Here is a 66,621-nt window from a genome sequence, read left to right as displayed (position 1 = left end):
CCGGGGCGGCAGGGAGCGCTGCGTGTCCGGTGAGCATGTCAGGGCGCGGCCTCCACGGAGAACAATCACGCGCGTCCGGGGCGGCCGTGGAGAAACGGGGGAGTCACGTGAAGAAGGGCATTTTCAGTGCAAAAGTGGAGACCGACTTCATCCTGTCACTTCTTTTCCTTATCGCCAAATACCAACAAGTTTTTAACAGAACAGAAACGTACTTATTCCTCGCGCTGGCCTCGCTGCAGAGGTGACAGTGCCTGTAGCTGACATTTCAGTATAAGTTTAAGCATCCGTGTTGTCTCACTACAAATGCCGAATACGATCTGGTCTTGTGTTTAGTAGAAAAGCTTCATTTCAACCGAGTGTGTGGGTTTACATCTATCTGCCTGTCTGGCCTTGTGTGTGTGTGTGTGTGTGTGTGTGTGTTTCTGTGTGTGTGTGTGCGTGTGTGTGTTTCTGTGTGTGTGTTTCTCTGTGTGTGTGTGTTTCTGTGTGCGTGTGTGTGTTTCTGTGTGTGTGTGTGTGCGTGTGTGTGTTTCTGTGTGTGTGTTTCTCTGTGTGTGTGTGTTTCTGTGTGTGTGTGTGTTTCTGTGTGTGTGTGTGTGTGTGTGTGTGTGTGTGTGATGCATATATAGATCCTCTAACTTTAGTTTTTCATGGAGTAGTTTATTTTCTTCATTATCAACTGGTACGGTTACAAATAATCACTCTGATATTTTGAGCTAAATAGAAAAGTGCTGCAGACCAAGATCAACAGTAATTGATATAAATGTGAGGAGTCCAGCAGAAGGCTGACCAGGACTCCTGACATTCACAGGGTGAATATCTACATTTTGTTACCTGCTGCTGACTCAATGGCCTAAAGCAAACTCCCCCAAGACCTGGCAATCTTACTGTTTGCTAAACATGACCATTGATATGTCTGTTTGCATTCCTAAAGGCAACTGTGTATTCTAGCTAATAAAAGCAGCTGGGAACGGAGCAACGGGGAGAACTCCACTTCTTTAGTTGGGTTGTTCTCTGGTTCCCCCAGTAATTATAAAAATTAATATCCCGTCTTGTGTATCATTTGAGCGTCAGCCCTCCCTCCAAGTCTTTGAACCCGAGAAAGCCACGCTGACCGTGGACTCTCGCAGAGAAGTAAAGGCCACGTACGCCGTCTTAACTTACGCTCATTTATTGCAAGAAGAACAGAGAATCCCACAGTTACGAGAATGCAAACAAGAAACGCAGGGGACGTGGCGCAGACAGCCATGACGTGATCACCATTCCTAGTTGTGTCGCTGATGCTGGACCTTAGCGGGTCCTGGTCCGGCCACGGCAGTCACATTGGGTCCCCCTTTCACAGCCTCAGATGTGGGGCTGCTGGGCAGGATTTCAGTAGAAGCCAGAGTATCCGTATCCCCCGCAGCAGGACGGCCGCCAGCAGCCACAGCCATAGCTTCTGTAGCCATAGCCACAGCCCAGGCCCCCAAGGCCTCCCCAGCCCCAGCCGGAGCCATAGCCACAGCCCAGGCCCCCGAAGCCGCCCCAGCCGTAGCCGCGGCCTCCGTAGTAGCTGCCATAGTAGCTCATGGTGTCAGGGGGAGTGTGTTTCTGTTCAAGATGAGATCCTGAGAGTGAGTGTCAGCGAGTGGGAGGGAGCTTATATACCTGGGCCAGCAGGTGCTGAGTCACGTGACCATTCCTTCGTGTCACTCCGCGCATCGCCTGGAATGTTGTCACTCACTGAGGCCGTCTCCTGACACACAGAGGCCTCGCTCCCATTAACATAGTTCTGCTGACCTAGCCTCCCATTGGGCGGCCTTGAGCGTGCGGCTTTGCTTTTATGGGAAGACATGGCTTACTCGTCCACGTCGGCACATTCCTGACCCTCAGCAGGATCCGTGACCCTCAGCGATTGCTCACCGCCAGGCTCATCCCCTCGCCGACACCTGATGGCTCCTTTTATAGTCAGTCGTCCCCTCTGCTCTGCCATCTCCCCATAGATCACTCCTCTCCGGCCAATGTCTCCATTGCGCCGACGGCCTCTGCGGGCTTCCCGACAGCCGAGGGGCAGGTGCGGTGCCGGTGCCATCCTCCCAGAGGTCACGGTAACAAGCTTCACATGGAGCAAAACTTTAAAAGTGGAAACAGCAAAGGTTTTCAGAGAGAAAACCAACCCCAAAGCTCTGGCTGGTGAGGAGATTGAGTGGCCATCAGTCTACAAAGAACTGGTGAGGCAGCCGGTTTAAAAGAGAATAAATAGCCCAGCCAGTGTGGCTCAGTGGTTGAGCATCGATCTATGAACCAGGGGATCAGGGCACAGGCCCGGGTTGCAGGCTCGATCCACAGTGGGGGGCATGTAGGAGGCAGCCAATCAATGATCCTCTCTCATCATGGATGCTTCTCTCTCTCTCTCCCTCTCGCTTCCTCTCTGAAATCAGTAAGAATATTTTTTAAAGAGAATAAATAACAGGGTGTGTATGGCAGGGTACAGAGAGTGTTCGGTTCAGAGTTCAACGTGAAGTTCCTCGTCGCTCCTGATATCAGTTTCCCCAGGTGACTCCAAACACCATGGGTTTAGCCTGAGTCTAAGAGGCCAAATAAATTGAAATCATAATCAAGGCTGTGAATGACCAGAATCTCAGTCCGGGGGTTTTAGCACCCAAATCATAGCCAGACCTGGGAGTTCACACCAATGTCAATTTTTAAAAATATATTTTTATTGATGTCAGAGGGGGAGGGAGAGGGAGAGAGAGAGAGACATCAGTGATGAGAGAATCATGGGTCTGCTGCCTCCTGTGGGCCCCACACTGGGGATCGAGCCTGCAACCCGGGCCTGTGCCCTGACTGGGAATCGAACCGTGACCTCCTGGCTCATAGGTCGATGCTCAACCGCTGAGCCACGCCGGCCGGGCCACACCGATGTGAATTTTAGGGAACCGAGAAGCCATCGAAGCCTTATGGACTGTCTGGGCGGACTGAGCTGGCTGACACGGCACTGGGCCCAGGGTCCGGATTCTGACTCACGGACAGAAAGGGGCCCTGGAAAAACCAGCCATCTCTCCCCTCATCTCAGTCCTTGATATTTCCTTCTCGCTGATGTAACAACATGGATAACCGGTGTCCTCAGGAAGGGACACAGTTGTCTTCTCAGCGAAATCATAAAACAAAGGACACGCGGGAAGATAAATAAAGACCGTGGACACCCGGTGGCAACGCCACATTAAACTCGCTTATTGGGAAATGATCATGGCGCTCTCTCCCCGCGTAAAATGCGCTGGAAGAATCTCAGATGAACAATTAGCATCTGGAGAGTGAAAGCAGAAAGAGCCGGTGGTAAAATAGCCGATATTTATAGAATTAGTCCAAACTGCTATTGAACAGCTGTCCACACACAGGCAGCTCTTAAATCTCACGCCAACGAGCTCGTAAGCGGGCAATCCATCTTCTCTCCGAGTTCTGAGCTGGAAATAGATTTGACAGGAGACAACGCTTGAAAAGTTGGAATTTGATATTGGACGATTCTCCCAAGAACTGTCCCAAAATAGGTGTCACAACACATCCTCTTCTCCAATCTGCCACGCCCGTCAGCCACGGCCCTGCCACAGCCTCAGCCCTGCCCACGGGGGTCATGGAAGCCTGGCACAGCATCCCAGGAGGACAGGTTAGGAAACACTTTGGAGTAAAGAACCTGGAAGTTGAGCTTCCTGTTTCTAAGGCCCGGGACCATCAGTGGGTTTCAGTAGAAGTCAAGTCCACATCCTGAGGCCAGAATCAGGACCAAGACCTTCCAGCTGGAGTCAAAGTCATAGACAGGGCAGTGGCTCCCGCAGCCAGACCAGCGTCCAGGCCACTGCTGTCCCCGCCCAGGCCCCAGGCCAGCTCCCAGCACAGGGTGGGGGTGTGGCTGAAGGCTGTCTGGTTCCTCTGGGTGCAAACGAACGGGTGAGAGAAGCTCATCGATCCCTCAGCAGCAGAGGAGGAAACCACGGGAGTGAAGTCAAGTTGACTCAAACCCAGACGGCTCTACACAGAAACCCGGTGACGCTATTCTTTCCTAACTGAAGAGAGATCCAACTGAGGAAGCTTAAATTTCCCATTGGATTTGCCCGCTGAGCTTGCTTTCCACAAAACCTCCTGTGGCCCAGCTGACGTGGCTCAGTGGTTGAGCATCATCCCAGGCACCAAGCAGTTGCTGGTTTGATTCCCGGTCAGGGCACATGCCTGGTTGTGGGCTAGTTCCCCAGTGGGGAGGGGGGGGTGGCGGGGAGTGCAGGAGGCAGCCCATCAATGTTTTCCCTTCCTCTCTCTCTTAAAAAAAAAATCGATAAAAATATTTAAAAACAAAAACCTATCATGCCCACAATGAGAAGAGTTGATAGGAACCCCCCCCCCCCCCCCCAGGCTGTGCGGCGCCCAGCGGCCACTGGGGACGTCAGCTGGGTAGTGTCTGTCAGTCCGGTCCACTTCCCTGGCCGCTCAGCTCGCAGCAAATTCAATGATGTTCGTTATTTCTGTCTCTTCAGTGTCTAAGTCCCCTCTTAGACCTGTTAGTCATCAAAGCTTCGTTACGGCGTAAAATTTTACTTAATTGATCGTTGACAAGAGGACAATTACTGAGTCACAAATGCTTTTTTTAGAAACATTTTGTCATTCAAATTTTGTAAACTATCCCATGTCCCATTTCAGCATTTCCTGAATAATGTGTGAACACAGCGGTATTTTAAAGGTGAGGACTTTGAGCTCGGCGTTGTAGTCGGAAAATCAACAGGCCAGTGTTCAATGTTTATAACTCATGTTTAGGTAGAAATAGTAGATTTCATAACATTCTGTCAATACTTCTTCAACTTCTTATATCAAAAACTAATAACAAAAAAGTAATAAAAAGCCAAAACAATTTTATAAATTTATAAGAATTCTTATTTGGTTATTAAGGCAAAAGTTATATTTTATTTATAGCTAATTTATGCAGAGGTATTCCTTCTTCGCCTTCCTCCTTCCCTTCTTCTTTCCTCCCCTGCTCTTCCCTTTGTCTGAGGCTGGGTTTTCATTAAACAACTATTTTCTCAATTTTTTTCTTTCATTGTAGTGAGGCAATTAGTGTAATGATGACGGGGGGGAAATTTCTCGATGGCTACTCGTCCTCTGACAGAACAACGAGTATATCTACATCCTGAAAACGCCGGTACTTCACCTCCTCGCGTGACTTCTTCCTAACAGTCTTCGAAGAACCTTCAAATTTGTAGGAAACACTCAGATCTTGTCACACGGTAACCAGAGCCCACCTTCCGGCTCTTTCTGCTAAAACGCATGTGAAGCGTCCCTCTGCCCACGAACCCTCATCTCGCTTCTTCACACCCGGGAGTTCCTTGCCCTGAGCGTTTGCTCGGAATCTCTCCCCGTGTGAGTTTTCCTATCACTTCCCCCGTCCCTGCCGTCCGTCTGTCCATCCGTCCATCCCCACCGGCTCCTCCATCCCTCCCCGTCACTCACTGCCGCTGCCGCCTGGACAAACGGGTTCCCGTCCGGGACCAGTTACCTGAGCTGCAGCGGAGCCCTGAGTTGGAGGATGTGAGTCTTGCATCCCCGAGGCCTCGTGAAGGCCTTGTAAAAGGAGGCGTAATGAACGTCTGTTAACTTTTAAAAATTTACATTTTCCTGAAACACCGATTTAAATATAGAGGATGAGTTTATAGGAGAGAGTCAGCCTGCCCTGAGCCACACACGTGCGGGCAGATGAGTGTCTGTCATGCCTTCCTCATGTGTAAGACGCAGCAGGCGACGCCGACGCCCCCAGGGCCCAGCACGCGTGCCCCCACCTGGGTCTCAAACACCAGGAGTCGCTGCCTCAGGGCCCTGGCGGCTGAGCGCCCAGAACCTGGCGGAGTGAGGCTGGGCTCCTGGGACAGGGGAGCGTCCTTCCTGCCCGCCCGGCCTCTGTGGCCTTCACCCCTCGGCCGCCTTCACCCTCGTGGGCGGGTCCCCGTGTCCCCTCCACCCTCGTGGGCGGGTCCCCATGTCCCCTTCACCCTCATGGGCGGGTCCCCGTGTCCCCTCCACCCTCATGGGCGGGTCCCTGTGTCCCCTCCACCATCCCAGGTGGGTCCCTGTGTCCCCTCCACCATCCCGGGCAGGTCCCCGTGTCCCCTTCACTCTCATGGGCGGGTCCCTGTGTCCCCTCCACCCTCATGGGCGGGTCCCTGTGTCCCCTCCACCCTCATGGGCGGGTCCCTGTGTCCCCTCCACCCTCATGGGCAGGTCCCTGTGTCCCCTCCACCCTCATGGGCTGGTCCCTGTGTCCCCTCCACCCTCATGAGCTGGTCCCTGTGTCCCCTCCACCATCCCGGGCAGGTCCCTGTGTCCCCTCCACCCTCATGGGCGGGTCCCCGTGTCCCCTCCACCCTCATGGGCGGGTCCCCGTGTCCCCTCCACCCTCATGGGCGGGTCCCCGTGTCCCCTCCACCCTCATGGGCGGGTCCCCGTGTCCCCTTCACCCTCGTGGGCGGGTCCCTGTGTCCCCTCCACCCTCATGGGCGGGTCCCTGTGTCCCCTCCACCCTCGTAGGCGGGTCCCTGTGTCCCCTCCACCCTCATGGGCAGGTCCCCGTGTCCCCTCCACCCTCATGGGCGGGTCCCCGTGTCCCCTCCACCCTCATGGGCGGGTCCCCGTGTCCCCTCCACCCTCATGGGCGGGTCCCCGTGTCCCCTTCACCCTCGTGGGCGGGTCCCTGTGTCCCCTCCACCCTCATGGGCGGGTCCCTGTGTCCCCTCCACCCTCGTAGGCGGGTCCCTGTGTCCCCTCCACCCTCATGGGCAGGTCCCTGTGTCCCCTCCACCCTCATGGGCGGGTCCCTGTGTCCCCTCCACCCTCATGGGCGGGTCCCTGTGTCCCCTCCACCATCCCGGTTGGGTCCCTGTGTCCCCACGCCCACTCCCTCGGCCCCGGCCGCCTCTGTGAACACCCTCCTCTCCTCCCTGAGCCCCGTCTCTGGCACAAACAGGAAGATGCCATGTTTTCCTTGCCCCACCTGGAGGCTCCGCATCCCAACCTGGTCCCATCCACAAAGGCCAGCTTCCAAGCAGAGCCACTCCCAGGCCTGGGCACCCGGTTGGGTCTCCTAGACCTTCCGGGGGAGAAGGGTTCCGCCCAGAACGCTGACCCGTGTGCTGTGTCCCGTTACTCGCTTACAGCGCCTCGTGTTTGCGATTTTCTCACGGCGAGCTGTTCTTCGTTCCTCGGATAAACTCCCTCTGTCGGGAGGTATGATCTGTTTCATGCACGTGTGGCTGGACGGAATGCGTTCGTATGCTCTTAGGAGCCTTGCATATATGCTCATGAGAAATACCGGCCTGTAATTCTCCCTGCTGGTGGCATTATGTTTTTATTGTCATAGATCAACCTAAAATGCAGGAGTGTTTCTATTATTCTTTGGAACAGAAAGTGTTTAGAATTCACCAGTGAAGCTATCTGGCCCCACGCGGGTATTTTGGGAGAGATTTTTAATCATGGACTTAATTTCTATGTGAGATATAAAACTACTCAGATATTTTTCTTCCTGAGTCCGTTTTCATAAATCTAATATGACAACTTGTATTAAGGACAGAATAAAGAGTTTTTGCTTTTACTTCAGGTATTTCATTTTTGGGATATTTAAAACACGCCCAGAAAGAGAAAGACTAAATGTTACGGCAAACACCCCACCCCATTTCCTGGAGTTTACAATAGTTAATATGTTGATATAATTTATTTTCTCAATGTGTCATATACAATAAAGAGCTAAGATGCAAATGGCCATCACTCCCTCACACCCTCACGCCTTAACTGCTCAGACACTCAACACTGGGGAGAGAGGAATAGGGACCAGCCAGGCACAAATGAGCTCACGAGAGAGGAATGGGGACCAGCCAGGCTGCAGCCCAGGAGAGGGACCAGCCGCCTGCCCCGTGGTCCCGGGCACCTGTGGCTGCGGCCAGCCAAGGTGAAGCCAGCCTGTGTCCTGGGTGCCTGCGACCAGCCAGAGGAGGGAATCCTGGGTCCAGGGTGCGGGGTGAGGCAGAGGTGGTTAGGGGCAATCAGGCCAGCAGGAGAGCAGTTAGGGGTGATCAGGCCGATAGGGGAGCAGTTAGGGGTGATCAGGCAGGCAGGCAGGCAAGCGGTTAGGAGCCAGAGGTCCCGGATTGCGAGAGGCAGTTGGACATCCCCTGAGTGGTCGCAGATTGGAGAGGGGACAGGCCGGGCTGAGGGGACCCCTCCCCCCGCAATGCACCAATTTCATGCACCGGGCCTCTAGTTATAACATAATTGACACACACACTAAAGTTTCTTCTTATTACTTTACTTTGATATTAACAATATGGTTTCCAAGGAATAATACATTTAAAAACTACCTGAAGCTTGATTTTCATCACAGAGCCTTTACCCTTCAAACCTAAGATCCCTGTGTCTTGGTGGGAAGAAAGGAGAGATATCAGTGAGGAGGAGGAGGAGGAGGAGGAAGAGGAGAAGGTAGATGAAGGGGAGAGAGGGGGGAGGAAGAAGGGAAAGGAGAGAAGAAAGTGAGGGGGAGGAGGACGACAGGCCCATGGAATAGACGTGTGGGTACATGTCTTCGACATGGAAGAACGCACTGCGGCTGCTGATGGATCCACGCTTCACAGCGAAGACCGTGAGGGAGGAGTGAGGCTCACACCCATTCACTGTGTCAGAGAGAGTTTATCTTAGACCCAGAGCTGAGAGCCCGGCTGTGCGGGAGGCGATGAGCGTCCCTCCCACACGGACGTGGGTCCCTGCAGAGCCCCCTCCCATCACCCACTCAGCCCCCCGAGTTCCCTCTGCGTCACGGTCAGGACCAGGCGCCCACAGAGCAGGCTGGGCGCTGAGGCAGGAGGACGGAGCATTGGGGGGGGGGGGGGGGCCTTTCTCGATGAGTCGGCCTCGCAGTAGACGAAGCCCGGAAACTGGATGGTCCCGATCGCCTCCCCTTGGACAGCGGAGTGGATGTGCCAGAACCACCTCCTCATAATGCGTTTCATGAACAAACCAACAACCATACTTTATTTTCAAATTCAGTGCTTTATTGGAAGGTGAACAGATGATCCAATCAGTCTGACAGCAAACATAGAGGATCCTGGTCTATGAGGGAGATGCAGGCACAGTTGAAAATCTACCCATAATCCTGAGGAGCTAAAGGCTTTTGTGCCAATAACCCAGCATGAGGTTTGCTGTCCAGTTACTTAGATCAAACGTGGGAGGAAGTCCCCTGTCAGTTCAGAGGCTGAGCTGCTGGGCAGGATTTCAGTAGAAGCCAGAGTATCCGTATCCCCCGCAGCAGGACGGGCGCCAGCAGCCACAGCCATAGCTTCTGTAGCCATAGCCACAGCCCAGGCCCCCAAGGCCTCCCCAGCCCCAGCCGGAGCCATAGCCACAGCCCAGGCCCCCGAAGCCGCCCCAGCCGTAGCCGCGGCCTCCGTAGTAGCTGCCGTAGTAGCTCATGGTGTCAGGGGTGATTTCGGCTGGAATTGTGGGTCCGTTCTGTGACGGGACGGCCCGGGACGTTTATATGCGTGGTGGCGGGCGGGGAGCCACCTGTGTCACCCGATGGCACACGGGCCTTGGACACCGTGTCATGTTCTTGTTTCCCAACAGCAAACACGCCTGCACGTGTTCACGTGAGTCGCTTTCGAGAATCACGGAGGCGTGTGTGGCTTCAGGGAAATTCCTAGAAGAGAATTTTACAACAATAAGATGCGATCGTGTCTGTCACCCTCACACCCGTTCGGGTCTCTGAGTCGCAAACCCCATGAACCATCTGCATCGCCCGAGGCTGCGCTCACCCTGAGCTGAGCCCCCGCCCCCCTTCCGTGGCCGCGGACTCTGCCGGGCCAGGCGGGGCCTTTCCTCTCCTGAGAATCCACGTGGAGGGAAGCGTCATTGTTCCCTGAAACACTGGTCCTGTTCGTCCCGCTGTGCCGGCTTCCTATCCAACACGCTTGTCCTGTCACCGGAGAGCCACACTGGTAGCAGGGATGCCGTCACTTTTCGGGGAGCCACAGCCTGGGGTCCGCGGGGTTCCTCAGACACCAGGCGTCGTGGAGCAGCGGCCTGCGTGGTGGCTGCCATGGAGACCCTATGGGAGGGTCCTGCTCGTCGGGGTGAATGGCCCCAGTGGTGCTGTCGCCGTCCCGCCTGGTGACTGTTCCCGGTCACGGCTCACTGTGCCGGGAGGAGCTGAACACCAGGATCTGTGCATGTGAGCTCAGTCTGCCTCGCTCTCTCTCTCTCTCTCTCTCTCTCTCTCTCCCTCTCTCTCTCTTTATTAGTTTCAGAGAGTAAGGGAGTGGGAGAGAGAGAGAAACATCCGTGATGAGAGAGAATCACGGATCGGCTGCCTCCTGCAGGCCCCACACTGGGGATGGAGCCCACAACCAGGCCTGTGCCCTGACCGGGAATCGAACCCTGACCTCCTGGTTCATAGGTCGATGCTCAACCACTGAGCCACCCGGCCAGGCCACAGAATTGTAACTATATTTCCATCTGACCCAGAAGCTCATCTCGATCACAGGAAACTTTATGTCTTTCTACCTCGGGCACTGAGTACATCTCAGACAAGGGTGACACCACGTTCCCTTGGGTGACGGTTGAATAAAGGAACAGTGGGTCCATCCTGGGAGGCCCTGGCCACGGCGTCACCAGCCTGTCACCCTGCCCGGGCCGGGCTCCTGCGGGCACAGTGGGCACAGCTGTTTCATAGATGCCCACGCCCAGTTCACCTAGTAACAGGGATTTTTTAAAATGTGGCCGAATGTACAATGATCCTGTGAAGTTTGTAGACATGTTGGCATTGGCTCCTTGAGCTTGTACTGCACACAACACACTACAGACAGACAGATGCACTGCGGACAGACAGACAGACTGCAGACACATGCTACAGACAGACATTCACTGCAGACAGACAGACACGCTGCAGACAGACAGACACACTGCAGACAGACAGACACACTGCAGACAGACACGCTGCAGACAGACATGCTGCAGACAGACAGACACTCTGGAGACAGACAGACACACTGCAGTCAGACAGACACTCTGGAGACAGACAGACACGCTGCAGATAGACAGACATGCTGCAGACAGACAGAGGCACTGCGGACAGACAGACAGACTGCAGACACACGCTACAGACAGACATTCACTGCAGACAGACAGACACGCTGCAGACAGACAGACACACTGCAGACAGACAGACACACTGCAGACAGACACGCTGCAGACAGACATGCTGCAGACAGACAGACACTCTGGAGACAGACAGACACACTGCAGTCAGACAGACACTCTGGAGACAGACAGACACGCTGCAGATAGACAGACGCGCTGCAGACGGACATACGCGCTGCAGACGGACACGCTGCGGTCAGACAGGCTGCAGATGGACAGACACACTGCAGACAGACAGACATGCTGCAGACGGACACACGTGAACTCCCACCTGCCGTGCACACAGGCACAGCCTGTCCATGCAGCGCGAACAAGAAGCGAGGACACGTGCAAACGCCCAGCGAAGGCAGTTTATTGACGAGTGAGTCCCCCACGTCCATGAACCGTCAGAAGGGGGTTCTCCCAGAACAGGTATCCGCCCGGGGAGTCACTCCCGACCCTGTGCCCCCGCCCCGTTCCAACCGCAAGTGCGATGGTTTTGTCAGGTCAGTGCTGGGTGCTGGGTGCTGGGTGCTGAGGTCCAAGGCCATCGCAGGGGCCCAGGGCTGCCCATCTCTCCAGAATCTCAGAGGGCCAGGGGCCGGGGGCCCGCTCAGCCTGTCCAGTCCCGGCAGGTGTCTCAGTAGCAGCCGGACCAGTACCTCCCATAGCAGCAGGGCCGGTAGCAGCTGTACCCGTAGCCGCCGTAGCCGCCATAGCCGCCGTAGCCACCGTAGCCACAGCCATAGCCACAGCCCAGGCCGCCCCAGCCGTAGCCCAGGCCTCCCAGGCCGTAGCCGCAGCCCAGGCCTCCGTAGTAGCCGCCGTAGTAGCTCATGGTGTCGGGGGAGGGTGCAGAACCGGTGCTGCTCGCAGACTCTGCCCCGCTGGCCTCCGCGGGGCCTTTTATGCGCCCTCGGCAGGGGCGTGGCAGCGAGCCGCGGGCGTGTGGCAGCTAATTAGTGGGGAGACTGCGTCATGAACAGTGTGCTCATCGGGACAGAGCCCCGCGCACATTCGTGTGGATTCCTCAGGCCGCCTCTGGAGGTGCGCACACGCCTGTGGTCATCCAGCCACACTCGGGGCCACACGCAGGCTCCGTGACAGGCTCCTGGCGATGCCCAGCTGGACACTGCACGGGCCACGGGCGGCTTTGAAAGGATGATGTCACCGACGTCGCCGACGCCCAGAGACCCCAGGGCGCAGGGCAGGATCCCAGGTCCCTTCCTGTGACCGCCAGCCCCGCCTGGGGCGAGACGCCCAGTGTCCAGGCAGATCCTGCTTCAGGTCTCCTTTTAGGTTTTTTTGTTTGTTGGGGGCAGGATTGATTGGGCATTTGATTGCCAACAACGTTTTTAGACTCACTCACAGCCGCCGTTCTCACTGGGCTGGGTGTTTTCATGTGGTTTCGGTGCTGAGTTTTATATGCATCTGCATTTCGTCAGCACGAGATCTAAAGGACGCTTGTCAGGGAAAGCAAGTATGCAAATCGTGTGTGTGTGACACTGACGTGTGTGATAGCCACGAGGCACATGTGTCGTAATGTATGTATTGCGAAGTCTATTACTACACTAGTCTCTAAGCCTGTCCTTGGTGAATGAGTCACTTCTCCCCCTCTCTCTGACGGATTCCCTGCATGTTTCATAGTAAAACCCTCAGCCCAGAGAAAGACACACCAAGAACCGTGTACCCACGTGTGCAGGGACCACGGGCAGTATCAGCAGCACAGGTGGAGGGTCCGGCAGTTAAGTTCCAGAGGGTGTGTGTGTGCACGTCGTGAGCTACGCCCTCCCGGGTCCTGCGGGGCCACACAGCCGCGCTGCTTCATAAAGCTGCTCGTTTCTTTCCTCGGCGCCGGCTCGATCGCCAAGAACAGTGCGCGTTCTGTGAATAAACTCCGTTCCGTCGCTACCCGTTCATTGCCGCCGTTAGAAAGAATGATGGCGGTGTCACAAGCGATGCATGAAGATGTCAAGGAGCCTCCACTTACTCGGGCTGGGGCCAGAGTTTTCATGCGGCGGAATGATCAGAGACCAAACACGTTTAATCTTTTTATGGGTGGAGGTTTTTTTAAATATCTGATACCAAATCTCTAGATCCTGTTCTTGGCATGATCCCAACGGCGATAATACTTGGGAAAGATAAAGGCCTAACATTTCGGTATTTAGTGACCCTGTGCACGTTCTGCTGTGGAGAAGGGAACCAGCCCCTACTTCTGTACTTTCCGAGGCGATGGCTTCCGTCTACGTGCTCTGGTCAATGTTATCATCCGTGTCAAAGCCACGCGTGGGCTTCCCAAGGGACGCTGACCTGGGGCGGGGATTTCCAGTTGCCACGGTTACAGGTCGTCTTTCTGTAGAGGATGTCACTGCACAGACCAAGAGATGGTGCAGTGGGATGTGAATAGTGTAAGACTTATTCAGTGATCAGACTTGGAAAAGACAGGAAAATCGAATCAACTACCGGTGAGAGCAACAAAAGGCTACCGTTAGATGGATAGTTATAAAATAAGCGTTATACACGATAAGCCTTTCATGTACACTAGCAGCGCTTTTCGGAACATGTCCTTGAACAACTAGAGGCCCGGTGCATGAAATCCGTGCACAGGTGCAGTCCCCAGTCCTGGCCGGCGATCGAAGCACGAGAGTCTGGCATGGAAGGGCAGATCCCAGCTGACCTCTGGGCCCTGGGCAGCACCTGGGTCCCTGGGCCCCTGCGCACCCCTCTCTGCCTGAGTCATCGGGCCCCCGCCTGGCTCCCTCGGCGCCTGGGAAAGATAAAAGCTGGCCTCTGTCTGCGGGGCGATCGGGCCCCGCTCCCATCCACCTTGGCCTGGTGCCACCTGCTCACCTGCTCCACCATCCCGCCGGGGTCCTGCTCTTTTCGGGGCCCATCGGGGCGGGCAGCACCTCCACTGCCACCCACTGCCAGCGCTGCGTCGCGGACACCCACCATGGTCTGCACCGCCCCCTGGTGGTCAGCACACGTCATAGTGAGCAGTCAAACTCCCCATCAAACTCCCGGTCAAGGGGACAATTTGCATATTAGGCTTTTATTATATAGGATAGCTTTTTCTAGTTTCAATAACAGTGTCAAACCGAGCGATGGAAGAGCAAGGAGTGGATGAGATGTTGGCATTGGTGGAAAAGCTGTATGGAAAGATATAGGAGACTTGGATGACGTTACACCACCTAGTTCATCGTGTGAGAACATAAACCACAGAAATGATCGCAGCCTCCCAATTTCAATCTATAAATATAAGGGGTCCTAATCTATATCATGGTGTGATTTGGGGCCGGGGGATTTCCAAATTATCTTCTTTACCTGAAAAACGAATATTGTTTTCCACATCAGAACTTTTCCAGTAGGTATTAAAATATATAAAAGAAACAGCATGGCACCATGGTTAGAATTAAAAGCTCATGAAAATTCACTAAAATGTCCAATTTATCTTCATGTTCATTTTTCTCCTAGTGTTTTCTTTAGGAATTTTGTGAATATAAAAAAGGGTGTGGAGATCGAAGATGGCGGCATAGGTAAACACCGGAGATTGCTGCCGTAAACAACCACTTCAAAAATACAACTAAAAGTCGGAACGGACATCAACCAGAACCACAGGAAGGCTGGCTGAGGAGAGACTCTTCAACTAGAAGCAAAAACAACAGCATTCCGACGCTCAGAGGAGGCGCAGTGTGGAAAATTTAAAGGTGCGGTGGTGCGCGCGCAAAGCGGGCTGGCGGCTGAGGGCGCGGTTGTCGTTTTCAATCAGGAGTGAGTCTCAGACTCTGGGCTACAGATCCGGGCGAGTCTCTAGGGACCCAGACTCAAACGGGAGAAGCGGGACTGTCTGGCTACGGTCCCTCCGAGGTTTGCAGCGGTCGCTGGGACAGAGAGGCAGAACCCCTGGGGATGGACTGAGAGCAGCCATAGCGGCTCCCTCCCCCCGCCCTGTTGATCCCGCCCGCCCAAGCCCTGCGCACAGCCATTTGCCGATCGCCTCAGGCAAAGGCTGGATTAGCGCCTCCCCAGAAGACAGACGTTTTCCGCACAGCTGATTCCTTCAGCCAGTCGGCCTGGTGGTCAAATCCCTCTAGTGTTAACTACAACAATTAAGGCTTGGCTAGAACAAGACTGAGCACAGAGACCACAAGGGGGTGCACCAAGAAAGCATAAAAGATGCGGAGACAAAAAAACATGACAGAAATGGAGGATATGGAGCTAAGAATTGCAATTTTGAGGGCTTGCCATAAATTTGTGCAGAGCCTCACGAAAACTAATGAGACCCTCGATGCTACGATAAAGAAATTAGAAAGTAAGCATACACGGACTGAAATAAAGAATATTATACCCAATAGCAGACCAGAGGAGCTCAAGAATCAAACCAAAGATTCGACAAAAAACACCCAATTGGAAAAGCAAAATGAAAAAAGAATCCGAAAGTGTGAAGATAGTGTAAGGAGCCTCTGGGACAGCTTTAAGCGGTCTAATATCAGAATTATTGGAGTGCCAGAAGATGAGAGACAGCAAGATATTGAAAACCTATTTCAAGAAATAATGGCAGAAAACTTCCCCCACCTGGTGAAAGAAATGGACTTACAGGTCCAAGAAGCGCAGAGAACCCCAAACAAAAGGAATCCAAAGAGGACCACACCAAGACACATCATCATTAAAATGCCAAGAGCAAAAGACAAAGAGAAAATCTTAAAAGCAGCAAGAGAAAGAGGCTCAATTATCTACAAGGGAGTACCCATACGACTGTCAGCTGATTTCTCAACAGAAACTTTGCAGGCCAGAAGGGAATGGCAAGAAATATTCAAAGTGCTGAATACCAAGAACCTACAACCAAGATTACTTTATCCAGCAACGCTATCATTCAGAATTGAAGGTCAGATAAAGAGCTTCACAGATAAGGAAAAGCTAAAGGAGTTCACCACCGCCAAACCAGTATTATATGAAATGCTGAAAGGTATCCTTTAAGAAGAGGAAGAAGAAGAAAAAGGTAAAGATACAAATTATGAACAACAAATATGCATCTATCAACAAATGAATCTAAGAATCAAGTGAATAAATAACCTGATGTACAGAATGAACTGGTGATTATAATAGAATCAGGGACATAGAAAGGGAATGGACTAACTATTCTTGGGGGGAAAAGGGGTGTGGGAGATGCGGGAAGTGACTGGACAAAAATCATGCACCTATGGATGAACACAGTGGGTGGGGAGTGAGGGTGGAGGGTGGGGTGGGAGCTGGAAGGAGGGGAGTTATGGGGGGAAAAAAGAGGAACAAATGTAATAATCTGAACAATAAAGATTTTAAAATAAATAAATAAATAAATAAATAAAAAAGGGTGTTACCTTTTTAGTTATCTTTTGTGCTGTCTTTTTTAAGTTTAAGTATAAAAGTAATGTGAAGTTTACGAAGTGCATTTCCATATTGGTCTATGTAACCTTTGAAGATCTGGAAAGAAAACACTCTTGAAAGATTTATTGGACACATCTTCATTTGTTTCCATAATTACCACTCTAATTGCCCATTTCTTCTTGAAATATTTATAGAGTTAAAGCCTGACTTTATTGGGGTATTTTCAATTAACTAGCATACTTCTTGAATGATGTTGACCTATAATTTGTAAGAAAAAGCCCTTCTGTGATTATTTTATATCTTCTTGCTTATATTTAACTGTTTATACATATACACACAAACAAAACTTACATCATAGATTTTTTTCTTTTTCTTTTTTATTTCTTCAACCAACTGACCAATTTATCAACTCTACTAACTTTTTGTATTCTAATGTTCAGTGTTTGCATTAATTTTTGTTACTTTCTCTTTCCACGCACTTTGTAATTGCCTGTTTGGCCTTTTTCTAACTTTTGAACTTCATAAATATATCTTTAATTTCATTCCTTCAATTGTTAATATTAAATAAGACACATATTTAAAGTACCACATGTTTCACTTTATATATTGAAACACAAATTTATATTTTCATATGAAATAAAACAAATTTCCTGTTTTATTATCTTATCCTTGATTTTTTTCTTCTACTCAGTACTTAATTAAAATACATACTAGTATTTCAATAAAGTTTTTATTAAACCAGTCTCTAGTTTGTTATCATCCTGGGTTAATACATACAAATGTTTCATATTTGTAAGTTATTGAGCTTTTTCTGAAACACAGAATATATTTGCTATTTTTCTGAATATTCTATAAATTACTGAAGAAAATGATTAAGAATATTACTGTCATTCTATAGCATCAACTGTCTTTCTCATTTCACCTATGTATTTTTCTCCTAAATGTATAGTTGCATGATAAATTACCTAACACCAGTTGTATTCCTCTGGAATTTGATTATTTCTGATATTTCACTTCCTATCGTTTCAAGCTCTATTATTTGGCTCAGAGTTGACAAGAATTCTCACTTTATTACCAACTAGAGGCCTGGTGCACGAATTCGTGCATGGGTGGGATCCGGCCAGCCCGCCCCGTTGGGAGCCCATCAGGCTGGGCCGGTGGGGCAGAGGGGCCATGGGATTTGGGCCGGCCGGCCCTGCCCTGATTGGGGTGTTGGGGGCCGATCGGGGGCAGGGCCAGCCACGGGGAAGGGCAGCTCCTTCTGTGGTTGGTGTGATTCTCTTAATGTGACCTCTGCTTTCTGAGGCTGAACCTGGGTTTTCCCGTCACTCCTGGACTTCATACATGTGCTTTCAATTTGGGCGTGGTGACCTCACTCGGACCTTAGGGCTCCTGTCTTTGAGCCGCTGTGTCAGTTACGGCCTCCTTCCCTGCCCCTTTCTCCTTCCCAACTCCTTCCTTCTCCCCACTTCCTCCGGCCAAGTTTACTGAGTCAGTAGTGACTCAATCTGAATGTTGACTCACTAATCAAATCAGTGGGCGTTTCTTAATTTGGCTCACGAAAGGGCTCACAACAAAGGTGTTGGGGGCTGACCAGGGGCTGGGCGGCCAGGAGGGGGCGCCGACCGGGGTCCGGATCAGGCCAGTTGGCTGCCACAGTGTGCGCCATAGCCACTGATCATTCTGGTCCTTCTGGTCCTTCCACCATTCCGGTTGCTGGGCTTTATACGCATAGATTGCCCTGTTTTCAATGTGCAGCAATACATTTGGGCCAGGGAATCCTTTCCATTTATTCTTTATTTCAGAAGACTTTTGGTTCTCTTGTTTTTATCCTGTTTTGCCTTTTAACTATTTGGCTATCTTTTTTTTTTTTAATAAAAGTTTACCTTTTTCCTGATGAAAGCAAATGACTGCTACTGACACCTAGTGGTAGCTACTCCAAGTGCACGAAGTAACGATGTTAATTTGCTGGAATTACTACGGGTGAGATAAAGACTACTCTGGGAACAATACGGTAACGAGGCCTCCATCATGGTCACGAAGTTCTGGAAGTTATGGACCCTTCAATGTACAAAATGATTGGAAATTGTAGATGTGATTCTCACAGTCGCCTTCAGGGCGAAGTGGCCTCCGTGTGGGGCTTAAAGTGCTTCTGGTCACATGGGGATGGCACGTGTGTGAGGAAGGCGTCCTGGGCTGATGCTGTTAAACGTCCAGGTTGTGGAATTCCCGGCCTTCTGACTCCTGCTCAGAACACGACTTTCTCCTCATTCCCAGCCTCGCCGCTCCTCGCGGGGAAGCAGGAAGCCCGGTGGCCTTCCTGACAGCGGCTTCTCGGAGGAAATGAACAAGCCAGTGTCTGGTTATCACTCCATTCCCGTATGGAACAGCGATGAGGTGGTGACAACATGGGCCTGTGACAGTCATTTGTCTCTAAATTAATCGGTCTGACTATAATGTGGTTCCACGTGGGTTCACTCTAAGGAGGGTTCACACACCACGCACACTCCAGCACTGCCGTTTCTGCAGCAATCGCGTCTTATTCTGTACGAACGAGCTGGCTGTGTGCCATAGGTCACCCCCTCGGACTTGGTCATGTCAGCCCCTGCCACACGGACTTGTTCCCGAGGCGCTGACGGGACCTGCCACCTACCTGAGCCTGACGCTGAGGAGCCGGACTAGACGGGGCTCCTTCCCGCAAACGCCTTCCCCTCCGGAGGCATCCGCACCGCAAGGCTTTGCTGGAGTTTGGCCACCGAACCCGCTCGGCCTGCCTGGCCTTCAGCAGCCTCCGTGACAAGGCAGCTCACGTTGGCCAAAAGGAAAAGTGATGTTTTGACTTAAGAAGTAGGATGTGTAGGACAGCAGACACGTATGTGCACGGCAGTGATCACAGACATAACATGAAACCTATGCATGGCTGTCTATGCATCACGTGCAGTTGTGGTTCTGTCGCCGTAGCGAGGCATCAATGCCAAAGCCAGCTCTCGGTCGGCATGGCAGCGGCGATGGTAGAGCGGGCGTGTCCGATTCCAGAAGAGTCGTTATCCTACTGGCTCCGAAGCTATAACTGCCGTTCTCAGTGTCCAGAACCACCGGGGAGCTACCATTGTTGGGGATGACTTTGTATCTTCTCTCATTAACGTGTCACGAAACCCTAAGGGACAGACATGCCCCCAGTTTAGCAAATTGAGCAGTTGAGGCACAGAGAGGCTGAGTAATCGGCCCCAAGCACACACAGCAGGCGGGAGCTCCGCGCCAGACCTGCGCAGTGAGGCCCCCGCTCGCCTTCTTCAGCTTCGTCTTCCCTTCCGACGACCACCTTCCTCCCCGGGAACACGGAGAGTTGACATAGTCGGGGACCCCCACCCCCCCCACCCCCGCACACACACTTCTTTGGATCTGATGGGATCGCATGTCTGGAAATTTGCTCCACTAACCACCTGGGAAGATCCAGTTCGGAGCACCCGCTGGAGGTGCTCCTGGTCGCCCTCCAAACCACTGCGAGTCGGGCATCTTCCTCTAGCCCAGGAGGCAGGTGAGCTGAGCGCCTGGGACCGCAAGACGCCTACAGGGGTTTCCCATCTCCTGCTACAAGGGAAGAACAGCAGCTACACGGGCGTGAAACAGAAAATAGAAATCCCAGCCCAGGGGAGCTCAGCATTAAAGGAGGCAGCGGAGCCGGGCCTGGCTCAGTGGCTGAGCGTCTACCCATGAACCAGGAAGGCACAGTTCGATTCGGTCAGGGCACAGGCCGGGCTGCAGGCCGATCCCCAGCAGGAGGCGTGCAGGAGGCAGCCGATCGGTGCTTCTCTCTCATCATGGATGCTTCTCTCTCCCTTCCTCTCCCTTCCTCTCTGAAATCAATAAAAACATATTTAAAAAATAAATAAGTAAGTAAATATAAGGGTGCGGCAGAGCTGGTCTGACGGGTGCGATCCCACGGCCGGGGCGGGTGTGGGAGGGAGGGCGAGGCTACGGCTTGGCCCTGGCGCTGGTTTTGCTGTGACCACGGGAGACGGAAAGCTTGTTGTGATTGGGGGCGATGAGTGTCAGTCACGCAGGGCCACGCGGAACCTGGTTCTCGGTGTGGAGGCACCTCCGCGCGTGGGTTGGTATTTTCAGTCGCATAGTCATCATCATCGTCATCATCGTCATCATCGTCATCATCATCATCGTCATCATCGTCATTGTCGCTACATATACAGGGCGGGCAAAAGTAGGTTTACAGTTGTGAGTCCACAAAACAGTTTATTCTCACAATAAACCATCGTATTCTTTTCCCAACGAACAACTGTAAACCTACTGCTGCCCCCATTTTATGGATATGATTCCTATATTGACGGTTTTTTCACTCATTTGTTAACTCATTTGTTCAGTGCGGAGCCAGCCCTCTGTTATGAAAACGCTGCTAACGGCCAAGGATACAGACACAGACGAGGCGAGACGGGACACTCAGAGGGACGCTTCCCTCTATGTTCATGGAAAAGCCGCTCTGCGGGGCTGTGCCTCTCCGTGTGCTCGTCCCTCCACCCCGAGCGACCTCCCATCCCGTCCTCACCGGCCCCCGCACCGCTGTCGCCGGGGCCACCCTGTGGGTTTCCCCTCCGGGCGACATACCCCCTGCCCGTCGCTCTGACGTCTGTCCCTCGCCCTCCGCTCCTGTGCTCCTCCCTTGAGACTCGCCTGGCGGGCAGGCTCCCGTGCACCCCTGGCTCTGAGCTCTCTCGGGGGGACTCTGTCTTACTCCTCGTTGTGTGAGAGGCTCAGCTCATGCGCTGTGTGTGAACTGGTGACTCAGTAACCCCCAGGGGCCTGGCCCTAAAATAAACAGCGTAAACAGATGTTAACCGAACTCCAGGGTCTGTGTGCGCGGGGAGACCCCTGGGCCTCTGTGACCCCGTAACTAAGCAGGAGGCGCGGGAGGCAGACAAGGCCACTCTCAGCTGCTGGGAGGCTCAGGTTGAGGCTGAACCTTTGACGGAGGCCGGCAGACGGAGGGGAGGCATCGTCACGGACGCCCTGGGTTCCACCAGCGAGCAGCGGGGGGCCTGTCACTCAGCAATGCTGGCGGGAAGCAGGCAGGGTGGCTGCCGGCCTGCGGGAGAGTCGCCGGGAACCAACGGCTTATCACTGACCGGGCCGTGTGTCCTGTGCCTGAGGCTGGACTGTGTGTAGTCAGTGACGGGCCGGAGCCACAGGGCACAGCCCGGCTGGAGGCAGCACACCCTCCAGGTGGGATGGAGGCAGCAGCGGAAGCAGGACATGAAATCAGGAAAAGCACAAAACGGGAGCCAAGGGGAGACGCGGCCACGGAGCCCAAGGCCACAAAGCAGAGGACAAACGCAAGACAAGGCGCGGAGACGGCGTGGGGGCTGCTGGGGCTGAGCGAGGACACCCTGGGGGCTGAGCGAGGACACCCTGGGGGCTGAGGGAGGACACCTGGGGGCTGAGGGAGGACACCCTGGGGGCTGAGCGAGGACACCCTGGGGGCTGAGGGAGGACACCCTGGGGGCTGAGGGAGGACACCCTGGGGGCTGAGCGAGGACACCCTGGGGGCTGAGGGAGGACAGCCTGGGGGCTGAGGGAGGACACCTGGGGGCTGAGGGAGGACACCCTGGGGGCTGAGGGAGGACAGCCTGGGGGCTGAGCGAGGACACCTGGGGGCTGAGGGAGGACAGCCTGGGGGCTGAGGGAGGACACCCTGGGGGCTGAGGGAGGACACCCTGGGGGCTGAGCGAGGACAGCCTGGGGGCTGAGCGAGGACACCTGGGGGCTAAGGGAGGACACCCTGGGGGCTGAGGGAGGATACCTGGGGGCTGAGGGAGGACACCCTGGGGGCTGAGGGAGGACAGCCTGGGGGCTGAGCGAGGACACCTGGGGTGGCAGCGAGAACAGGAGGCAGGTTGGCACGGACCGAAGACGAATGGGAGCCTGAGAGAACTCGATCCGACAGCTGCGATGGAAGAGGAGTTGAGAAGAGGAGCTGAGAGCGCCCGGGGCTGGGACACCTTCAGTATCAGAGCCCGAGCAAGTCTGTAGCCTAAAGGGGTGTCAGTGGGAAAAGGAGCTGAAAGTGCAGGAGACGGAGAAAGGATCTGTCGAGCTGGACGCTGGAGGGTCCCATTCACCGCAACACGAAGACGTGTCTGGACGGAGGGAGGACAGTTTCCTCTGAGACGGGGCTGGGAGGCTGGGAGGCTGGGCTGGGGGTTGCGGGGGGGGCATGAATGGAGGTGGGTGTGCGGGGAGAGGGCAGTCGGGGTGCTCCTGGTAGATGCTCTTTTCTCCATGAAATAAGCAGCTGGATTGCAGGCAGCAAAGGGCAGGGGCAGCAGGAAGCCCTGGACAGTGGGGAGCGGGGGAGGGGGTGTCACCGCAGGGAACGGGGAGGGGGTGTCACCGCAGGGAGGGAGGAGGCCGAGGACAGGCAGGACACTCCAGCCGCACCAGGACCTGCCAGACAAGGACCCCTGGCCGCCAGGTGACCAGTGGCCCGGCCCACAGGCCTGGCCCATGCTCCCAGCAGCTGGGAGGAGCGGAGTTTGGAGCGAGAAGACTTGAATGAAAGCTCAGGCGAGAGCTGACAGTGTGGGCGGCGGAAGGAGAAGGAGCCTGTGAAAGACATGTGATCGACGAGACACACGTGTACTTTCCGCCCAAACCAGGACCTTGAGGATTAAAGACGGCGTGAGAGACAGTAATCACAGGCGATCCATGGGAACCTCAGCACAGGTGGGAAATCAAGTCAACACAGGACAGGTCACAAAGAGATGGGAAAACCTCGCTCTGCGTGTAGACGGCGTGGGGGGAGGGAGATGGGAGGACCGGACGACAGGCCAGTGGGGTCCTGGGTTTTGTTTGTGGAAGAGGAGCAGGTGCGGATACTGACAGGTGTGCATCGGGGCTGCTCAGGGCAGAGCGGGTGGAGGGAGGGACGGTGGGGACAGTGTGACGAGCTGCTGGTCCACATGATAGTTCTACGTTCCCGGGGCAGGTGCAGAGTGGATTTAGTGCCAGAACCACGGCCTCCAAGGCTCCTGAGACGGGGATGGTGACGGTGCTGACAGACGGGGGGCCGATGGAGAGAAGGAAAGAGTCGGGGACCTAAAAGAGAAGCCGGAAGGACCCAGCAAGAGAAGAGCCGTGGCTGCTGTCTTCTGGGGAGCCCACCAGAGAGGCGGGTTTAACCATCTGCTGAGCACAGAGATCCAGCCGTGCTCACGTCTCCAATGATTAGAAAGGGGGACGTAGATCCCATTACACAGAGGAACAGAGACGTGATCTTGGTGCTGCATGAGCTGTGTGGATGTTAGTAAGTTCCCTAAACTTTTTGTACCTCGATTTCCATGTGATAAAGTCCCTAATTTGTCACAATTTCATGGGCATCACAGAGATGCAATGGCTGAGGGGACCTGTGCTCGACAACACGTTCAACAATGTCATTGTGAGGACACTGTGGGGTTGGTGCTCTGGGTAGAACTGAAGGACCCCCAAGAGCGGATACCAATGTCCTGGGGACTTGCTCTGGGGTAAAATATCACCATGAGTGTGGACTTACAGGAAGCCTCTGCCAGGAAATGCTCAGTGTCAGTGCAGCCCAGCACTGCGCTCCAATGAGATCCAGTACGGACTCATTAGCAATTCCTTAGCTGTGAAAGCGTTGAGTGGAGCTCATTTAATAGGCTCATTCCAGACAGACACGCCCCTCCCTCCCCAGAACTTTGACTCCTGGACTGAGCTTTGAAACCACATGTTCCGATGAGTAGATCATCCATGGGCACTGTTCTCATTGACCTGTCATTGGCTCAAGACAAGGCCCAGGGGACACAAAACAAACACGGTTCCCAGTAACAGTGAGAGACTCTATACTAATGGTCGTTAACTACCGAGTCCTCTCATGATCCACTGACAGGAGTGACCTGCACATACCGGGCGTTAAGTGAATGTTTCCTGTGTGAGTCACAGACGCAATGGCATTCCCGGGCCCTTCCTGGCGGATATAAAGCTTCCAGGAGAGGAGGCAATATTCACACTCAGAAACGTCTCTCTTCACCTCAACTCAACCCTCACCCTCTGCCAGCATGTGCTGCAACTACTACGGGAACTCCTACCGGGGCTGTGGCTACGGCTGTGACTATGGTTACGGCTCTGGCTATGGCTGTGGCTATGGATCCAGATATGGCTGTGGCTATGGCTCTGGCTATGGCTGTGGCTACGGCTCTGGCTACGGCTGTGGCTACGGCTGTGGCTACGGCTCTGGCTATGGCTGTGGCTACGGCTCTGGCTATGGCTGTGGCTACGGCTCTGGCTATGGCAGTGGCTGCTGTACCTTCCGACCATGCTGCTACCGACAATGCTATTCCTCTTGCTGTTAGAACATCCGCCTAGAACACCCTGCGCCTCCAACATAATATTTAAAATTAATGCTTTTCCTCTGAACGATGCCCTCATTCGTCATCTCTACACTCCAGTGAGGATTGGACACCTCCTGTTTTTACATCCACTTCTTGTTGTTATTGAGGAAGTGGGAATGCGTCCATTGTGGACCTGAAGACGAAGATGTGATTGTGATTACGTTCACAATGTCCACGCTCTGTTTTTCTATCCTATGAAGTTCTGTTGTCCTGGAACACAAATACGCCAGAGTTGAAAGAAATTATACTTTTTCAATAAACAAACGTGATGTGTTCCTGGAAGTAACTGTGTTTTGTGTCAGAATCGTCACTGTCCCTGTGGGCTTCCCAGAAGCCGATCGGACACCGTGTCCGCCAATCCCTGGGTTTCTTATTCCGACATCGACTGCATGTGCCATTCTCTCACCAACATACATGGTCCTGTTACTGCAGGTCACAGTAGGTCTTAGTGTTGGGTGATGTGTATGTTCCAAACTTGCTCCTCTTCACAATTTTTGTGGCTCTTCTGGTTTCTTTGTTTTCCATCTAAACTTTAGAATCAGCTTGTCAAAATCTACAAAAATACCTGCTGAGAGTTTTATTGGGATTGAATGGAATCCAATCACCAATTGTGGGGGAATGGATTCCTCACACTATTGAGTCTCTGGTCCATAAACATGGGGTGTGGGTCTCCTTTGATTTCTGTGGAGGCTTTTCATTCAGAATTCAACAATGAGCTCTGTGCTCACTGAAAGCATGTTCTGGAGGGGGAGGCGAATAGCAGTGCAAGAATCAAAAACATGTCTAAACAACTAAATAAAAACAGTAAATTAACAGAATTATAAGGGTGTTTATAATGATTAATGACATACACAGTGGGTTGCTATGAAATATCATGTGGCCTATAAAACTCACTGAAGAAACAGACACTCTTCACAGGCTTGTAACTTCCGAATACATTGAACCAATAATAACCCTCCAAAACAGAAAGCTTCACAGGAAAATTCTACAAAAGTTTTAAGGAATAAGTTACACCAATTCTCTACAATCACCTCCAGAAATAAAACCAGAGGGAAAACTTACCAACTCATTCAATGAGGTCGCCATTACCTTAATACCAACACCAGGGAAAGACATTACAAAAATAAAGACTACAGTCAAATATCTAGATGAACATAGATACAAAAGGTATAAATGAACATGGTACAAAAATTAAGCATCAGCAATTTGACTCGGGCATTGTGTAAGAAGGATTATACACATCCACCTAGTGAGATATACCCCAATTATGCAAGGCCGGTTCAGTGCTCAAAAATGAATTCATGTAATTTATTACATGAGCAGCCTGAAGAAGAAAAATCACATGATCGGTTCAATAAAAACAGAGAAAGCATGTGACATGATCCAACATCCAGTCATGAATAAAATGTTCCCGTAATCAGAAAAATAGAAACTTCCTCAACTTGATGGAGAATATAATATGTACACAAATCCTCTTAGCAGCATCACGCACACGTAACAGCGAGAAACCAGACATTTTCCGCTGTGATCAGGAGCGAGGCAAGGAAGTTCTCTCTCCATGTTTCTCCTCAGTGTCATATTGGAAGACCGTGCTGATGCAATAATACAAGATAAAGAAATAAAAATCATACTTATGAGACAGAGAAAGAAAGGAAAGAAGAATGAAAGGAAGGAAGGAAGGGAGGAAGAAAGAAAAAAGAAAGAAAACTGTCTTTTTCTACATGGGCATGATTGTCTCAGTAGAAAATCCAAAAAAAAAAAAGTCTGTAAGTAACAGGTGATTGAAGCAAGGATAGAGTATACAAGGTCAATATACAAAAGTCAGTTGCTTTTGTACATATTAATATGAAATTAGACAATAATAGCATGAACTATAGCAGCCAAAATATAAAATACTTAGATATAAATCTAAAAGAAATGTGTACATGATCTATATGAGCAAAAACATAAAACTCTGACGTAGGAAATTAGGGAAGAACTAAATGAAGAGCTATTCTATGTTTACGGATTTGAAGACTCAATACTCTGGAGATAGTTCTTAGATTCCCTGCAAATCCACTCAAAGTTCCAGCCTGTTGTTGTGTGGATTTCACCAAAGTGATTAGAAAGTTTCCATGGCGAAGGGGGCCCAGAACAGCCAGCACAATATCGAGGGAAGGAACCAGTTGGAGAACAAACTCAATTCGCACGATGAAGCCACGGTCATCAGCACAGGGAGGCTATTCCTGAAGAAATAGAACCGATTTTTATGAGTGAGATCTATGCGTAGTCTCATTCGCTGAACATTTATTAACCTCTTAACAGAGGACATTTCATTGTGTGCTATGAACAGAGAACGAACGTATGTGATCCCTGCTTTCTAACAGTGTGGGAAACGCAAATAAATCACAAGCTATAAAGATCGAATGATTGCTATGACATGACTTCACACAGGGGTGCTTGGGAAATACAGAGGAAGAAGTCAGAGGAGAGGCCAGGATGAAGAGTAAGAAGAGAGAAGGGCTGGGAATCTTCCTGAAGAAGAGACAAACTTCTAGCTTAAAAAGGAAGGAGGTGGATGAGAGTCGGCCAACCACTTGCGAAGGGAAATAGCTTTGAGGATGGGAGACGATGCCCAGATGCTGACTCCGCGTTGCAGCAGCTCCCTCTATCCCGAGGAGATGCAATAGTTTGGCATCAGGAAGACATCAGCAGGCGCGGCAGTGAGCGTCCAGGCTGACCCCCAGGGACACCCAGCCACGTGGAACGGCCTCCCTTGCAGCGTGGGAAGGACCAGCACGTGCCTCTCACATTGGGAGGAAAAACTCACTTTTATGATCTTGTTATGCTTGGGGCTGGTATAAAAAGTTCAAGGTGAATAAATTGAATTTCAGTTTTAAAAATGATAACTTTTTAGGATAAATATGTGTCGTGCACACTCAGTGACAGAGGTGTCAATGGGCAACTCCAGTTAAATGATACCCCAACCAGATTCCCCCGCGTCCTGGCTGGCCCCTTGGGTGTGACCTTGTGAGAATCGGAGCGGAGATGCCAGTCAGGCTGAGCCCAGACCCCAGACAACACAAGGCCTGTGAGATCACAGGTGGGCACTGCTCCTGCTGCTCCTGTGTGGTCACTACAACAGGCCTCCTCGCGGTCCTCTCCGTGACCTGGGGGGGTGCAGGGGGCGTGGGTGACCTGGGGGTCAGGTCTGCCCATCAACTGGGGTCAGGAGACCAGTCACGGGGATGATGTCAGAGACAAAGCCCCTGGAGGAACAGGGAGAGGGGGAGCGGCCCACTCAGCCATGCCTGAGGGGACTGGCTCCTGAACAAGGTGCTGAAGGAAAGTTCATGCAGGACCCAGAGTGTCCCCGGGAAGAATGAGAGACTCAGAAGTGACCGGGGGCTTTATGACAGGGTAACTTTACCGAGAAAATGGATCCTTGTGGAAATGATGAGCTCCCTGTTACGGCAACTATTCACATCTGCAATGATCAGAAAGGGGGACGTATGTCACATTACACAGAGGAACAGAGACGTGACGTTGGTGCTGCATGAGCTGCGTGGATGTTAGTAAGTTCCCTAACCTTTTTGTACCTCAATTTCCATGTGATGTGGTCCGTAATCGTTCACAATTTCATGGGCATCACATAGATGCAATGGCTGAGGGGACCTGTGCTTGACAACACGTTCAACAATGTTATTGTGAGGACACTGTGGGCTTGGTGCTCTGGGTAGAACTGAAGGACCCCCCAGAGCGGACACCAATGTCCTGGGGAGCGGCTCCCGGAGTAAAACAGGCCACGACCCAGCATCTCATGAGTGTGGACTTACAGGAGCCCTCGGCCAGGAAATGCTCAGTGTCAGTGCAGCCCAGCACTGCGCTCCAATGAGATCCAGTACGGACTCATTAGCAATTCCTTAGCTGTGAAAGCGTTGAGTGGAGCTCATTTAATAGGCTCATTCCAGACAGACACGCCCCTCCCTCCCCAGAACTTTGACTCCTGGACTTAGCTTTGAAACCACGTGTTCCGATGAGTAGATCGTCGATGGGCACTGTTCTCATTGACGTGTCATTGGCTCAAGACAAGGCCCAGGGGACACAAAACAAGCACGGTTCCCAGTAAAAGTGAGAGACTCTATACTAATGGTCGTTAACTACCGAGTCCTCTCATGATCCACTGACAGGAGTGACCTGCACATACCGGGCGTGAAGTGAATGTTTCCTGTGTGAGTCACAGACGCGATGGCATTCCCGGGCCCTTCCTGGCGGATATAAAGCTTCCAGGGGAGGAGGCAACATTCACACTCAGAAACGTCCCTCTTCACCTCAACCCAACCCTCACCCTCTGCCAGCATGTGCTGCAACTACTACGGGAACTCCTACGGGGGCTGTGGCTACGGCTGTGGCTATGGCTGTGGCTATGGCTCTGGCTACGGCTGTGGCTATGGATCCAGATATGGCTGTGGATATGGCTCTGGCTATGGCTGTGGCTATGGATCTGGCTACGGCTGTGGCTATGGCTCTGGCTACGGCTGTGGCTATGGATCCAGATATGGCTGTGGATATGGATCTGGCTATGGCTGTGGTTATGGCTCTGGCTATGGCTGTGGCTGCTGTACCTTCAGACCATGCTGCTACCGACAATGCTATTCCACTTGCTGCTAGAACATGCCCCATTCGTCATCTCTACACTCCAGTGAGGATTGGACACCTCCTGTTTTTACATCCACTTCTTGTTGTTATTGAGGAAGTGGGAATGCGTCCATTGTGGACCTGAAGACGGAAGATGTGATTGTGATTACGTTCACAATGTCCACGCTCGGCTTTTCTATCCTATGAGGTTGTGTTGTCCTGGAACACAAATACGCCAGAGTTGGAAGAAATTATACTTTTTCAATAAACAAATGTGATGTGTTCCTAGAAGTAACTGTGTTTGTGTCAGAATCATCACTGTCCCTGTGGGCTTCCCAGAAGCCGATCGGGCACCGTGTCCGCCGATCCTGGGTTTCTTATTCCGACATCGACTGCATGTGCCATTCTCTCACCAACATACATGGTCTTGTTTACTGCAGGTCACAGTAGGTCTTAGTGTTGGGTGATGTGCTTGTTCCAAACTTGCTCCTCTTCACAATTTTCGTGGCTCTTCTGGTTTCTTTGTTTTCCACCTAAACTTTAGAATCAGCTCGTCAAAATCTACAAAAATACCTGCTGAGAGTTTTATTGGGATTGAATGGAATCCAATCACCAATTGTGGGGGAATGGATTCCTCACACTATTGAGCCTTTTGGTCCATATACATGGGGTGTGGGTCTCCTTTGATTTCTGTTGAAGCTTTTCATTCAAAATTCAACAATGAGCTCTGTGCTCACTGAAGGCATGTTCTGGAGGGGGAGGCGAATAGCAGTGCAAGAATCAAAAACACGTCTAAACAACTAAATAAAAACAGTAAATTAACAGAATTATAAGGGTGTTTATAATGGTTAATGACATAGACAGTGGGTTGCTGTGAAATATCACATGGCCTATAAAACTCACTGAAGAAACAGACACTCTTCACAGGCTTGTAACTTCTAAATACACTGAACCAATAATAACCCTCCAAAACAGAAAGCTTTACGGGAAAATTCTCCAAAAGTTTTAAAGAATAAGTTACACCAATTCTCTACAATCACCTTCAGAAATAAAACCAGAGGGAAAACTTACCAACTCACTCAATGAGGTCGCCATTACCTTAATACCAACACCAGGGAAAGACATTACAAAAATAAAGACTACAGACAAATATCTAGATGAACATAGATACAAAAGGTATAAATGAACATGGTACAAAAATTAAGCATCAGCAATTTGACGCCGGCATTGTGTAAGAAGGATTATACACATCCACCTAGTGAGATATACCCCAATTATGCAAGGCTGGTTCAGTGCTCAAAAATGAATTCATGTAATTTATTACATGAGCAGCCTGAAGAAGAAAAATCACATGATCGGTTCAATAAAAGCAGAGAAAGCATGTGACAAGATCCAACATCCAGTCATGAATAAAATGTTCCCGTAATCAGGAAAAAAGGAAACTTCCTCAACTTGGTGGAGAATATAATATGTACACAAATCCTATTAGCAGCATCACGCACACGTAACAGCGAGAAACCAGACATTTTCCGCTGTGATCAGGAGCGAGGCAAGGAAGTTCTCTCTCCATGTTTCTCCTCAGTGTCATATTGGAAGACCGTGCTGATGCAATAATACAAGATAAAGAAATAAAAATCATACTTATGAGACAGAGAAAGAAAGGAAAGAAGAATGAAAGGAAGGAAGGAAGGGAGGAAGAAAGAAAAAAGAAAGAAAACTGTCTTTTTCTACATGGGCATGATTGTCTCAGTAGAAAATCCAAAAAAAAAAAAGTCTGTAAGTAACAGGTGATTGAAGCAAGGATAGAGTATACAAGGTCAATATACAAAAGTCAGTTGCTTTTCTACATATTAATATGAAATTAGACAATAATAGCATGAACTATAGCAGCCAAAATATAAAATACTTAGATATAAATCTAAAAGAAATGTGTACATGATCTATATGAGCAAAAACATAAAACTCTGACGTAGGAAATTAGGGAAGAACTAAATGAAGAGCTATTCTATGTTTACGGATTTGAAGACTCAATACTCTGGAGATAGTTCTTAGATTCCCTGCAAATCCACTCAAAGTTCCAGCCTGTTGTTGTGTGGATTTCACCAAAGTGATTAGAAAGTTTCCATGGCGAAGGGGGCCCAGAACAGCCAGCACAATATCGAGGGAAGGAACCAGTTGGAGAACAAACTCAATTCGCACGATGAAGCCACGGTCATCAGCACAGGGAGGCTATTCCTGAAGAAATAGAACCGATTTTTATGAGTGAGATCTATGCGTAGTCTCATTCGCTGAACATTTATTAACCTCTTAACAGAGGACATTTCATTGTGTGCTATGAACAGAGAACGAACGTATGTGATCCCTGCTTTCTAACAGTGTGGGAAACGCAAATAAATCACAAGCTATAAAGATCGAATGATTGCTATGACATGACTTCACACAGGGGTGCTTGGGAAATACAGAGGAAGAAGTCAGAGGAGAGGCCAGGATGAAGAGTAAGAAGAGAGAAGGGCTGGGAATCTTCCTGAAGAAGAGACAAACTTCTAGCTTAAAAAGGAAGGAGGTGGATGAGAGTCGGCCAACCACTTGCGAAGGGAAATAGCTTTGAGGATGGGAGACGATGCCCAGATGCTGACTCCGCGTTGCAGCAGCTCCCTCTATCCCGAGGAGATGCAATAGTTTGGCATCAGGAAGACATCAGCAGGCGCGGCAGTGAGCGTCCAGGCTGACCCCCAGGGACACCCAGCCACGTGGAACGGCCTCCCTTGCAGCGTGGGAAGGACCAGCACGTGCCTCTCACATTGGGAGGAAAAACTCACTTTTATGATCTTGTTATGCTTGGGGCTGGTATAAAAAGTTCAAGGTGAATAAATTGAATTTCAGTTTTAAAAATGATAACTTTTTAGGATAAATATGTGTCGTGCACACTCAGTGACAGAGGTGTCAATGGGCAACTCCAGTTAAATGATACCCCAACCAGATTCCCCCGCGTCCTGGCTGGCCCCTTGGGTGTGACCTTGTGAGAATCGGAGCGGAGATGCCAGTCAGGCTGAGCCCAGACCCCAGACAACACAAGGCCTGTGAGATCACAGGTGGGCGCTGCTCCTGCTGCTCCTGTGCGGTCACTACAACAGGCCTCCTCGCGGTCCTCTCCGTGACCTGGGGGGGTGCAGGGGGCGTGGGTGACCTGGGGGTCAGGTCTGCCCATCAACTGGGGTCAGGAGACCAGTCACGGGGATGATGTCAGAGACAAAGCCCCTGGAGGAACAGGGAGAGGGGGAGCGGCCCACTCAGCCATGCCTGAGGGGACTGGCTCCTGAACAAGGTGCTGAAGGAAAGTTCATGCAGGACCCAGAGTGTCCCCGGGAAGAATGAGACTCAGAAGTGACCGGGGGCTTTATGACAGGGTAACTTTACCGAGAAAATGGATCCTTGTGGAAATGATGAGCTCCCTGTTACGGCAACTATTCACATCTGCAATGATCAGAAAGGGGGACGTATGTCACATTACACAGAGGAACAGAGACGTGACGTTGGTGCTGCATGAGCTGCGTGGATGTTAGTAAGTTCCCTAACCTTTTTGTACCTCAATTTCCATGTGATGTGGTCCGTAATCGTTCACAATTTCATGGGCATCACATAGATGCAATGGCTGAGGGGACCTGTGCTTGACAACACGTTCAACAATGTCATTGTGAGGACACTGTGGGGTTGGTGCTCAGGGCAGAACTGAAGGACCCCCCAGAGCGGATACCAATGTCCTGGGGAGCGGCTCCCGGGGTAAAACAGACCACGACCCAGCATCTCATGAGTGTGGACTTACAGGAGCCCTCGGCCAGGAAATGCTCAGTGTCAGTGCAGCCCAGCACTGCGCTCCAATGAGATCCAGTACGGACTCATTAGCAATTCCTTAGCTGTGAAAGCGTTGAGTGGAGCTCATTTAATAGGCTCATTCCAGACAGACACGCCCCTCCCTCCCCAGAACTTTGACTCCTGGACTGAGCTTTGAAACCACATGTTCCGATGAGTAGATCATCCATGGGCACTGTTCTCATTGACGTGTCATTGGCTCAAGACAAGGCCCAGGGGACACAAAACAAGCACGGTTCCCAGTAAAAGTGAGAGACTCTATACTAATGGTCGTTAACTACCGAGTCCTCTCATGATCCACTGACAGGAGTGACCTGCACATACCGGGCGTGAAGTGAATGTTTCCTGTGTGAGTCGCAGACGCGATGGCATTCCCGGGCCCTTCCTGGAGAATATAAAGCTTCCAGGGGAGGAGGCAACATTCACACTCAGAAACGTCCCTCTTCACCTCAACTCAACCCTCACCCTCTGCCAGCATGTGCTGCAACTACTACGGGAACTCCTACGGGGGCTGTGGCTACGGCTGTGGCTATGGCTCCGGCTACGGCTGTGGCTATGGATCCAGATATGGCTGTGGCTATGGCTCTGGCTATGGATCCAGATATGGCTGTGGCTACGGCTGTGGCTACGGCTCTGGCTATGGCTGTGGCTATGGCTGTGGCTGTGGCTATGGCTGTGGCTACGGATCTGGCTATGGATCTGGCTACGGCTGTGGCTACGGCTCTGGCTATGGCAGTGGCTACGGCTCTGGCTATGGCAGTGGCTGCTGTACCTTCCGACCATCCTGCTACCGACAATGCTATTCCTCTTGCTGCTAGAACATCCGCCTAGAACACCCTGCGCCTCCAACATAATATTGAAAATTAACGCTTTTCCTCCGAACGATGCCCCATTCGTCCTCTCTACACTCCAGTGAGGATTGGACACCTCCTGTTTTTACATCCAATTCTTGTTGTTATTGAGGAAGTGGGAATGCGTCCATTGTGGGACCTGAAGACGGAAGATGTGATTGTGATTATGTTCACAATGTCCACGCTCGGCTTTTCTATCCTATGAGGTTGTGTTGTCCTGGAACACAAATACGCCAGAGTTGGTAGAAATTATACTTTTTCAATAAACAAACTTGATGTGTTCCTGGAAGTGACTGTGTTTTGTGTCAGAATCGTCACTGTCCCTGTGGCCTTCCCGGAAGCCGATCGGGCACCGTGTCCGCCAATCCCTGGGTTTCTTATTCCGTCATCGACAGCATGTGCCGTTCTCTCACCAACACACATGGTCCTGTTACTGCAGGTCACAGTAGGTCTTAGTGTTGGGTGATGTGTATGTTCCAAACTTGCTCCTCTTCACAATTTTTGTGGCTTTTCTGGTTTCTTTGTTTTCCATCTAAACTTTAGAATCAGCTCGTCAAAATCTACAAAAATACCTGCTGAGAGTTTTATTGGGATGGAATGGAATCCAATCACCAATTGTGGGGGAATGGATTCTTCACACTATTGAGCCTTTTGGTCCATAAACATGGGGTGTGGGTCTCCTTTGATTTCTGTGGAAGCTTTTCATTCAAAATTCAACGATGAGCTATGTGCTCACTGAAGGCATGTTCTGGAGGGGGAGGCGAATAGCAGTGCAAGAATCAAAAACACGTCTAAACAACTAAATAAAAACAGTAAATTAACAGAATTATAAGGGTGTTTATAATGATTAATGACATAGACAGTGGGTTGCTGTGAAATATCACATGGCCTATAAAACTCACTGAAGAAACAGACACTCTTCACAGGCTTGTAACTTCCTAATACATTGAACCAATAATAACCCTCCAAAACAGAAACCTTTATGGGAAAATTCTACAAAAGTTTTAAAGAATAAGTTACACCGATTCTCTACACTCACTTCCAGAAATAAAACCAGAGGGAAAACTTACCAACTCATTCAATGAGGTCGCCATTACCTTAATACCAACACCAGGGAAAGACATTACAAAAATAAAGACTACAGTCAAATATCTAGATGAACATAGATACAAAATGTATAAATGAACATGGTACAAAAATTAAGCATCAGCAATTTGACGCCGGCATTGTGTAAGAAGGATTATACACATCCACCTAGTGAGATATACCCCAATTATGCAAGGCCGGTTCAGTGCTCAAAAATGAATTCATGTAATTTATTACATGAGCAGCCTGAAGAAGAAAAATCACATGATCGGTTCAATAAAAACAGAGAAAGCATGTGACATGATCCAACATCCAGTCATGAATAAAATGTTCCCGTAATCAGGAAAAAAGGAAACTTCCTCAACTTGGTGGAGAATATAATATGTACACAAATCCTCTTAGCAGCATCACGCTCACGTAACAGCGAGAAACCAGACATTTTCCCGCTGTGATCAGGAGCATGGCAAGGAAGTTCTCTCTCCGTGTTTCTCCTCAGTGTCATATTGGAAGACCTTGCTGATGCAATAATACAAGATAAAGAAATAAAAATCATACTTATGAGACAGAGAAAGAAAGGAAAGAAGAATGAAAGGAAGGAAGGAAGGGAGGAAGAAAGAAAAAAGAAAGAAAACTGTCTTTTTCTACATGGGCATGATTGTCTCAGTAGAAAATCAAAAAAAAAAAGTCTGTAAGTAACAGGTGATTGAAGCAAGGATAGAGTATACAAGGTCAATATACAAAAGTCAGTTGCTTTTCTACATATTAATATGAAATTAGACAATAATAGCATGAACTATAGCAGCCAAAATACAAAATACTTAGATATAAATCTAAAAGAAATGTGTACATGATCTATATAAGCAAAAACATAAAACTCTGACGTAGGAAATTAGGGAAGAACAAAATGAAGAGCTATTCTATGTTTACGGATTTGAAGACTCAATACTCTGGAGATAGTTCTTAGATTCCCTGCAAATCCACTCAAAGTTCCAGCCTGTTGTTGTGTGGATTTCACCAAAGTGATTAGAAAGTTTCCATGGCGAAGGGGGCCCAGAACAGCCAGCACAATATCGAGGGAAGGAACCAGTTGGAGAACAAACTCAAGTCTCATGATGAAGCCACAGTCATCAGCACAGGGAGGCTATTCCTGAAGAAATAGAACCGATTTTTATGAGTGAGATCTATGCGTAGTCTCATTCGCTGAACATTTATTAACTTCTTAACAGAGGACATTTCATTGTGTGCTATGAACAGAGAACGAACGTATGTGATCCCTGCTTTCTAACAGTGTGGGAAACGCAAATAATACACGAGCTATAAAGATCGAATGATTGCTATGACATGACTTCACACAGGGGTGCTTGGGAAATACAGAGGAAGAAGTCAGAGGAGAGGCCAGGATGAAGAGTAAGAAGAGAGAAGGGCTGGGAAGCTTCCTGAAGAAGAGACAAACTTCTAGCTTAAAAAGGAAGGAGGTGGATCAGAGTTGGCCAACCACTTGCGAAGGGAAATAGCTTTGAGGATGGGAGACGATGCCCAGATGCTGACTCCGCGTTGCAGCAGCTCCCTCTATCCCGAGGAGATGCAATAGTTTGGCATCAGGAAGACATCAGCAGGCGCGGCAGTGAGCGTTCAGGCTGACCCCCAGGGACACCCAGCCACGTGGAACGGCCTCCCTTGCAGCGTGGGAAGGACCAGCACGTGCCTCCCACATGGGGAGGAAAAACTCACTTTTATGATCATGTTATGCTTGGGGCTGGTATAAAAAATTCAAGGTGAATAAATTGAATTTCAGTTTTAAAAATGATAACTTTTTAGGATAAATATGTGTCGTGCATGCTCAGGGACAGAGGTGTCAATGGGCCACTCCAGTTAAATGATACCCCAACCAGATTCCCCCACGTCCTGGCTGGCCCCTTGGGTGTGACCTTGTGAGAATCGGAGCCGAGATGCCAGTCAGGCTGAGCCCAGACCCCAGACAACACAAGGCCTGTGAGATCACAGGTGGGCACTGCTCCTGCTGCTCCTGTGTGGTCACTACAACAGGCCTCCTCGCAGTCCTCTCCTTGACCTGGGGGGGTGCAGGAGGCGTGGGTGACCTGGGGGTCAGGTCTGCGCATCAACTGGGGTCAGGAGACCAGTCACGGGGATGATGTCAGAGACAAAGCCCCTGGAGGAACAGGGAGAGGGGGAGCGGCCCACTCAGCCATGCCTGAGGGGACTGGCTCCTGAACAAGGTGCTGAAGGAAAGTTCATGCAGGACCCAGAGTGTCCACAGGAAAAAGAGAGACTCAGAAGTGACCGGGGGCTTTATGACAGGGTAACTTTACCAAGAAAATGGATCCTTGTAGGAGATGATGAGCTCCCTGTATGGCAAGTGTTCAAGTCTCCAATGACCAGAAAGGGGGACGTATGTCACATTACACAGAGGAACAGAGACGTGATCTTGGTGCTGCATGAGCTGCGTGGATTTTAGTAAGTACCCTAACCTTTTTGTACCTCAATTTCCACAGTATAAGTTCCCTAATCTTTCCCAATTTCATGGTTGTCAAATAGATGCAATGGCTGAGGGGACCTGTGCTCAACAACACGTTCAACAATGTCATTGTGAGGACACTGTGGGCTTGGTGCTCAGGGCAGAACTGAAGGACCCCCCAGAGCGGATACCAATGTCCTGGGGAGCGGCTCCCGGGGTAAAACAGACCACGACCCAGCATCTCATGAGTGTGGACTTACAGGAGCCCTCGGCCAGGAAATGCTCAGTGTCAGTGCAGCCCAGCACTGCGCTCCAATGAGATCCAGTACGGACTCATTAGCAATTCCTTAGCTGTGAAAGCGTTGAGTGGAGCTCATTTAATAGGCTCATTCCAGACAGACACGCCCCTCCCTCCCCAGAACTTTGACTCCTGGACTGAGCTTTGAAACCACATGTTCCGATGAGTAGATCATCCATGGGCACTGTTCTCATTGACCTGTCATTGGCTCAAGACAAGGCCCAGGGGACACAAAACAAGCACGGTTCCCAGTAAAAGTGAGAGACTCTATACTAATGGTCGTTAACTACCGAGTCCTCTCATGATCCACTGACAGGAGTGACCTGCACATACCGGGCGTGAAGTGAATGTTTCCTGTGTGAGTCACAGACGCAATGGCATTCCCGGGCCCTTCCTGGCGGATATAAAGCTTCCAGGGGAGGAGGCAACATTCACACTCAGAAACGTCCCTCTTCACCTCAACTCAACCCTCACCCTCTGCCAGCATGTGCTGCAACTACTACGGGAACTCCTACGGGGGCTGTGGCTACGGCTGTGGCTATGGCTCCGGCTACGGCTGTGGCTATGGATCCAGATATGGCTGTGGCTATGGCTGTGGCTATGGCTCTGGCTATGGATCCAGATATGGCTGTGGCTACGGCTGTGGCTACGGCTCTGGCTATGGCTGTGGCTATGGCTGTGGCTACGGATCTGGCTATGGATCTGGCTACGGCTGTGGCTACGGCTCTGGCTATGGCAGTGGCTGCTGTACCTTCCGACCATCCTGCTACCGACAATGCTATTCCTCTTGCTGCTAGAACATCCGCCTAGAACACCCTGCGCCTCCAACATAATATTGAAAATTAACGCTTTTCCTCCGAACGATGCCCCATTCGTCCTCTCTACACTCCAGTGAGGATTGGACACCTCCTGTTTTTACATCCAATTCTTGTTGTTATTGAGGAAGTGGGAATGCGTCCATTGTGGGACCTGAAGACGGAAGATGTGATTGTGATTATGTTCACAATGTCCACGCTCGGCTTTTCTATCCTATGAGGTTGTGTTGTCCTGGAACACAAATACGCCAGAGTTGGTAGAAATTATACTTTTTCAATAAACAAACTTGATGTGTTCCTGGAAGTGACTGTGTTTTGTGTCAGAATCGTCACTGTCCCTGTGGCCTTCCCGGAAGCCGATCGGGCACCGTGTCCGCCAATCCCTGGGTTTCTTATTCCGTCATCGACAGCATGTGCCGTTCTCTCACCAACACACATGGTCCTGTTACTGCAGGTCACAGTAGGTCTTAGTGTTGGGTGATGTGTATGTTCCAAACTTGCTCCTCTTCACAATTTTTGTGGCTTTTCTGGTTTCTTTGTTTTCCATCTAAACTTTAGAATCAGCTCGTCAAAATCTACAAAAATACCTGCTGAGAGTTTTATTGGGATGGAATGGAATCCAATCACCAATTGTGGGGGAATGGATTCTTCACACTATTGAGCCTTTTGGTCCATAAACATGGGGTGTGGGTCTCCTTTGATTTCTGTGGAAGCTTTTCATTCAAAATTCAACGATGAGCTATGTGCTCACTGAAGGCATGTTCTGGAGGGGGAGGCGAATAGCAGTGCAAGAATCAAAAACACGTCTAAACAACTAAATAAAAACAGTAAATTAACAGAATTATAAGGGTGTTTATAATGATTAATGACATAGACAGTGAGTTGCTGTGAAATATCACATGGCCTATAAAACTCACTGAAGAAACAGACACTCTTCACAGGCTTGTAACTTCCTAATACATTGAACCAATAATAACCCTCCAAAACAGAAACCTTTATGGGAAAATTCTACAAAAGTTTTAAAGAATAAGTTACACCGATTCTCTACACTCACTTCCAGAAATAAAACCAGAGGGAAAACTTACCAACTCATTCAATGAGGTCGCCATTACCTTAATACCAACACCAGGGAAAGACATTACAAAAATAAAGACTACAGTCAAATATCTAGATGAACATAGATACAAAAGGTATAAATGAACATGGTACAAAAATTAAGCATCAGCAATTTGACGCCGGCATTGTGTAAGAAGAATTATACACATCCACGTAGTGAGATATACCCCAATTATGCAAGGCCGGTTCAGTGCTCAAAAATGAATTCATGTAATTTATTACATGAGCAGCCTGAAGAAGAAAAATCACATGATCGGTTCAATAAAAGCAGAGAAAGCATGTGACATGATCCAACATCCAGTCATGAATAAAATGTTCCCGTAATCAGGAAAAAAAGGAAACTTCCTCAACTTGGTGGAGAATATAATATGTACACAATCCTATTAGCAGCATCACGCACACGTAACAGCGAGAAACCAGACATTTTCCCGCTGTGATCAGGAGCGCGCAAGGAAGTTCTCTCTCCGTGTTTCTCCTCAGTGTCATATTGGAAGACCTTGCTGATGCAATAACACAAGATAAAGAAATAAAACTCACATTTATGAGAGAAAGGAAGAAAAAAGATGAAAAAATGAAAGGAAGGATGGAAGGAAGGAAGGAAGGAAAGAAGGAAGGAAGGAAGGAAGGAAGGAAGGAAGGAAGGGAGGGAGGGAGGGAGGGAGGGAGGGAGGGAGGGAGAAAACTGTCATTCTACATGGGCATGATTGTCTCGGTAGAAAATCCAAAAGAAAAAACGGAGAAAACAAAACTTCTGTAAGTACCAAGTGATTGAAGCAAGGATAGAGTATACAAAGTCAATATATAAAAGTCAATTGCTTTTCTACATATTAATATGAAATAAGACAATAAGAGCATGGACTATAGCAGCCAAAGTATGAAATACTTAGATATAAATCTGAAAGAAATGTGTACATGATCTATATGAGCAAAGCCATAAAACTCTGACGTAAGAAACTTGGGAAGAACTAAATGAAGAGCTATTCTATGTTTACGGATGGGAAGACTCAATACTCTGGAGATAGTTCTTAGATTCCCTGCAAATCCACTCAAAGTTCCAGCCTGTTGTTGTGTGGATTTCACCAAAGTGATTCGAAAGTTTCCATGGCGAAGGGGGCCCAGAACAGCCAGCACAATATCGAGGGAAGGAACCAGGTGGAGAACGAACTCTACTCGACTTCAATTCTCACGATGAAGCCACAGTCATCAGCACAGGGAGGCTATTCCTGAAGAAATGGAACCGATTTTTATGAGTGAGATCTATGCATAGTCTCATTCACTGAACATTTATTAACCTCTTAACAGAGGACATTTCATTGTGTGCTATGAACAAAGAACGAACGTATGTGATCCCTGCTTTCTAACAGTGTGGGAAATGCAAATAATACAGGAGTATAAAGATGGAATGATTGCTCTAATACAGTGATGGTGAACCTTTTGAGCTCGGTGTGTCAGCATTTTGAAAAACCCTAACTTAACTCTGGTGCCGTGTCACATATAGAAATTTTTTGATATTTGCAACCATAGTAAAACAAATATTTATATTTTTGATATTTATTTTATATATTTAAATGCCATTTAACAAAGAAAAATCAACCAGTAAAATGAGTTCACGTGTCACCTCTGACAGGCCTGTCATAGGTTCACCATCAATGCTCAAATATGATGACACACAGGGGTGCTTGGGTAATGAAGAGGAAGAAGTCAGAGGAGAGGCCAGGATGAAGAGTAAGAAGAGAGAAGGGTCGGGAATCTTCCTGAAAAAGAGACAAACTTCTAGCTTAAACAGGAAGGGGGTGGGTCAGAGTTGGCCAACCACACGCGAAGGGAAATAGCTTTGAGGACAGGAGGCGATGCCCAGATGCTGACCCCACATTGTGGTAGCTCCCTCCATCCCGGAGGAGATGCAATAGTTTGGCATCAGGAAGACCTCGGCAGGCACGGCAGTGAGCGTCCAGGATGATCCCCAGGGACACGAAGCCACTGTAACGACCTCCCTTGCAGCGTGGGAAGGACCAGGACATGCCTTGAAAAAACTCACTTTTATGATCATGTTATGCTTGGGGCTGGTATGAAAAATTCAAGATGAATAAATTGAATTTCGGTTTTAAAAATGATAACTTTTTAGGATAAATATGTCTTGTGCACTCTCAGGGACAGACGTGCCAATGGGCAACTCCCGTTAAATGATACCCCAACCAGATTCCCCCACGTCCTGGCTGGCCCCTTGGGTGTGACCTTGTGAGAATCGGAGCGGAGATGCCAGTCAGGCTGAGCTCAGAGCCCAGACCCACAAGGCCTGTGAGATCACAAGCGGGTGCTGCTCCTGCTGCTCCTGTGCGGTCACTACAACGGGCCTCCTCTTGGTCCTCTCCGTGACCTGGGGGGGTGCAGGGGGCATGGGTGACCTGGGGGTCAGGTCTGCGCATCAACAGGGGTCAGGAGACCAGTCTCAGGGATGATGTCAGAGACAAAGCCCCTGGAGGGACAGGGAGAAGGAGGGGCCCTCAGCCATGCCTGAGGGGACTGGCTCCTGAACAAGGTGCTGAAGGAAAGTTCATGCAGGACCCAGAGTGTCCCCGGGAAGAATGAGACACTCAGAAGTGACTGGGGGCTTTATGACAGGGTAACTTTACCGAGAAAATGGATCCTTGTAGGAAATTATGAGCTCCCTGTTACGGCAACTGTTCACATCTGCAATGATCAGAAAGGGGGACGTATGTCACATTACAAAGAGGAACAGACGTGATCTTGGTGCTGCATGAGCTGCGTGGATGTTAGTAAGTTCCCTACCCTTTTTGTACCTCAATTTCCATGTGATGAGGTCCCTAATCTGTCACAATTTCATGGTTGTCAAATAGATGCAACGGCTGAGGGGACCTGTGCTCGACAACATGTTCAACAATGTCATTGTGAGGACACTGTGGGGTTGGTGCTCAGGGCAGAACTGAAGGACCCCCCAGAGCGGATACCTATGTCCTGGGGAGCGGCTCCCGGGGTAAAACAGGCCACGACCCAGCATCTCATGAGTGTGGACTTACAGGAGCCCTCGGCCAGGAAATGCTCAGTGTCAGTGCAGCCCAGCACTGCGCTCCAATGAGATCCAGTACGGACTCATTAGCAATTCCTTAGCTGTGAAAGCGTTGAGTGGAGCTCATTTAATAGGCTCATTCCAGACAGACACGCCCCTCCCTCCCCAGAACTTTGACTCGTGGACTGAGCTTTGAACCCACGTGTTCCGATGAGTAGATCATCCATGGGCACTGTTCTCATTGACGTGTCATTGGCTCAAGACAAGGCCCAGGGGACACAAAACAAACACGGTTCCCAGTAACAGTGAGAGACTCTATACTAATGGTCGTTAACTACCGAGTCCTCTCATGATCCACTGACAGGAGTGACCTGCACATACCGGGCGTTAAGTGAATGTTTCCTGTGTGAGTCGCAGACGCGATGGCATTCCCGGGCCCTTCCTGGAGAATATAAAGCTTCCAGGGGAGGAGGCAACATTCACACTCAGAAACGTCCCTCTTCACCTCAACCCAACCTTCACCCTCGGCCAGCATGTGCTGCAACTACTACGGGAACTCCTACGGGGGCTGTGGCTACGGCTCTGGCTATGGCTATGGCTCTGGCTATGGCTGTGGCTGTGGCTACGGCTGTGGTTACGGCTCTGGCTACGGCTGTGGCTATGGATCCAGATATGGCTGTGGCTACGGCTGTGGCTACGGCTCTGGATACGGCTCTGGCTACGGCTGTGGTTACGGCTCTGGATACGGATCTGGCTACGGCTGTGGCTATGGCTCTGGATACGGATCTGGCTACGGCTGTGGCTATGGCTCTGGCTACGGCTGTGGCTACGGATCTGGCTATGGCAGTGGCTGCTGTACCTTCCGACCATGCTGCTACCGACAATGCTATTCCTCTTGCTGCTAGAACATCTGCCTAGAACACCCTGTGCCTCCAACATAATATTGAAAATTAACGCTTTTCCTCCAAACGATGCCCCATTCGTCATCTCTACACTCCAGTGAGGATTGGACACCTCCTGTTTTTACATCCAATTCTTGTTCTTATTGAGGAAGTGGGAATGCGTCCATTGTGGGACCTGAAGACGGAAGATGTGATTGTGATTACGTTCACAATGTCCACGCTCGGCTTTTCTATCCTATGAAGTTGTGTTGTCCAGGAACACAAATAGGCCAGAATTGGAAGAAATTATACTTTTTCAATAAACAAACTTGATGTGTTCCTGGAAGTGACTGTGTTTTGTGTCAGAATCGTCACTGTCCCTGTGGCCTTCCCAGAAGGCCGATGGGCCACTGAGTCCGCCAATCCCTGGGTTTCTTATTCCGTCATCGACAGCATGTGCCGTTCTCTCACCAACACACATGGTCCTGTTTACTGCAGGTCACAGTAGGTCTTAGTGTTGGGTGATGTGTATGTTCCAAACTTGCTCCTCTTCACAATTTTTGTGGATCTTCTGGTTTCTTTGTTTTCCATCTAAACTTTAGAATCAGCTCGTCAAAATCTACAAAAATACCTGCTGAGAGATTTATTGGGATTGAATGGAATCCATTCACCAATTGTGGGGGAGTGGATTCTTCACACTATTGAGTCTCTGGTCCATAAACATGGGGTGTGGGTCTCCTTTGATTTCTGGGGTGGGATCTCATTTAAAATTCAATGATGAGCATTATACTCACTGAAGGCATATTCTGGAGGGGGAGACATATAGCAGTGCAAAATCAAGGACACATCTAAATAACTAAATAAAAATAGTAAATTAACAGAATTATAAGGGTGTTTATAATGATTAATGACACAGACAGTGGGTTGCTATGAACTATCACGTGGCCAATAAAACTCACTGAAGAAACAGAGACTCTTCACAGGCTCGTAACTTCCGAATACATTGAACCAATAATAACCCTCCAAACAGAAAGCTTCACGGGAAAATTCTACAAAAGTTTTAAAGAATAAGTTACACCAATTCTCTACAATCACCTCCAGAAATAAAACCAGAGGGAAAACTTACCAACTCATTCAATGAGGTCGCCATTACCTTAATACCAACACCAGGGAAAGACATTACAAAAATAAAGACTACAGTCAAATATCTAGATGAACATAGATACAAAAGGTATAAATGAACATGGTACAAAAATTAAGCATCAGCAATTTGACGCCGGCATTGTGTAAGAAGAATAATACACATCCACCTAGTGAGATATACCCCAATTATGCAAGGCTGGTTCAGTGCTCAAAAATGAATTCATGTAATTTAGTACATTAGCAGTCTAAGAAAGAAAAATCACATGATCGGTTCAATAAAAGCAGAGAAAGCATGTGACAAGATCCAACATCCATTTGTGAATAAAATGTTCCCGTAATCAGGAAAAAAGGAAGCTTCCTCAACTGGATATAGAATATGCACACAAATCCTATTAGCAGCATCACGCACACGTAACAGCGAGAAACCAGACATTTTCCCGCCGCGGTCAGGGGCAAGGCAAGGAAGTTCTCTCTGTGTTTCTCCTCACTGTCATATTGGAAGACCTTGCTGATCCCTAAGAATAAGAGATTAAATGGAACAGACCAATGAATCCCAGAGAGGAGGGGGATGGGGAGAAGGAAGAGATGATATGCATATATGCATCACCTATGAACACAGACAACAGGGTGGTGAAAGCTTGGTGCGGGATGGGAACTGGGTGAAGGATGGCAATGAGGGGATAAAGAGGGACATCTGTGATACGCTCAACAATAAATATTTTTTTAAAGAGATAAAAGTTATCCTGAGAGAAAGAAAGAAATGAAATTGCCTTTTTCCACCTGGGGCATGATTGTCTATGTAGAAAATCCAAAAGAATCAAGCAAAAAAAATTCCTATCAGTAACAAGTGATTAAAGCAAGGATAGAGTATACAAGGTTAATATAGAAAAGTCAATTGCTTTTCTACATATTAATATGAAATTAGACAATAATAGCATTGACTATAGCAGCCAAAATATAAAACACTTAGATATAAATCTAAAAGAAATATGTACAAGATCTATATGAGCAAAACCATAAAACTCTGATGTAAGAAATTAGGGAAGAACTAAATGAATAGATATTCTACATTTACGGATAGGAAGACTCAATATGTGAAGATAGTTCTTAGATTCCCTGCAATCCCACTCAAAATTCCAGCCTGTTGTTGTGTGGATTTCACCAAAGTGATTGGAAAGTTTCCATGGAGAGGGCGGTTCAGAACAGCCAGCACAATATCAAGGGAAGGAACAAGATGGAAAATAAACTCAATTCTCACGATGAAGCCATAGACATTGGCACAGGGAGGTCTTGGTGAAACAGACAAAAGCAATGGAGCGGAATAGCCTAGAAGCAGACTCACATGAGCAGGTGACAGCTGGTCTCTGTGAATGCGGAAAAGACGGCCTTTCAACACATGGTGTGGGAACAACTGGCCGTCCACACACAAAAAAAAGAAAAAATCTAGAAATAGACCCCACACCCTTGACGACAATTAACCTGAAATGTGTCTCAGACATAAATATAAAATAAAAACTATAAATCTTCTAGAAGATTCCGTAGGAGGAAACCTCGATGACCTTGGGGATGGTGGGACTTAGTTACAAACCAAAGGCGCAGGCCACTACAGGAAGAGATTATAAGCCAGACCTTGTTAGAATCAAAACGTCGGCAAAAGACCACGTCAACCGGCCACACAGACAGGCCACACACTGGGAGGAAGTATTTGTAAGGAGCACATCTGGCAGTGTGATCCAAAATATACAAAGAGCTCTTAAAACTCAATAATAAGAAAGCAAACGACCTTATGTAACCAGGGGCCAAGGACCTTGACAGACACTTCACCAAAGAAGATTGCAAATGACCACACGATAAGATGGTTCACGTGAGACGTCATCCAAGAAATGCACATTAAAATGGCAATTAGGAGCCACCACCTCTGAGAGCGGCCAAAACCCGACAGCCGGCACCCACAGGACTGAGAAGCCAGAACTCTCATTCACGGCTGGTGGGAACCAATCAGTGCGGCTACGTGGGAAGACAGGCTTGTAGTTTCTTATAAAACGAAGCCTACGCTCCCACGTGCTCCAGCTTGTGCTCTGACGTCCACAGAAAGCTGCATGGGAGGTGGGAGCAGCTCCTACATCATCGTCGAGAGTTGAGGAGCCAAGACGCCCCTCAGGAGGTGAATGGACACACGGACCGGGTGCACCCAGACAACAGGATGTTATTTCGGGATAAAATGAAACGAGCTTGAAGCCACAGGGAGGGACCTGGAGGGATCTTAGATACGTATTCGTAAATGAAAAGAGATTCCAATTGGAAAAGCTACACACTGTATGACTCCAACTCTGTGACCTTCTGTGGAGGCAGGACCACGGACTCAGCCAGCCCGTCCGTGGTTGTGGGAGTTTGCGGTGGCCGGCGGGCAGGGGGGAGGGCATGGGTCGGGGAGTGTAGGACAGTGAAGGTGTCTGTGTAAGACCACAGTGATGGCTCCATGCCATTGGGTGTTTATTCAACCCGTGGGATGTGCAGCCCCGGGAGAGAACCCCAGGGTGACCCCAATGTAACCACGGAGCGTGGGGGATCACCGAGAGTCGGCGCAGCTTCCTCGGTTGGACCAAATGCTGCTCCGTGAAGAGGCTGAGGGTGGGGAGGCTGTTCGTGGGGGAGGGGCGGGACGAATACGGGGAATCTCTGCACATTCTTCTTAATTTTCATATAAACCTCGGACTTCTCTAAAAAATCGTCTTTAAATGAAATATTGGGAACCTAAAATGCCTCTGAACCATCACAAAAGGAAGTAACATTTAGATAACACCTGAATCTCACGGATCAAAGATCTGAAAATTATAAAAATTTAAATTAAATTTGAAGATAGAACAATAGCAATTACCCAAACTTAAAATCCAGAGAGAATTTCTTTAAATTTGTTATCTGAGGTACAATACTGAGTGACCGCATACACAGGGTTATGTCTCAAAGAGGCTCACGAGTGGATTTGAATAAATGTTCCCCATTTGACTTTGCAAAAGGGTCCTATGAACCCGAGAGTGAAGAGCTGAGCAGGTAACAACCACACAGGGAGCCAGGACGAGTGATTTCCCATAACCCATTGGGGTAAACTAAAACGTTTTTAAACATATTTTTATTGGTTTCGCGGAGGCAGGGAGAGGGACAGAGAGAGAAACAATGATGATGAGAAAGAATCACTGATCGGCTGCCTCCTGCACGCCCCCCACTGGGGATCAAGCCCGAAACCTGGGCCTGTGCCCTGACCGGGAATCGAACCTGGGACCCTTCAGTCCACTGGCCGACCTGGTGCTCTATCCACTGCACCACACCAGCTAGTGCAGAAACTTTTTTTATTTTCTAATTTTATAATGATAATTAATCTTAAATTAGAAATAATAAGCATGATTTGTGGCACATAAGAGTAAAATCAATAATATGCATAACAGAGGGTGGAGAGTGTGGACGACTGTAGCGTTGGCATGTGCTGCCGAGAGTTGTATGATATGACTCATGGCCGAGGGAGTGAGTTACGATGCACGTTGCAGCCCTGGGTTGCTGTTGAAACCATCACTGTTGGCCTAGCCCAGTGGTCGGCAAACTCATTAGTCAACAGAGCCAAATACCAACAGTACAACCACTGCAATTTCTTTTGAGAGCCAAATTTTTAAACTTAAACTATATAGGTAGGTACATTGTTATTCACTTAATTAGGGTGCTCCTAAGGCTTAGGAAGAGCCACACTCAAGGGGCCAAAGAGCCGCATGTGGCTCGCGAGCCGCAGTTTGCCGACCACTGGCCTAGCTACTAAACCAACGGAGAATGAACATGAAGCACCAACATGAAGATGCAGAAGCAGGAAAATAAGGCAAAGAAAAGGGAAGAACAAATGTGGCAAGAAAAACACGAATAGTGAGATAGAGACACAACCAGGACAACAATTACATCCACTGGAAATGGTCTAGTCTAGACACCACAATTAAAAGTATTACGCACATCTATGCTCTTTAAAAAACCACAACAATTAAACAGACACAGACACGTTAGAAATAAACATACAAGTACATATACTATACACACGAATTATTCATATATTGTAAACACTGGTCTGAGGAAAGCTGGAGAGGCTGTATTAGTATCAAACAAAGTAAGCATCAAAACAAAAATGATACAAAAATTAAATCTTCATGAAGCACAAAATCGCTAATGAGTCTGACAGTAACAGCACGGAGTGGCGTGAAGGGAAGGGAGTGTTACGGGAAATGGTGTAATATTATTTGCAAAAAGTGGGATACGTTAAGATGCATGTTGTAATGTTTATAGCAGTCATTACATCTGTTGTACCTAATAAGTGAATACAGAGGTAACAAAATGGAATTCCAAAAAAATCTTATCAAATCTATAATAATAAAAGGGTAATATGCTAATTAGACCAGACGTCTTCTGGATGTCATTCCGGACGTCCTTCCTGACCAAGCCGGGGCCGGAGGGAAGCAGCCTGGGTCCCGGGTGCCTGCAGGAAGCCCAGGTCCCAGAGGGAAGCCCAGGCCCCGGAGGGAAGCCTACTCTTGCACAAATGTTCGTGCATCAGGCCTCTAGTAATTTAATAAGAGAAATGCGAGCAGGGAGGGGACAAGAGGTCAGAAAAGAGAAAACAAATAGCAAAACAGCACAGAGGTCGCTGTACCTGCGTCTGAAGTAAATTAAATGTGAAAGTCAGAGTACGTCAACGGTCAGTCAGAGCCACGGGCGGCTTCTGCACATCCACGGGAGGTAAATAACCCGAGAGCTGGTGAGGGGCGGCCCCGCACACGCCCTGGGGCGAAGCCGTGTCCCTGCTGCGTGAGGACAGAGAAGTGGGGCTCCTGTGGCAACTCCCCGTGTGGCTCAGTAATGACCACGCCAAAGGCAGGGAACAAGCCAGAAACTACTGAGAGGCACGAGGGAAAACACCCATAGTTGTAACCAGAGGCTCCAAAGCTCCTACTGGCAGCAGGCAGAACTAAATGGACCGGGAATCACTCGCGTCATGAAGACAGAAGCAGGAGCAGGAGCTGACTGCGCCCTCGGCCGCCCGTGAGCCGAGATGGCAGCGCCCGCTGTCCCCAGAGGCCCACAGAGTCCTCCCAGACGGAGCGTACGTCCAGCTACGAGGTCAGTGCTAAGAAGTTAGACTCAACATAGTAAAAAGGAGACAAGCCACTGACGCCGAGTCAGACAGAAGGACACAGGCGGCTGGAGAGTCCCCCAAACAAGCAGGAAGCACGAGGGACGTTAAAACGCGGGTTTAGAAGCACAGGCCACTTTTAAACATCCCAGAACTCGTGGGCTCGCAGGAGCAGTGACGGTCGCGTCCCCCGTGGCTTTACGCGCACGAAACAGGAAAGAAGGCGATATGCTTCGTATTTGTTTACAAAAGTCCACCTACCAGGACATGACGGAGAAAGGACGCGTTTTTAATGAATAAAAGTACATCTCACGTGTGGGTGTGACTGTATTAAAATCCTGTTTTCTCGCAAGGCACGTGACATCAGTGCCATGAGAGGGGCTGTGTCCACACACCTCCGATAATCAGGCACGAGCTGATTAAAATACACACGATCTCCCGAATTACATCTATCCTGCACCCTCACCTCCCTGCTGTTCCCAGCCCACACACCCTGGAACTCTCGGCTCGAACAAGAGTTAAAGCGTCTCACGTGCCCTGGCATGTGCTCTGTGGTTGAGTGTCGTCCGTGATTCCCGTCAGGGCACATGCCCCCGGTGTGGGGCTCGATCCCCAGTGGGAGGCGTGCAAGCGGCAGCCACTCCATGTTACTCTCTCACATCGATGTTTCTCTCTCTCTCTTTCCCTCTCCCTTCCTCTCTCTCTAAAATCAATAAAAACATTGCAATAAAAATAAAATTTAAATTGACAATTTAATAACACATCTCATGGAGGGCAGTGTGCTGGGGTCCAACCCCAGCGGGTCCAGGGGTCCCCAAAGGTGTGGACGGAGTCGGCGAAGAAGGAATGACACGGAGACAGCCTTCAGTTGATCAGCAGCCTAGTCAGGACCTATAGCCAGGATCTCCAGCCAAAGCTCTGGTTAGGAACTCCAGCCAAGCTCTGATCAGGATCTGATCAGGATCTGATGTTTATTGTCTTGTTACATCCGTATTTATACCAGCCGATTTTAATCCTGTCAATTTCTATTACAAAGGTTAGGGTGTTTCTTATCTCCATTCCAGGGAGTAAAGATTATGTAGCTTAACTACCCGCCTGGCACTTAATTAAGGGGTTGTATCCCCTCCCTAACCTCAGGGGAAAATCCCCACCTGGGGAAACAACCTTTCTCAGAGAGGTGACCTTGGTTAAAACACATGGCGCTAAGGAGAGCAAACATATTAAGAACAATATGCTATATACGCCAGGTCCCTTGAAACATATGCTGTGCAGATGTTTCTTTCCTGCAGCGACTGTGTCAAGCAGCAAGGATGGACCGGCTTCCGGCAGCAGTGTCATTTGGGGATGTCAAGGAGGAAAGGGGATTATTTGAGCTCAAGGGCAGGTCAGTGAAAACTATTGAAACGTTTCCTGCCTGGGTGGTGCCTGGTTCTAGGGCATTAAAGGGAACGTTTGTGAGGAGAGAGAGTTTTGTAGGCGTTGCTGTACCATCGGATGAAAGGTCCTCGGTGGTGACAGCAACCCTTCGTCAATGCCTGAGGGCCAGCTCGAGTCTTGAAACAACAAACTCATTATATTAGTCAGAAACCAGCCAATGACATGAGCTCATGTTTGGGTCTGTCCGCCCTGAGGCCCATTAAGGCTCCTGTGAGGAGAGGAGCCCAGACAGAAGTCCCCTCCACCCCTTCTCCACCCAAGGACACCCCACCCCCAGCACCGTGTGTGGCGACTACAGGGACTACTACGGAGGCTGTGGCTACGGCTGTGGTTATGGCTGTGGCTGTGGCTGCGGCTGCAGCTCCCGCTCCCTCTGTGGCTGTGGCAATGCTTGTGGCCGTGGCTATGTCTGTGGCCGTGGCTATGGCTCTGGCTTTGGCTACTACTATTGATGAGGCCATGGGACCAGCCCCTGCTCCTGCATCTCAGGACTCACCCACTTGGGACCCACGTGTCCTGTGTCTCTCACGGGTGGCGGCTCTCCTGCTTCAGGAAAATCTGGGGTGGTCTGGGGTTGGCCTCCCTCCTAACCCAGGAATCCCCTGCCTTCACGTCGTGGACGTGGGTAAGGTCAACTCACCTGCGACCCGGGTCTGGCGTCATCAGCGTCATGACGTCACAGCAGCTGCCGTGGTGGCTCCACGTGGGAGCCTGTGTCTCTGTTGACCTAATAAACTCGTCGACTCAAACAGCAACCCTGGCTTTGATTTCCGCGGCTGGACGTCTCGAGCTTCTTACTGACATTTTTTATTTCAGTTCCCAAGAAAGAAACTTATATTTTGTAAATTCCCGCTTCCTCCTCTGCTACCAAAGGAAGGATATCTGTTATTCCAGATAATTCTCAACCCTAGAGGCAATATTATTCATAAATTAAGCATTGCCTGGTTCATGAGAATGAAGAAAATAATAACTTCCCAAAGTCCATGTATCTCTCAAAATAAATGAATGTTGGAATAACCTCTACGTCTAGTCCTTCCTTAAAAATGTTCTATGGCCCGGCCGCCATGCCGCAGGGGTTGAGCGTCGATCTATGAGCCAGGAGGTCCCAGTTTGATTCCCAGTCAGAGCACATGCCCCAGTTTCAGGCTCAGTCCCCAGTGTGGGGTGTGCAGGAGGCAGCCGATCAATGGTTGTCTCTCATCACTGATGATTCTCTCTCTCTCTCTCTCTCTCTCTCTCTCTCTCTCTCTCTCTTCCTCTCTGAAATCAATAAAAAAATAATTTTTAAAAAAATATTTTGTGGAAGAAAGAACCTAAGAATATTCTTACAATCGATTCCTCCTGGGGTAGTAGTCGATGATAAGACCATCGGCCTGCATGTGGGCCGTGGTAATGAGATAAAAGCACCATTTCAGGGGCAAACAAGTCCCAGGGTCTCGCAGTGCAGGAAGCAAGGTGCTGGTCAGGTGTGTGGCCTCATCTGAGTCTCACATGAGCAAGGATCTGCCCCCAAGTTCACATCCTTGGCCAAATTCAGCGTGTCCCCAGGGCTCAGCGGGACTGGCTGGAGGCCCTCAGGCCAAGAGGCTGTCTGCCCAGAGCTCCTCGCCCTGGGGGTCACCCAACGTGGTTGCTCATTTTCGCAAAGGCTGGAAGGAAAGGGGAGCCTCCCGCACGATGGGGGCTGCAAACCCCCACCAACGCCACACAACCACACACACACACACACACACACACACACACACACACGTGATCGTGGCATCGTACATGTCTCATTGCCTTTGCCATGTCCTCTTTGGTAGAAGTAACTCAGGAGCCCCGGGCACACTCAGGCGGGACCACAGGGCGTGGGCATCCAGAGGCAGAGCTCCCGGAAGCACCATGCGGTCTGCCCACCACACCGCGCATGCCCTCATCTGCACATTGAGGGATCATCAGCGCGTGCAGCTACCTTCCTGAAGCTTCCGTGGGCTTCCCCTGGGAAACTGCCTGTATTGGGAGTATTTGGGGGGGCAGTCCCTCAGTAATTTTCTGTTTTTGCTAAGGAAGCTGGTCTCTTTCTATTTCTAAATGTGACCGTGTCCCTTTGGGCCATCTGCATTCTCCCAGGAAGGTATGCGTACAGGTTTTCAGATTTATATCCATAACGACCCACAGAGTAGATGCATGTAACTTTAAACTGCTTGTTTCCATGTTTATTTCTCTCCTATTTCTGATTTTGTATGTGCTCTTTTCCTTTGTTTCTTACCAAAATAGCAAATGATCTAAAAATGTCACTCTTTTCGAATAATAGCATTTGAGTCATTTTTAAAATCTATTTTTTTCTGGCCTCTGCTTCATTAATTCCTGCCTGTCTTTTATCTTCTTCCTTGCACTTTCTTTGGTTAATTTAGTTTTTCTGTATCAAGTTATTAGTAAATTATTTACGTTATTTCTTTCATTCTCACCAACAAAAGTGTTTAGTACTCTGAATTTTTTCCTAAGTACTGACATTTTTTCATAGACTCTGGTAAGTACTATTTTTGTTACCATTATTTATTTTGAAATTCTATAATCTGGTATTTTCTTTCTCACCTAAGAGTTGTTTAATCAAAGATGTACTTTTCAGGCCAAGGGGCTCTCCCACTCTGTTTTTGTTGGAGATTTCTGGCTTTGTTGCTCAGCAATCAAACAGGGTTTGTGCAGTGTTCCGACTTTGAAAATTGACCAATTTTTTTCTTTGTGGCTTAATTTAGGATCACTCTTTGTGCATTTTCTGTGGAAGCTCCAAAGAAGGTTTCCCCTCTACTGTCAGTGGAGACGTGGACATGTATCCACGAGAGCTACCTGTCTCCCTCTCCTGCTCTTCTGTGCACACGTTGCCTTCTTCTTTCCTAATTTCTGAGCGTTTACAGCTCTGCTGTCCTACACCCCCGATGGAGCATGAGTCTCGCAGAATGAAACCTCTAGTTTCCCTGAGAAAGAGTTCTGATTGCCCCTGTGGTCTGTCTTCAGCTGATGGACGGAGACGCAGCTGTAACATCCTCTCCTCTAGATGCGGCCAGAGCACCTGTCTGGGGTGCAGGTTAGAGTCTGGCCAGCCTCGGACTTCCATCTCCATCAGAAAGCCATGCATAAACCCAGCGTCAGTCTCACACACCCCAAATTCTGACATTGTTACCAAAGTATGAACCGAAATGATTGACATACACGTTGTCATTGTTGATGTCATTGTCAATACTTGCTAGGTGGCGTGCACTAAGAGGATGTACATAGGCGGCTTCCTGAACGTCGCCTAGGCTACCAGGACCAGGGACACGCGAGCAGCCTTTATTGGAGCCGACTCATGTTGGCCGGGTTGCAGTCTCCCCAGGCCACTACCTGGTTATGCAGGAGAGCGTGTCTCTTTCCAAAAGGCAGGCAGACATGGACCCGTTGGAGGTCTCGCTGAAACAGACTTCCAGTCCTCATATTCCTGTGACGATGTGCGAATGCCAGAGAGCTAGGCCATCTGTGCGGCTGCAGTGCTCAAGGGGAGTTCAAGAACATGTTTTCAACGGGTGGAAAGAAATAGCAATAATACGAAATTTAGAAGGAAAATTCACCGCTGACCAGAGGCACGTTTAAATACTTAATACCAGGAAGAGTGAAATATTAAAGGAAGAAGGAAGTGATGGGGGGGCGGGATACCTCTTTGCCAATGTCTTTAGCCCAACTTTTGGACACACCACAGATGAGGCTTTGATTAAATCAGCACAGGTAAGAGTAGCCCTTAGATCTCAAAAGCCCTGGATGAACATAACTCTTCAACCACACACCTACGTCATCAGCTAGCCAAAGGCTCAGCCATCTCTCTCTCTCTCACACACACACACACACACATACACACACACACACACACACTATGCAAATAAGTGCACATGAAAGTGTTGTAAGTGTGCAAAACAGATAGCCTTTAATGAACAATGAATGAGCACGTTTTTCCAAAGGAAATGCTCATGATTGGTTGTATTCAATCAGACCATAGTATCACAAGGTAAAATGAATATTTTTACATTATTGGAAAGGCAGGTAATGTCAATCAAAAAGGTTCTGAAGTTCCATGGCAGGCAAGATTCGCTTGTTGTTGCTTGAATAGTCCTTCATGAGAGAATGTCTTGAGCAGATGAGCAATCTACAATTTCTTAGAAGAATCCAGAAGACCAGTATCTTCCATAGAAGCATGGACGGTAACGGGCATATCCGTAGCCACATCCGTAGCCACATCCTAGGCCACCATAGCCATAGCCCAGGCGACCGTAGCCACAGCCCAGGCCTCCGTAGCCATAGCCCAGGCGACCGTAGCCATAGCCTAGGCCACCATAGCCACAGCCACCATAGCCACAGCCCAGGCCCCCGTAGTAGTTGTTGTAGAAGCTCATGGTGTGAGGAGAAGACTGAGGAGGAGAACAGAGTCGGTTCCCAGAGTTGTAAGTTTCTGACCAGCACGGGGCCTTATATACCAACTGAGTGGACGTGGGACTAGCCACAGGCACTATGGGATTCATGTTGCAAAGCCTTTGGCATTATAACCATCTCGAGAACTCCTCATAAACCAGGGCATCCAGACAACCTCGCTGTGTGCCAAGATGCCTCTGACGAAATCGCGTGCCTTCCAGGACAGATGCTTCTCTTGGCTGGGTTGCTTGTTTATTCCAGCGTGAAATCTAAACTCTGATACTAGCTGCCAAGAGGTCCTATAACCCAGGCTGGTTTCACCTCTTGGAACTTCTTCTTTTCCTTTAATAACATCCTCCTTCCTCCCCGCATGTCTCAGCCATGGGGACAGTGTGGCTTCCGGGAGGTGCGTAAGGACAGAAAGTGTGGAGAAGACATGATAGAAGACGCAGTGACAACATGGCAGGGCTCAGCCCCGAATGCTCGAATGATTAACGTGCGTTGTGTTTCTGTGGAGCAAAATGACCCACTTTGATCCGTACTCCCCACATATGCGTGTCCATCATGTTGTATAGGATCAAAGGCCAAGACAGAGTCTCTGAAGCTTAAAACCATGGACCACGATTATACAGAAATAGAAGGATTTATTCTATTAGCACTTCCGGCTTAAGCGTCTACTCCAAAAACTACCAAAGACTTACTGAGATCAAGTACCCCCTGCTCTGACTAAACGAAGCAGGCGCATCTCTTCGATATCCTTGCCCAAAATGTAGACCCTCCACTTGGCTATGAGGAAACAGGCGAACCCAGACGGAGGAACATACGCAAAACATCTGGTGTTGGACATGGTTATGAAAGTTAAAGAAACACTTGAAAAGCTGCCCCCTATTGAGGAAGACAAAAGAGAGTAGACAGCCCAATGCCAGTGGGATCTTGGATTAGATCCTAGAAAAAAAGTAAAGGCACCAGTGACAGAAAAGTGAAATCCGAGGGGAGCGTGCGGATCCATTAAGAAGCTGATTCCTTTTAAGAAGCTGATTTCTTAGTTCTGATCATTGTACTTGGTTCTGGGAGATGTTGTCATGGGTGTAACTGGGTGAAGAGGATGCGCTAAGGTCTGAAATATTCCTAGACATTTGGTAACTAAAATCATTTCAAAATAAAAAAGGTTGGGAGGAGAATTTAAAACGCTGCGTGTGGCACAGAAGCACACACTTGTCAGCTACCCGATCCTATGAACCAATGCCACTCCAGTCATTTTAATTTTTAAAAAAATGAAAATAAAAGTGCTACTTGCTTGCATGGATTGGGTCACTTGTTAGTTCTCTTGTACATGAAACTTCTAAGACCCAGTTTTCTGTCAGACATTGTTCTGAGCACCGGGACGTAGCCGGGGGCGGGGGGGTGCCCACAGGACCCCATGGTCCTGGCGCTTCTGTTCTGGATGGAGCGAGGGCGGGACATGCAGGCAGACCCTGGAGGACAAGCTTAGACGTGAACGGAGACGAACAGGCCAAAGCCCGGGTAGTCCATCTAAAGAGGCGTGAGCGGAAACCACCGTGAGAGGGGCCGGCAGCTGGCCAGGCGCCCTCACAACTGGGAGCCACATCCCAGGAAGAGAAAAGAGAAAGGCAACTGGGGGAAGCTGCGGTGACACCGAATCAAAGCGAATGTGTGTGGCAGGAGGAAGGTGGGGGCGGAGGGAAGGAGGAGAGAAGCTGGGGAATTCGTGCCACTGGGACCCCGCTGGGCGTGTCAGCAGAGTGCGAGGACCCAAGACCAGGAGGGGGAGGAAGGCAGGAGGAAGGCGAGACCGCGAGGAGAGACCGCCGAGGAAATGCCCGCAAGGTTTGCCATGAGCCAGAGGAAGGACAGTGGCGGAGACGACAGAGGAGGCAGCGGCACTAATTTGTCCTTTTGGGTGATGATCCACTAAACTAGAGGACTGCGCCAGCCCGGAGAGCCCAGGAGGAAGGGGTTCAGGGCATGTCGGGGTGCGCTGCTCTCACTGCTGCCATTAGATAGAGCAACTCAGCTCTTAGGAAGAATCCAATTAAGTCAAGGAAGTAATTCCACGGAGAAATCACCCAGTAAATGTTATGATTAGGGCGCCGCATTCCACAGGAATAATCACATCTTTTATAGCGACTTTGATCAAATACCAAGAAAAAATCCACATTAATTACAGTTTCCTTTATAAATTGCCCTACGCTGCTTAGTCATGGCAATTTCAGGTGACGTGCTAAGAGCTTAGCCTGGGGGAAGACTGATCATCGCGTTATTTAAATTAATTAAATTCCTACTGGAACCTCATCCTATGTGATTACTACTTTACTGACTCTGAACGGTGATGGTTGAGGCTACTTGTAATTTCTGTAGGGAAATTTGAAAATGATATACTGAGCTGTCCACTACTTCTAACATCTCAGCCCAGGAAATGGTGACTAAAACAGCGCAATGATGCGTCTATTCTACAAAAGTGAACCTTTCAAAAACACACATGGAGAGAGCGTTCAAAAACACCCAGGATGGGCAGGTGAGTGTATTCCATCGGATCCTTAGTATTAAAACATTCTATCTCATTAAGGGGAATATTTTTTACTCGTTAGATGTACTGTCCAGACAGGTGAACTGGGAAATATTTTTTAAATTGTGCCTTCATTCTTGTGACTTCAATATTCTGTACTCTCTGTGTCTGCCAAAGGCTATGAGTAGATACATAAAAAGCCTTTGGCTCAGAATATGAGAATAACAGAAATCTACTGGTAGATTACACTGGAATGCTTAAGGACGCCACCTCCCCACATTCATTCTCTTAAAGAAGCAAAAGTACATTTTTTATCTCTAATTTGAAACCATTCTCATTCTTCCAGTGCTGCCCAGAGGGAGGGCTTATGACAATAATTGGAATAAAGACACGAATGATGTTGGGGCTGTGAGGTTATAAAGAATGAAGATTGGATACTTGATGGAGGAGGAGACCTAATAGATTGAAAGACGTAGATATCTGATGATGAGCCTACGGGAGAATTACTTATAATTCTGATGCTGTTGAGAACGCTAGCTCATTTGCATAACTGTCTATTTAATTCAGAGGGAAGATAGCGGAGCCAGGTCCTCCCAGGACTAAGGCCTGTGTTCCAGTTCTTCGGTGGAAATAGACGTGCAGGAGACCAGGGTCATGAGCTCGAGTGGAAACGCCGAGTGCCTCCGGCCCAGACGTGGCGTTTTGAGGCTTTATCTGGTTGGATTTTTATCGCAGCCTGGGATGGAAGGCCACGGCGGTATCAGTAGAGAAAAAGGAACGAATCCCTGAGGAAGATCATTAATTTAGATCAAGAGGAGAACAATTCATGAGTCAGAAATAGTGTTCTTCCTGTCAAATGTTCAAATAAATTAGTGAAACTAACCAGGACCCAAAGCAGTCAGAGTGAGATTCACAGATGTGTTCGCTCCTGAGATGAGGAGGCGGCAGGAGGCCGAGGGAAGGCCCCAGGCAGGCGGGCCCCTAGAAGGGTCCCCTCTCCTTTGAGCCCCGAGAGGACAAACACCAGGACCTGAGCGCCCAGAGGCTGTTCACGGCTGAGGACCAACCAGCTAAGAGCTGGGGCCTGAGATGAGCCAATGGCCTGGGCCACGTGGCAGGTCCCCCACCCTGAGCTCATGAAAGGCTCCTGTAGGACAGGGGTCCAGACTGAGTCCACCCAAGCCCTTCTCCACCCAAGGACACCCTCACCCCCAGCACCATGTGTAGCTGCTACGGGAACTACTATGGGGGCCACGGCTGCGGAGACCTGGGTTGGGGCTGGGACTTGTGCTGTGGCTGTGGCTGTGGCTGTGGCTGTGGCTGTGGCCGTGGCTATGGCTCTGGCTTTGGCTGTGGCTACTACTGTTGAGGACACCTGGGAGACTCATCCCGCCCGCCTGGATGTCAGGGTTCACCAGTCTGAAGCCACCTGCCCTGGGCCCTGTAGAAGGTGTGCGCTCTGGTGCCCCCTGGGTCTGACACCCCACCTTTCCTTCCTGAGTCTGACTCATGATGGGGTCCTGGGAAGTTCATCCTGAGGGTCCCGGGAGGTCTCTCAGGGAATGATGTCATCACAGTTCCTGCCCTTGACCTTCACGTAGGGCTCACTTCTCCGTTTTCCTAATAACCCCGTTCAACCTGAAACAATACGCCTGCGTTACTTTTATATAAAGTCCAGTGTCTCATTTTGTGTTTTTTCTGATTGAGTTAAGGAAACAATGGCCTACTTAGGGGATATCTTCTTTTAATGTTTCTCCTTCAGTTGCTCTATCAAATCCTTGTGTGTGACACAAGGAAGAGATAACTTCATCGCCCTCTTTTTCTGCTCTTAGGGAGCAGCGATGCTATGGGCTGTGCTGGGCTAGGGTTAGGGTTAGGGTTAGGGTTACGGTTAGGGTTAGGGTTAGAGCTAGGGTTAAGGTTAGGGCTAGCGTTAGGGTTAGAGTTAGGGTTAGGGCTAGGGTTAGGGTTAGGGTTAGGGTTAGGGCTAGGGTTAGGGTTAGAGTTAGGGTTAGGGCTAGGGCTAGGGCTAGGGTTATCATTAGGGTTAGGGTTAGGGTTAGGGTTAGGGCTAGGGTTAGGGTTAGGGTTAGGGTTATCATTAGTGTTAGGGTTAGGGTTATCATTAGGGTTAGGGTTAGGGTTATCATTAGGGTTAGGGTTAGGAATAAAGGAGGGAATGTTTGTCAGCTGAGTTGAACATCACCATTAAACACTACTTACAGCAAGTCCTTTTACACCTAATACTTCACCTGTTTGAAATCATTTAGAAGATTAGGAAAAGTGAAATTTAATTCCCTAATTCGGATCATTTCAGGGAATATATCTGATGTTGCCCAAGGTAAGACACTGAGGATTTTAAACCTGCTCTCCCTCCATTATCTCTATGTGCCTTGAACTAGAGCTGATGTTTGAAGTGACACCTTTTCTGACATTCATCACATATTTAGGGTTTAGGAGCACTTGCTGTCGTTCTATATTCTTGTCTCTTTCCTGTAATTGGTGCGTGTCCACAGTTGTAGCCGTCAGTCATTTCCTTTCCCTCTCATTTTCTCTGACTGATGGATCTGTAAACTTGGATTTATCTTCCCTGCTGTGGGGGTTCTGGCTCCTGGGTTGGCCTTGAAGGAGTGTGAGGAGTGTGTCAGCGCCAGACAATGGCCTGTCCCATCCATTTCCACTGGTCGGAGGCAGGAAGGAAACGAGGCTTCGAGGCGGAACTAGGATCCCAGGAAGGTCACAGCACAGAAAAGAGCTTCTTGTCTTCACATCAGTCTTCTGTGAAGACTTGTCTTCTCTCCTCATTTTACTCATGAAGCTTATCATTTTCCACTTGATATTGTGATAAAATTGAATGGTCTTGGTCTATCTCAAGAAACAGATTGTTAACGCTACTTCTCTTACTGGTAGGTCACAATAGTTGAATACAAATAAACTAGATAGTGACTCAAATTAGATAATAGTTCATTACAAACTCACAAGGCAATATTTTTGGTGATTACAAATTTCCAAGATGAGCCCCTTACACATGTGTCAATGCGAGAACAATTGTTTGATGTCCTTAGGCCCCTCATGTGTCTAACGTGAAGGTCAATGTCACCACTGACAGCCCAAACCAACATCTCTCTAGTTTGTGCTCACACTGGCTCGTTCACGACTTTAAAGTCTTCAGATAATGAATTACTCCACCTGAACCTGGAAAACACAGGTGCTTCTACACTGGACCCCATTCCATTTTGGGTCTCTTTTCTTACAGTGAAAACTTTAGACCCCAACTATTCATTATATTTATTCTATTCGGTCTTTGAAACAGGAACCATTTAAATTTAGGCATTGAAGTAGTGACTCATGGCAGATTTCAGTACTCCCAAAGCAATATCTGCCTAAATATGAATTGATTTCTCCTAGAATTTAATACTGAAAAATGTCAAACCCACAATGAAGTCAGGAAAACAGTGTAGTGAGCACCTGAATGCTGTTCACCTTGATTTGTTTGGCAAATATTAATATTTGACTGTTTCATTTTCGCTCTCTGTATCTCCACCCCCCCCACCCAACTCACCACACACACACACACACCACATTGTTGAACTTTTGGAAACTATTCTGTAGACTTCATGACACTATTATCAAGTTAACAGGGATGTTCCCCAAGTAACTGCAATCCCATTATCACCAAAAGAAATATGGTTTTGATACAATACTGTCATCTAATTCATAGTCCATGGTCATTTCCCCAAGTGCCTTTTTTATTATTTTTGACACGGAATTAAATTAGATGGAAGGGTCACACTTTGCAATGTATTGTCCTTTGTAACCAGCATCCCATGGAATCCAGAGCATCTCCCACCTCTTATTAATCCATGATGTTAACACACTGACACATGCCTAAGATTCAAAGATAGTTCCTCCCTAAAAATGCCATGAACTGTTTTTGATCATATCAATTGTAATAATTTTACATTCAACAGATGAATACTTTTAAGACAAACATGATCAAATATACCCCAAATTAGGAAAACTGATGCTTAATCAAGCATTGAGTGGATACGTGTTGTAGAATGAAATCTAAGAGCACAGTTAAAGAGATGATGTGTGAGTAACTTGTCACTGAGAAGGCCTAGCAGTCGGAAAAGTACTGATGGGCTTTATGCTGGATTTTGGAAATGAATGACTGGACCACCCAACACTCAGAAGGTTATTGCAAGGCTGTGCCTACCTGGGCACCACCCTGGGGAATTGTTCTGTAGACTAGTTCTCTACTGAGTCCGGTGCTGTCCCCCATTTTTCTGGTCAGCAGGGAGGATGTGACCCCAGGGGCTGAGGGGTCGCAGGCAGAGGTCCTTGGGCTGTGAGCTGCCTACACAAATGGCTCAGCTGAAGAGCCTGGCGCACAAGGTCCTGCCCATTCCCAGCACTCGCCCCCGGGGTTGGCAGGGGCATGAAGACACACCCGCTTTCCCGCCCTAGCAACTCTGGTTCATCCCAACTCCTAATCCCACGTGGTCCCCTAGAGCCCTGTGAGCCTGCACCCAACTCTGTTGCCTGCTCTTCCTTCCTCAGTGCTCATTCCAACATCAGTCGCCCCAGTAATGCGCTTCCAGAAAAACAGTCGAACCCAGGGCCAGGCCAGGACCCGCTACCACGTGGTGTAGTCACTTCCAGGACTTCCATATTTCTGTAGCTTGAAGGAAATTCTGTTTAGAATATTCTTTTTTTTTTCATCTTTCTATTTATTTATTTTATTTTTATTGTCTAAAGTTTTACATATGTCTCCTTTTTCCCCAGTTGACACCCCCCGCCCACCCCCGCAGCCATTCCCACCCCTGGCAAGCCCTCACCACCCCAGTGTCTGTGTCCATTGGTTATGCTAACATGCATAAATACAAGTCCTTCAGTTGCTCTCTAACCACCCACCCACCCCCTGCCCTACCATTTGTCTCTGGATCTATTGTTATTCATCAAATTATGTTGGTCATTATATCCCACATATGCGTGAGATCATTCTTATTTGGATGTGTCTAATATTCCTCATGATTAGAACAAGGCTATGGATTTTGTGAAGCAAATACAGGAAATGATAACGTTTGGTTGTCTTTCCCCCACGGGGAGGGACGGGAGGAGGGCTTGTCCCATTACTGATGCTGATAACTTGATCAGTTAATCCATACGGTGAGGACCAGATTTCTCTCCTCAGAAGCTACTTTCCTGGTTCCCGCACAATCAGGAAGTCTTCTTTAGAGGTGTTTTGTGACGATATAGATGTTCCATTCATCTCCCAGCACTCACCTCTGGCCTTCACGTTTATCTTTCTTTCTTGCCTGAATTGTTAGTCATGATGATGGATGGCAAATGTTGAGTTTTTTGATTCTCATCATTTAAAAAATATATTAGCTGGTGTCTTACTGCAAAGAAGTTTTCCTTCCCACTTGATTCTAACTTTATTGATATCAGTCTAAATTATGGATTTCTATGATAAACAATCCATTACCATGATAAAGGGCTAGCTACTCCCAAGCTGTCTCCTGAGTCAGAAAGTATGTATGAGCATACCGCATTGTGTGGGATTCAGCCTCTGTCGCTTAGCAACCTATGATATTGGGCAAGTTATTCAACTTCTTTAGCCTTGGCATTCTTGCCCAAAAATTAGCACCATCCCAGGTTTTTAATGAGAAGTACATGTTTAAAATATGTAAAGCACTTAGAACATGCCTAGAATTTAACAAGTGCTTCATATGTGTCATCATCCACTATTATAGGCAAGATTTATTTTCTGCTTCTTCGTATGTAAGAATAGTCTCTGTTTACCTTGCCTGGTGTTCGTCATGCAAGTCCTATGTCAAAGCCCTAACAATAGTGATAATTAATGGCATTTACTAGTTGTGTAAAGTACCTGATGTGCATTATCTCACATGATCTTCAGGCCAACCCTCAGATGTGGTCAAACCACCCCATTTACAACAGAAATGTGACAAGATGAGGCGGCTTATTCGAGAGTCTGGCCCCATAATGACAGGTTTTATCTCTCTGACAGAAATAGAAACATTGCATTTCCTGGCTAGCTAGTGTTTTTTCCAGAAAAGGCACAAGAACGCCCAGGATATTCTAGGTATCAGCATCCTTCAGTGATTAGCTTGTGATGCTTCACTAAATACATGTGAAGATCACATTTGTGTTTCTGAACCTCCCCTCTTCAAAACGTCTTTCATTACAATCCCCGTGTTCCTCTCTTCTCTGTTTATCACTTTCTTTGAGCGTCAGATTCTAAAATATGTCTGCACAGCCCTTACATTTTCTATAATTTTTCTTATAACATTTTTGCTCCAAATTCTAGAAGAATTTCTGAAACTGTACCTCATCCCACCTCATGCTGACGTTTTCTGCCCTCCATGAGTATGTACATTTGGAAATCCGCTCTTATGACAAACATGTTTCCTCTTTCCAGAATTGCCCATGGGAATGTATTCCTGTTAAAGTGGCCGGAACGACTGGAATGACCGGTCACTGTGACACAGACTGTGGCAGCCAACCAGCCTGATCGAGGCAGGGCCGCTGGCCAACCTTCCATGGCCCCTTCCACCCCCCACCACCAGCCTGATCGGGGGCAGGGCCAGCTGGCCAACCTTCCGTGGGCCCTTCCACCCCCCCCCGCCCCCCCCCCCCTCCGCCAACACCACCACCACCACCATCAGCCTGGCCCTGATCCAGCCTGATTTGGGCAGGCCAGCTGGACCCCAGCCATACACAAATTCGTGCACCAGGCCTCTTAGTACCTTTTATACACTGCCTGGCTCTTGAGTATGAGTGAATTTATGAAATGTTCTCAGTGTGTTAAAGAGCTCTACCTCCTCTGGCGATAGCACTGTTTGAAGAGCTGGGCTCCCCTGGTCCTCACCCTGACCCTGGTGGTGAAGAGCTGGTAACTTTCACTGGGCTGTTTCCTAAAAGAGGAAGGATCTGTCCACACCCAGGGCTGAGAGAGAGGCCTGTTCGGTCAGGACTCATGTGTGTAGATGTAATGTCTCCCACACAGATGACTTTAAAGAAAATACTTGGATTTTCCCACTGTATCTGCGAATTAGAGCTCCCATGATTCTCAAGGAGACCGACTAGTGTGGCATTTAGGATGCGACAATGGGTTCTCATGAATGACCCGCCTGGGAGCCACGGGAGCCCAGGAGTCAGCAGTGACTCAGGTGGGTCCGGCCACCAGCCCATGGTGTGTGCCCAGGTGCTGGTCCCTCCTCCCCGAGGCCCATTAAGGCTCCTGTAGGAGAGGGGCCCAGACTGAAGTCCCCTCCACCCCTTCTCCACCCAAGGACACCCCACCCCCAGCACCATGTGTGGCTACTACGGGAACTACTATGGGGGCCACGGCTACGGAGGCTGTGGCTACAGAGGCTGTGGCTATGGAGGCTGTGGCTATGGAGTCCTGGGCTGGGGCTGTGGCTCCTGCTGTGGCTGTGGCTTCCATGGACTGGGCTGTAGCTATGGCTGCGGCTATGGCTCCCGCTCTCTCTGTGGCTGTGGCTATGGCTTTGGCCGTGGCTATGTCTCTGGCTTTGGCTACTACTATTGAGGAGGCCATGGGGACTCTCACCCTCTAAATGTCTAGCTAGTGGTTCCCCAGGTCTGAACCCCACCTGTCAGGTGATTTGTCCCACACACTGCCCAGCTCAGGTAAGATTTGCTAGGCCCTGGTGTCTGCATCTGATGCCATTTGATATCTGGGAGGATATAAGCTCATCCTGTGAGCTCATGTTCCTCTTCACATCAGGATGAGATTGGCATCACTGCTATTTCTGTAATTTTATGTTAAATTTGCTCTTTCGTTGCTCTAATAAATTTTAAATGTCCTAATGAATCTGGAAGAAAAAACTTACTTCATCGCCTTTCATTTGTTGTGCCGTGTTTTCCTTGTTCTTTTGGCTGTTCGTAGGATA

At 49.1% G+C, this 66,621-nt stretch overlaps 6 protein-coding genes across 6 annotated transcripts; all 6 read left to right on the top strand.

Annotated features, from left to right (window-relative positions):
- Positions 1-24,623: 24,623 nt before the first annotated feature.
- Positions 24,624-24,917, top strand: LOC139002728 (keratin-associated protein 21-1-like). Its single transcript, XM_070403800.1, has one exon. The coding sequence runs from the start codon at positions 24,624-24,626 to the stop codon at positions 24,915-24,917; it is 294 nt and encodes a 97-aa protein (XP_070259901.1).
- Positions 24,918-29,294: 4,377 nt separating this feature from the next.
- On the top strand, positions 29,295-29,606 carry LOC139002727 (keratin-associated protein 21-1-like). Its single transcript, XM_070403799.1, has one exon. The coding sequence runs from the start codon at positions 29,295-29,297 to the stop codon at positions 29,604-29,606; it is 312 nt and encodes a 103-aa protein (XP_070259900.1).
- A 4,313-nt stretch (positions 29,607-33,919) lies between these two features.
- On the top strand, positions 33,920-34,261 carry LOC139002726 (keratin-associated protein 21-1-like). Its single transcript, XM_070403798.1, has one exon. It carries the CDS (start codon positions 33,920-33,922, stop codon positions 34,259-34,261), a length of 342 nt encoding a protein of 113 aa, XP_070259899.1.
- Positions 34,262-38,639: 4,378 nt separating this feature from the next.
- On the top strand, positions 38,640-38,951 carry LOC139002725 (keratin-associated protein 21-1-like). The gene has a single exon (XM_070403797.1). It carries the CDS (start codon positions 38,640-38,642, stop codon positions 38,949-38,951), a length of 312 nt encoding a protein of 103 aa, XP_070259898.1.
- Positions 38,952-43,646: 4,695 nt separating this feature from the next.
- On the top strand, positions 43,647-44,018 carry LOC139002724 (keratin-associated protein 21-1-like). The gene has a single exon (XM_070403796.1). It carries the CDS (start codon positions 43,647-43,649, stop codon positions 44,016-44,018), a length of 372 nt encoding a protein of 123 aa, XP_070259897.1.
- Positions 44,019-66,017: 21,999 nt separating this feature from the next.
- On the top strand, positions 66,018-66,257 carry LOC139002723 (keratin-associated protein 6-1-like). Its single transcript, XM_070403795.1, has one exon. The coding sequence runs from the start codon at positions 66,018-66,020 to the stop codon at positions 66,255-66,257; it is 240 nt and encodes a 79-aa protein (XP_070259896.1).
- The last annotated feature ends 364 nt before the right edge of the window (positions 66,258-66,621 follow it).

This window comes from Myotis yumanensis, unplaced genomic scaffold, assembly GCF_028538775.1.
Source record: "Myotis yumanensis isolate MYYU_CA2020_CCGP unplaced genomic scaffold, mMyoYum1.0.hap1 SCAF_2, whole genome shotgun sequence".
NCBI classification, from domain to species: Eukaryota; Metazoa; Chordata; class Mammalia; order Chiroptera; family Vespertilionidae; genus Myotis; species Myotis yumanensis.
This window is presented reverse-complemented; position numbering and strand designations above follow the sequence as displayed.

What these genes read in the sequence shown, in the direction of transcription:
- LOC139002728 (XM_070403800.1), top strand. Translation starts at nt 24,624, where the DNA reads ATGTGCTGCAACTACTACGGGAACTCCTACCGGGGCTGTGGCTACGGC.
- LOC139002727 (XM_070403799.1), top strand. Translation starts at nt 29,295, where the DNA reads ATGTGCTGCAACTACTACGGGAACTCCTACGGGGGCTGTGGCTACGGC.
- LOC139002726 (XM_070403798.1), top strand. Translation starts at nt 33,920, where the DNA reads ATGTGCTGCAACTACTACGGGAACTCCTACGGGGGCTGTGGCTACGGC.
- LOC139002725 (XM_070403797.1), top strand. Translation starts at nt 38,640, where the DNA reads ATGTGCTGCAACTACTACGGGAACTCCTACGGGGGCTGTGGCTACGGC.
- LOC139002724 (XM_070403796.1), top strand. Translation starts at nt 43,647, where the DNA reads ATGTGCTGCAACTACTACGGGAACTCCTACGGGGGCTGTGGCTACGGC.
- LOC139002723 (XM_070403795.1), top strand. Translation starts at nt 66,018, where the DNA reads ATGTGTGGCTACTACGGGAACTACTATGGGGGCCACGGCTACGGAGGC.